General features: G+C 30.4%; 5 protein-coding genes and 1 long non-coding RNA gene across 14 annotated transcripts in view; 3 read left to right on the top strand and 3 right to left on the bottom strand.

The window, feature by feature from the left end:
• The first annotated feature begins 17733 nt into the window (after window positions 1–17733).
• LOC107959289 (uncharacterized) lies at window positions 17734–18714 on the top strand. The gene has a single exon (XM_016895306.2). The coding sequence runs from the start codon at window positions 17870–17872 to the stop codon at window positions 18506–18508; it is 639 nt and encodes a 212-aa protein (XP_016750795.2). The 5' UTR covers window positions 17734–17869; the 3' UTR covers window positions 18509–18714.
• Window positions 18715–23480: 4766 nt separating this feature from the next.
• On the top strand, window positions 23481–26925 carry LOC107906715 (protein LATERAL ROOT PRIMORDIUM 1). The gene is made up of 2 exons (XM_016833799.2): window positions 23481–25952; window positions 26070–26925. Exons 1-2 carry the CDS (start codon window positions 25247–25249, stop codon window positions 26381–26383), a joined length of 1020 nt encoding a protein of 339 aa, XP_016689288.1. The 5' UTR covers window positions 23481–25246; the 3' UTR covers window positions 26384–26925.
• A 6152-nt stretch (window positions 26926–33077) lies between these two features.
• On the top strand, window positions 33078–35232 carry LOC107906710 (uncharacterized). The gene is made up of 2 exons (XM_016833792.2): window positions 33078–33351; window positions 33618–35232. Exon 2 carries the CDS (start codon window positions 33653–33655, stop codon window positions 34934–34936), a length of 1284 nt encoding a protein of 427 aa, XP_016689281.1. The 5' UTR covers window positions 33078–33351; window positions 33618–33652; the 3' UTR covers window positions 34937–35232.
• Window positions 35233–43026: 7794 nt separating this feature from the next.
• Window positions 43027–43908, bottom strand: LOC107960849 (AT-hook motif nuclear-localized protein 17). The gene has a single exon (XM_016897113.2). It carries the CDS (start codon window positions 43906–43908, stop codon window positions 43027–43029), a length of 882 nt encoding a protein of 293 aa, XP_016752602.2.
• Window positions 43909–49413: 5505 nt separating this feature from the next.
• On the bottom strand, window positions 49414–50393 carry LOC107906709 (uncharacterized). Of its 2 annotated transcripts, none has more exons than XR_001686749.2 (3): window positions 50204–50393; window positions 50051–50108; window positions 49414–49894 (listed from the first exon to the last, which is right to left on the bottom strand). It is a non-coding gene; the product is annotated as an uncharacterized lncRNA (long non-coding RNA). The 2 variants fall into 2 exon arrangements; XR_001686748.2 differs by having other exon boundaries at window positions 50066–50108; window positions 50204–50382.
• Window positions 50394–56402: 6009 nt separating this feature from the next.
• Window positions 56403–58193, bottom strand: part of LOC107906708 (protein SMG7) — a 6787-nt gene continuing 4996 nt past the window's right edge. For 2 of the 8 annotated variants that reach the window (XM_016833787.2, XM_016833788.2), the window contains 3 exons: window positions 57774–58193; window positions 57524–57682; window positions 56717–57350 (listed from right to left, as the gene is read on the bottom strand). The exon at window positions 57774–58193 is cut by the window's right edge and continues 1526 nt beyond it. In XM_016833787.2, coding sequence (XP_016689276.1) covers window positions 57796–58193 — 398 coding nt within the window. In that variant the 3' untranslated portion in view covers window positions 56717–57350; window positions 57524–57682; window positions 57774–57795. Of the gene's footprint in view, window positions 56675–56716; window positions 57351–57523; window positions 57683–57773 lie in introns of those variants that run through there. The other 6 variants (XM_041093337.1, XM_041093338.1, XM_041093336.1 and 3 more) reach the window with 6 other exon arrangements.

Genomic DNA, 58193 nt, shown 5'->3' with positions numbered 1-58193 from the left:
TAGTATATACTCAAAATTTGAGGGGTTAAAATGTAAATATGAAAAAATTGAAGGATAAATAGTGTAAATATTTTATGGGTGGAATAATTTAGAACCTAAGGAAAATGGATGAATTAGGACCAAATTGAATAGATGAAGAATTATGAGGGATCAAATTGTAATTTTACCAAATTAAGTGATGACTCAAGGATGAAATTTTAGAGAATCTAAAGGGCAAAATGGTCAATTAGAAGAGAGATAAATCAAGAAAATAATGATGATGTTGGAGATATTTTAGATTAAATAAATAAATATTAGTTTATTATATTTTGATTTGATTTTTTTTCTTAATGATATTTTATTATTTTATTTAGTGTATATATATATGTTGAAAGAAAGATGGAAGCCATCATCCCACCATTTTTCCATGGATCAACGTGAGAAGAAGAGAGAAAGAAAGAAAGTTTTGTTTTTTTTACAATTTGGTCCTCACACAAAAAAATCACTATTTTCACTTAGAATTCAAAGAAATTTCCATACCCACCAAGAGAGAAATTTGATAAGGAGATTATGGGGAGCTAGAATATCAAGTTAGATTCAAGAAATAGAGGCTGAAGGAGAGAGAAAATCAAGTTAAAAATTGAAATCAATAGAGCAATGTAAGAACATCAAGATTTCAATATATTTTTTAGTTTGATATTATTGAAAAAGTATGAAATTGATGTTAATGTAGGGTTTTATTATATAATGTTCTACGTTCTTGATATGTTAATGAAGAAAAATAAGAGAAAGTGATGGGAAATGCTATAGAGAAATGAAATAAGGGTGTTATAAATTTAGTAATCAACATTTTGCACTAAAACAGTTTTGGACAAAAACAGTAGGTTAACTTTGAAAAATTACCACAAATCATGGAAATTTAATTAGAGGATGAAAAGAATATGAAATTAAAGCTTACTGAGTCTAGTTTCTCATAGAAGAAACAGTGTAATCAATGAAATTTTAAATTATGAGATATAATAAATTTTGTGAGACAAGATCAGAATGAATTTGGGTTCCCCTGTTCTAACTTTGGAAAATCATGAAAAATTGTAAAAAATTTATTATGAGTTATAATTTATATGATTAGAATCCTTAATAAGTCTATTTTAAAAAGGAACAAACGATAATATCATCCGAATCCTGTACAAGGAGATAATTAATTTTTTGTGAAGAAGGGTCAAAACTGTCAGACAGCAGAACAGGGTGACTTTAAAGAATAAACTGTACTTATTGGCTAAACCAAAAATTCGGAAAATTTTATGGTAAGAATATATGTGAGTCTAGTTTCATCAAAAAATGTACAGATCTCAATTCGGAGTTCTGTAGCTTAAGATATAATTAATTTAGTGACTATAACTCAAGTGAACAGCTTGTTATGAGTAAACAAGTAAATAGTGGTAATATATATATCAAGGATGTGGAATGGTGTAACACCCCTAACCCGTATCTATCGCCAGAATAGGATTATAGAGCATTACCAGAGTTTACTAATTAATTTTCAGACTTTTCTTTTCATTAAGCATTCATATTTATAACCAATCAAAATCAAAACATTATTGAGCTAATGTTAACCAATTTCACTTGTACATGCCATTATAACCAGAATCAAATCATCCAAAATTATCGATAGAACCAATGGATAATGTGATATATCTCCAACAAGCTTCCAACTCAATTGAGCTTCCGATAATCATTTCAATACATCAAATAATTATACATATTACCAATAATAATTAAATTCCAATAATAAAACACACACATATATGTAATATTCATTACCAAATAGCATTCACTTCAATTAAAATTATACAAAATATAATTTATACGAACTTAGCAGGCTAAATTGCAGAAATACCAAAATTCAGGGACATTTTGGAAAATTTCTATTTTTCTCAAATTTCCACCCAATCTTGATCTAAATTAATATTTCATTCAATTTACTAATTTAAATAATAAAACAACTTATTTCATGCAATTTGGTCACTTTTTGACATTTTTAAAAATTTACCTTTAAAGTTTTACTTTTATTCAATTTAGTCCCTAAGCCTAAAACGTTCAAATTATCCATGCTAGCTGAATATTCATATATATATATATATATATACTCTCCTCCTACTCCTCTCCATTCCACATCCTTAATTTATATAATATGCTTATAAGTAACATTATCTATGATTTTACTATTTACTTCTAATTTTTTCAAAACCTTCCATTTGAGTCATAGCCACTAAATTATTTTTATCTTGAGCTACACAACTCCCAATTAGGATCCTATAATTTTCCCTGAAACTAGGCTCACATATATTCTTACCATAAAATTTTCAGAATTTTTGGTTTAGCCAATAAGTACAGTTTTGTAACAACCTGGTTTTGACCCTAATCGAAATAGTGGTTTTGGGACCATAAATCCGAGTCTTAAAAATATTTTAATATTATTTTCTATAATTTTTATGTGTGAATTTACTTGTGTGAAAATTTCATGATTTAATTTCGTCGTTTGAGTGTCCGATTAAAAAAAGGATTAAATCGCGTAAAATAAAAATTTTGTGGTCATTTTTAAAAGGGCTGAATAGTGGATGTTCTTTTAATATGGAGGTCTTATGTGGCAATTAATTCATTTAAGTGCTAGTGGACGGCATTAAGTGATAGCATATAGTTTTTATATTATTAATATTAATTATAAAGGTTATAATTATGTATATTATATTATTATGTTATAATAAAAATATTATAAGCCATCATCATTTTATTTTATTTCTTCTTCATCTTTATGACCGAAACTAAACAAAAGAAAAAGAAAGAAGAACCTAGCTACATTCGGCCATTTTAAATTTTAATTAAGGTTAGTTCTTTGTTCGGTTTTTGATAATTTTTACATTTTTGATATCGTTGTTTTGTGTTCTTCAAAACCCATGCTTAAATTTTGTGAATTGATGATGATTTTGAAATGTGCCATTGATGGATGTTTGAGTTTTATGATGTTAGTTGATGAAATATGAAATATATGTGTTAGATTAACATGTTTTGTCTTGGGATTTTTGATGAATTTGAGTATTTAGGGCTAAATTGTGAAAATAAATTTTTGAGGGACTAAAATACGAAATAAATGAAATGCATGGACTTGTATGAGTATAATGAAGTTTCGACCTAACCATAGTATAGTCAAAATTTGAATGTTTTGTGTTTCGTGTAATTCGGACTAAATTGTGAAAAATGTAAAATGTTTGGGGTAAATTTGTAATTTTCCATTTATGTTTTTTTGGATTAAATTGGAGTTAATAATATTTAAACTAGCTCATTTTGAATATGTTTAGATCAAGAACCAAAGAAATCGGAGCTAGATCGGGGAAAAACCAAAATCGTCGACTAATTATCCAATTTCAATTTTTCACTGTCCGAGGTAAGTCTGTTAGCAAAAATTCATGTTATCAAATCAATATATATAAGTATATTTATTTTATAATTAATGAGTTATAATTACAAGTATAAAATTTATGTTAGTTGATGTGTGAATTTCATACATATACATGTGATGTTCGAATAGGTATGTATATAAAAGTATAAATTTTTGGATTCAATTAAAAGTTCAAATGTTATGGTTGTGTTTATATAATGTGCGAATATATATATGTGTGTAATATATATATGTGGATCGAACAAGCTTGTATATACATGTATGATACCTTATATGGATTTGGGAATGAAATTATGGATGTATATATATTAGATTCGAATATGTATGAGTATACAAATATAAATTCATGCTTTGATTATGAGTACGTAATTATATATGTATATAATAGACTCAAAAATATATATATAAATGTATTCGGTTGAATCATTGAATTTTCAAGTTTGGAATTGGTGAATTGAATCAGGTTATAAACCTAGCAGGCTAAGTGCCGGTGATCTGAATCAGGCTATAAGCCTAGCAGGCTAAGTGCCGGTGATATGAATCAGGTTATAAACCTAGCAGGCTAAGTGCCGGTGATCTGAATCAGGCTATAAGCCTAGCAGGCTAAGTGCCGGTGATCCTAATATGATGAATTAAGTGATTCTAAGCATTTGGTATAAATATAGATATGATTTTATATGGAATGGATGAATGTATGAACATTGTTTCAAGATGTTGATGAGTATAAAATTGTTCGAATCTTTGTGATTAGTGAGTATGTATATATATATCTCGGATGTCATGAAAATTGTTGGATATTTATGTGTGCATATGTAGGCATTCGGCATAGGTGGATATATATTTGTATGCATTCGGCATAGGTAGATATAAGTGTATATATGTATGCATTCGGCATAGGTGGGTATAAGTGAATATGTGCATTCGGCCTTTATAGTTTATAAGTATAAAAATTATGCTTTTGGTATATGTAATTGAACAATTATATATAAATGGATCCGATGAAGTACGAACAACAAGTACTCTAGAAATCTGTATATGCAGATAATGATTATGTTAGTAATTTGATTTTATGCATATAATGTATATACCTTTGTCCGTTTATGTATATTAGTTAAATATACATTCTTTTAGATTTAAACGAAATGACTTAATATAGAAATGTTTGGTTAGTAATTATATTTGATATTTGTGATTTCGATAATTTTACTTAAATAATTATGTGATTCTTTTATATGTATTTTTAGATACGCTATAGACTTACTAAGCTATAAAAGCTTACTTTGGTTATCTTTGTCTATCTATTCTTATAGATTTTGGAGACGCGTTACGAGCTCGGGGATCATCAGCATAATCTATCACACTATCGACCGTCTTTGGTATTTTATATATTCTGAACTCGAACCTATGGCATGTATAGTCTAGTTAATATGTTTAAATTTTTGGGATATGTGAATATGAGCCATGCGAAAATGGCTTATCTCTTTTCGTTTTGAATTTGGTATTAACGAATATGTTTTAATGGTCTATTTCCTATGCTTAAATTCGGTTTAGTTAAAAATGGCTTGATCATTATGTTTAAACTTAGTTTTATATATTCTAGGTTGAATGTTCAATGTGATTGATTTAAATGATTCGACCATGGTATAAGTCTATTTGTATAAATGATAATTAGTATGATTGATAACTTGATTATATTTCTTGATTGGTTACATCATGAATAAATTATGAATTAGTTTGTATTAGTAAGTTTTTATTAAACAATTCGGCTAAAGAGCATGAAAGAACATAATGTATATTTGATCATGATCTAACCTTAATTTGAAGTGGTGTTTATGCTGTAAATTGGTTAAGGGATGAGTTTCGGTTGTGCTATGATATTGAATTGACGGATATGTATGTTTTGTATTAAGAATTGGTGTGGAAAAAAAATGGTTGTGTTTGTTCGGTAATGCCTCGTAACCCTAATACGACGATGTATATGGGTTAGGGGTGTTACAAGTTTATTCTTTAAAGTCACCTCTGTTCTGCTGTCTGACAGTTCCGACCCTTCTTCACTAAAACTTAATTATCTCCTTGTACAGAATTAGGATGATATCCTTGTTTCTTTCTATTGAAAATAGACTCTTTAATGATATTAAACATATAAATAATAACCCATAATTATTTTTATACAATTTTTTTATGATTTTCCAAAGTCAGGGGAACCCAAAATCATTCCGACCTTGTCCCACAAAATCTATTATATCTCATGATTTACAATTCCATTACTTACACCGTTTCTTCTACGAGAAACTAGACTCAGTAAGATTTAATTCCATGTTTTTTTCATCCTCTAAGTTCATTTCCACAATTTATGGTGATTTTTCAAATTTAACCTACTGCTGCTGTCCAAAACTGTTTTAGTGCAAAATGTTACTTACTAAGTTTATAACTTCCTTATTCCCTTTCTCTATAATATTTTCCATCACTTTCACTTATTTCTCTTCACTAATATATCAAGAACATAAGAATTTATATAAGAAAACTCTACTATAACATCTTTTCCATGCTATTTCAATAATATCAAACTTAAAAATATATTGAAATCTCAATGTTCTTACCTTGTCCTATTGATTTCAACCTTTAACTTGATTTTTCTCTCTCCTCCAGCTTCAATTTCTTGAATCCAACTTGATATTCTAGCTCCCCATAGTCTCCTTGTTATCTTTCTCTCTTGATGGCTATGGAAATTCTTTTGATTTCTAATTGAAAATGGTGAATTTTTTTGGTGGAAGGACCAAATTGTAAAGAAAGCAAAACTTTCTTTCTTCTCTTCTCTTCTAACGTGAATTGCATGGAAAAGATGGTGGGTTGGTTCCTTTTCATCTTTCTTTCCACTTATATATACTAAATAATAAAATAATAAAATAATAAAATATCATTTAAAATTAAAATTAAAATATTAATAAACTAATATTTATTTAATTAATCTAAAATATCTCCAACATCATCATTATCTTCTAGATTTCTCTCTCTTCTAAATGACCATTTTGCCCTTATGATCTTTTAAAATTCCATCCTTGAGTCATTACCTAATTTGGTAAAATTACGATTTAGTCCATCATAATTCTTCACCTATTCATTTGGTCCTAATTCATCAATTTTCCTTAGTTTATAGATTATTCCAACCTTAAAATATTTGCACTATTGGTCCTTCAACTTTTTTTATTTATACATTAACCCTCAAATTTTGAGTATTTACCCTTGGGTAACAAAATTTTTCTCACTTTTGCAATTTAATCCTTTATTGAATTAATATGTCATAATTTACTTCTTAATGTAGACATAACTCAAAATTACCCCTTTTATCAATTTATTTCCTTATTTTACTATATCAGGAGTATTATCTTACTTTCTTACAAATGGAGTGGAGGAGGAGGAAAAATAATATATGTGAATATTCAGCTAATATGAGTTTGTTTTAAAATAGCTAATTTACATGTTTTAGGTTCAGGGACTAAATTGAATAAAAGTAAAATTTTAAGGGTAATTTTGTAAAAATGTCAAAAATGACCAAATTGCATGAAATGAATTGTTTTATCATTTAAATTAATAAATTGAATGAAATATTAATTTAGATCAAGATTTGGGTAGAAATTCGAGAAAAATGGAAAATTACCAAAATGTCCCTGAATTTTGATATTTCTGTAATTTAGCCCGATAAGTTCGTGTAATTTGAATTATATTCTTAGATGTTTGAAATGTATGTTATTGATGAAACATTGATATATTTGATAAAAAGAAAAAAAATCCCGGTGAATGGAAGGAAAATTCGATGGATCTCTGAAAAGGAATTAACGGTAAAAAAGATCTAGCCCAGACGGGTGATCCTATCCTGATATAGCCCTCCCAAAAAATAAGTGTGAAAAATATCTAGCTCGGACGGGTGATCTTGATATAGCCCTCCCGAAGAATATGTGGAAAATGGATTTAGCCCAGACTGGTAATCCGAATTAGGGTTTGAATTTAGCCTGGACTGGTAATTCAGATCCAAGCTCATTAGAGTAATTGTCGTTGCAGGGGATTTAGCCTGGACTGGTAATCCCGACAATACTCTATGACTTTATATTACAGGGGATTTAGCCTGAGCTGGTAATCCCGCTGTAAGAAATGAGGTTCGCGGGAGTGTGCTCTCTTGTAGGGGATTTAGCCTAGACTAGTAATCCTGCTATAATAAATGAGGTTCGCAGGAGTGTGCTCTCTGAATTGAAAAATGTGCGCACATGAATATGAATTGATGGACCCGAATTTGTACACTAAAGTGTACTCTTGAAAATCCATCGAAATTCCGAGAAATTCAATGGGATAAAAATAGAAAATGATAAGTACATAAAATCATGAAATTAAACTTGAAATACATAGAAATGATAATTATTTGATATACTAAAATATGACATGGAAAATACATTGAACTTATAAAAAAATTATGAACTGCTACTGGAATAAATATACATTGAACTTATAAAAAAAATTATGTTACATGAAAGATTGTCATAATGAATTGAATAATTTATATTTAAGAAGAAATAACAAGAAAATGATATGTATCATGACATGTAACTATGAGACTATCTTTGATACGTTGATACAAGGAAAGTTATGTGTATTAAGACGAGAAAATAAGTTTGTCAATATTAAAGTACGCTAACCAATGTTGTTGCTTGAAGTTTAGGCAAGTGCCAAATTACTGTTGAATGGTAATATGTTTAATTATAAGGTGCATTGGAATGGTAAGTGCTTAGATGAAAATATAATTGAGCTTATGAAAGAGTAGAAAGGTTTCAGTTATGAAATTTCTTATGAAAAGATTTGTTATGTGATACGCCCGTATGAACCCTGTACCTAATTCGGAAATAAAAAAATTTAAAAGCTATATATATATTTAGGATTCTGCGAAAAATTTCTTATGATTTCGATTTAATCCCAGTAGGTTCCTAATAAATGTTTTGGGCTTCGAGAGCCCAATAGAGGGACGTTATGATTGTTTTCAGAATATGAATAATAAATTATTCAGAATTATTGAAAATGTTCAGTAAACTCCGGTAATACCTCGTGCTCTATTCCGACAACGGATACGACAACGGATACGGGTAGGGGGTGTTACATAAAACATATTAATCCAAAACATATCTTTCATAATCTATCATCTAACATCACAAAGCTCATAAATTCAACAATGGTTTAACTCAAAATATTCATTACAATCAAAAATTAAAGCATGGGCTAACTAGTATTCGAAGCAACGATCTAAAAAACGTAAAAATTATAAAAAACCGAGCTAGTTACATACCTTAATCAACTTAGCTATTGCCGAATGTGGCTTTCTTTTTCTTTTCTTTAGCTAGTTTTGGCTATCCCAAATATGAACATGCATGTATTTTATGTTTAATGTTTTATTATATTATCATAATTAATATCATTACTAAATTAACCTTTTTATATTCATTTAAAATCCACTAACCATTGGTTTTTATGTCCATCCATTATTTCAATGGTATAATATCAACATAAATACCTCCCACTAAAATAACAAATAAATTTAGCATTTTAACAATTAGTTAGTAACTTTTACTTTTTACGCGATTAAGTCATTTCATTAAATCAGACACTCAAACGATAAAAATTAAATCACGAAAATTTCACAGATATCAATTCACACAATATAAACAAATATAATAATATTTAATATCTTTTTCTGACTTAGATTTGTGGTTCTGAAACCACTGTTCCGATTAAGGTTGAAACCGGACTGTTACAAAGTTAGTCCAATAATTTCCATGTATCAATAATATATATCATGATTGATGAGCTCATCAATACCATGATTTCCATTCCCTTGTTATTTTTCCATATTTATCCCGTTGAATTTCTCGAAATTTCGATGGATTTTCAGAGGTACATTTTAGTATATAAATCCGGGTCCGTCAATTCATATTCATGTGCGCACGTTTCCATTTCAAAGAGCACACTCCCGCGAACCTCATCCTTATAGCGGGATTACCAGTCCAGGCTAAATTTCCTATAATATAAACTCATAAAGTATTGTCGGGATTACCAGTCTAGGCTAAATCCCCTGCAATGGCAATTACTCTAATGAGATTGGATCTGAATTACCAGTCCAGGCTAAATTCAGACCATAATTCGGATTACCCGTCCGGGCCAAATCCAATTTACACATATTCTTCGGGAGGGCTATATCAAGATAGGATCACCCGTCCGGGTTAGATCCTTTTTACCGTCAATTCCTTTTTAAAGATCCATCGAATTTTCCTTTCATTCAACCGAGATTTCTTCCCCTTTTTATCAAATATATCAATGTTTCATAAATTTTCATATAATGAACATTTAAATCATATTCACATCAATAACATACATTTCAAGCATTTAAGAATATAATTCAGGTTACACGAACTTACCTCGATACTTGTTCGTATACAAAAATCTACTAATCCCGAACTTTTTCTTTTCTTCAATCTAGCTTCACATTTTAATTTTATAGATTTAAATAATTATAATCAATAATTTAATACATTTCATGTTCATATATAACATTCTCTATAATTCCATTATTATTTATAGTTCATTCAGAGCTGTCTGCTTAAGTCAAAGTCACTAAATTATTTATATATTGAATTACGGAACTCCAAATTAAGATCTGGTTGATTTTTCCGAAACTAGACTCACATATCTTCTTACCATAAAATTTTCAGAACTTATGCTTTAGCCAATAAGTACATTTAATTCTTTAAAGTCATCCATGTTCTGCTGTCTGACATTTTCGACCCTTCTTTACTAAAAATTTATTTTCTCCTAGTACGGGATTTGGATGATGTTCCCATTTGTTTCTCTTGAAAATAGACTCATTAAGAATTTTAAACATATAAATTTAAGCCCCTAATTATTTTTTCTAATTTTTTGATGATTTTCCAAATTCAAAACAGGGGAACCCGAATTCATTCTGACCTTATCTCACAAAATTTATTATATCTCATGATTTACAATTCCATTGATTACAAATTTTCTTCCATAAGAAACTAGACTCAATAATATTTAATTCTATATTTTTTTCATCCTCTAATTTGATTTCCACAATTTATGGTGATTTTTCAAAGTTAGCCTACTGCTGCTATCCAAAACTGTTTTAGTGCAATATGTTGATTACCATTTTTCCCCTAAGCTTTCAATAAATGATAATTTCGTCCCTGCTAAATTAACCTCTCAATTAACACTTTATTCTATCACTTTAAACTACTTTATAACCTTTGGAAAACAGAATTTTAGCACTAGACTTTATTCTATTGAAATTACCTAATAAAATCATCTTATTGTAACACCTATAACCTCTAATCGTCGCCGAAATCGGGTTACAAGGCATTACCAGATATCTCGGACAATATACAGTAATTCTTAAATAAATAACAAACATATATAATCATAAATTCATATAAATTCTTACTAATTGACTTCATTCGTTTTTTTTATTTTTTTAGAAAAATTTGAACATAACCCCTTTATAACAATTGAACCTTCCCTGCAAATATCAAATCGCAACCAATGCATTATATATTCAAATATATCAAAATACCATTTATCAAAGTGCACCCAAAATGAACATAACACATAATGTTTCCATTCTAAACTAAACATTTCCAACTCAAGTCACATCACATAGCTTGATCAAACCCCAAAATTCATACCAAAAATTAACTATACATGCCATATTTACATTATTTACATAAGGTCCAAAAGTACCGAAAATCATTTGGATAGTGTGATAGCAAATCTCCAACCTAGTACAAAATCGAGCTAGCTTCCGAAGTCTATAGAACATAAGAAAATAAATGAAGTAAGCATTAAACTTAGTAAACCGTATAATATAGAATTAAACTTACCAATTTAACATTTAAGCATTTAAAACAATTAAAATCAACTCATTTGTCCACAAAGTCTATTCACATCACCATCCACGAGTTAGTAATATAGCTAAATATATCATGTCGTCCCTATAATTCATATATTCATAAAACAAATAATTCATGTAAATCATATAGCATTTATATCCATTCCATCCTATTCGTGTAACCTGTAATTCATCAGTAATAACAAAAATTTTTTCGTATCAATAGTAACTTATACATATCAATGGTAATTCATCCAAATAATTATATAACTTATTCATATGATCAGTAACAGTAATTATGCCCGTTGAACCTATTAGAACATCGAGGGAGACACGGGTGATACACTATAAGTGTATTTATTAGAAATTCGTCAATTCATTGTCATTTTCGCTCTTTCAAGCCATGATCGGTAAGCTCATTCCGAGCTGATAAACGGTAAGCTCTATCGAGCTGAAACGGTAAGCTCCGTAGAGCTGAAACGCTAAGCTCATACAAGCTGTGGTGAGTCCGCAACAAATGCAGGAGCTCGACCAAACGGTAATCCTAGTGACAAGTCACTCGTATCCGACGATTTTCTAAAGTTCAAACGGGCTCGATATTATCCAATTTCATTAATTAAGCAATGAAAAATCAATAGCTCAATTTCTCAATTCATATGTGTATATATATATTTAATATAATTAAATACATGCATTTAAATACTCAAAATTTCATATTCAATGCCTATTATTATACCAAATCTATATAACGTATATAGCATTTGTAACATTTCATTTGCATTCATGTAAACAGTAATATAATAGTATATCGGTAATTTAAAATTTAAGTGGATCATTCATTCAACTTACATACATTCATTTTTGGACAATTACAAATATTTAATAATTCAATTCTAGCTACACGAACTTACCTCGTATTTGCTCGAATACTTTCGTCTACCCGTCTAACTTTTGTTTTCCAAGTTCCGGTATTTGTTTATCTTGATCTATACAAATTCAAATTTAACTCATTTATTCACCAAATCAATCAATCCAATCCATATAAATATATTTTGGCATTTTTACAAAATAGCCATCATTTTTTCACATTTTGACATTTTAGTTCCTAATTCACAAATACACAAAATATACGAAATTTCTTTATACGTATTCTTAGCCGAATACTATATATCTTCTAATCAGCCCATATTTTCATTTATTTCACATTTCTAAAATAATATTTCTATTTTTTAATTAAATCCCTAATGCTCATTTTTGTCAAAATTTACTTTATAAAACTTGTATATATTTCAATACCCATCAATAATCTAGCATAATACTTCAAAATATACTAGTATTCAACAATGGCACATTTCAAAATCATCAAAATTTTTAGAAATTGAGGTATGGGCTAGCTAGAATACAAAACAACGATCTCAAAAACGTAAAAATTATTAAAAACGGAATAAAAATCATTCCCTAATTGAGAATCTAAGCTTGGCCGAATGTAAAAGCCATGAATTTGGCTTTCTAAACTTCAAAATCGTGCAGAAAAAAAAAAGGCTGCCACTTTCTGTTTTGTTTTTACTTTAATTCAATATTAATAACCATTTTGCCAAATTAACCTTAATGAAATAAAAGCATAATTCACATATTTTAAGGTCATTTATGACCAGCACCACTATCATTGGTCCAATAACATAATAAGGACCTCTCATTCAACTTATCAGCAAATAAATACTCTTAACTTATAGCATGCTACTTTTATATTTTATGCGATTAAGTCCTTTTTATCAAATTAAGTATTTAAACGGTAAAATTTCTTAATGAAATTTTTATACTATAATTCCATCGTGTTGTAAAACTTATTAAAATAATATAATAAATATTTTTACTTGGTTAAGTGGTCTCGAAACCACTGTTCCGATCAGACTCGAAAATGGGCTGTTAGACTTATAAACAAATTAAAGCTTCAATTTCATGCTATTTCATCATGAACTTACAACACTCAACCATAGTGACTTTCAATTTCATCCATGAAATCAAAAACTAATTAATTTAGTAATAGGACCTAGTTGTAAAAGTCTTAAAAACACAAAAAATTACAATAAAAAGGCAATGATTAACTCACGTAGTGCAAAAATTATGAAATACCAACTTGAATAAACCCTTAGGACGTTTTTGGCTGATGATAATGAAGAAAATATGAAGAGCATTCTAGATATTCTAGTTTGGTCCCATTTTTATTTTAGTAAATTTGGTTATTTTCCCATTTTGCCCTTATTTCACCAATTCTCCTTATTTTTCTCAGCTTATGCCGCCCAAAATATCTCCTTCTGGGCTTATTTGCAATTTATGTCCCTTCTCATTTAACAATTGAGCTATTTAATTCCTCTAGTAACTTTTACACACTTTTCAATTTAGTCTTTTTCACTTAATTAACTACCCAAACGTAAAAATTTTCCAACGAAATTTTACTACTATATTACTAACACTTCATAAATATTTATAAAAATATTTTCAACTCAGTTTTACGAGATCGAGGTCTTAATACCTTGTTTTTACCCAATTTTCTTCAAAAATTTCTTTCTTTTTTTTTAAACTAACCACTAAATTGAAAATTTTTTGCTATCGATATTTTCATACGATTTTCCTATCATATCAATATTCATGCAAAAAATATTAAAATAAATTTCTCTTTAAATTGGATTTGTGGTTACGAAATCACTGTTCCGATAACCCTGAATTTAGACCATTACAAGTAAATCACAAACACAATCTAACAAAGTTAAACTCTGAGTGACAGAATCGACCCCCTAAAATAAATTTTTTTCATTTAGGTATCTTTATAATTTATAAAATTTTAAAATTGTACTAATAAAAATTACGTTTTGGTCTCAAAAATGATAAATTTTTAATTTTGATCTTTTAAAAATGATAAAAATATAAGTTATCAAAATAGTAAAGTTTTACTATAGTAAAAAAATATATATATATTTTAAGTCTAACCCTCTTAAAAGAATTTCTCGCTTTCCCTACACCCAAATTGTTTTGATTTTATAACTTGTTATTGTATCTTGGATCATGATAAATATTTATCATATTCTTATATTTGTTTTGATTTTATACAATTACCTTTTGCTATATAAATATTTATCATATTCTTATATTTGTTTTCTAATTTGTGTGTGAAACACTTGTAATAATTTTACCATCTAAGATATATAATTATATTACCGTGATAGTTTTATTTTAATATTTTTGGTTTAAATTTGATAAAAAAGTCATTGTGATAATTTAATTGGAATATGGATTATATGTTTTAAATATCAATGTAATTTCAATACAAAGTATATTACATCAAACATATTTACCTTCCAATTATCATCTTTAAGGAATTAGAGTTAATAATCAAAACACTCGAAACACATTAAATATGAATAAAATTAATCCAGTTTTTAGTTCTCATATTAAAATCTAAATTTTTTTAGTTCAAGTTAGTTAATGAACTTGACAGTTATTTTCACATTGGAATATGAGTCAGGTAATTATTCTCACGTTGGGGTCTAAACAAGTACTAAGCTGAAAAATTTTCAAGCATTAATGTGGAAACAATTACTAAACTTAAGGATTAACTTGAAAAAAAAAGTTCAAGCAATGATTACCAAATTTAAAAACTAACTTAGACCTAAGAAAAAGAACAATTTCTAAGGTTAAACCTCAAATAATACATTAACCCATGTAAGTATATTGTTGTGTATCTAAGACAATCACTTCACTCGTGATTAAAAAAAAAAAAAACAAACAAACAAACTAATGCCACTTGTGCAATGGACTGTAGCTAGTGTTTCTCCCTCCAACTCTCCTCTTCCATTTTTTCCTTCTCTCTATGTTTCCTCAAAATGTAAGTGCCAGGGTTTTGGAGTGGCCGTCATAGAGTTTTGGGTAGGCTTAATTGGTCGAATTGTCATATTCCCCCTCATGAACCCACTCCCCTCTATCTTGGGCACTTGCTCTAATGCTTATTGCAAGTGTTGGTAGCCTTTGTGGCCTATGTTGACCCGCATCATGAATCTAAATCCACTTGTTAAATTACAAATTTAAGATATAAAATTTTATATAGTTAAGATTAAAAAAATGTAGTTCAAATATTTAAATAATTAATTGAGTTAAAGAATTTTTTAAAGTCTTATCATTATAAATAAAGTAAACTCATAAGTACAATGTACTATAATGGAAAATTAAATTAGTACAAGCAATAGAAATAAAATCAAAATAAAATTTGAAAATAAGTTATTTTAATCTTACTAACACAGCCAAAGAAGATATGGATGTGATTATGTGTTGGGTTTTAAATCGTTTTTATTTATTTATTTATTTTAAAGTTATTATACAACATAAGATAAAACTTAATTAATATACCCATACTAAAATGGGCAATCATAATATTAGGTAGATTATTATTTTATGGAACGTGACTTTCGTTTGTAGAGAAATAAATAAAATATTTTTAAAGGTTGTTTTAAAATATTTTCGTTTACATTGAGTGGGATTATTTAAATAGAGTCGAGAAAATAATATTTTATTAACTTATTGAGATTATATTAATCCAACAAATATTTCATCGATTGAAGCTGTATTTTGCAACATACGTAATCATGCCATAAAAAAGTTTCATTATCTCATATAATTACATTATTAAACTAACCATTTGTTGACCAAAACATCTATAAAAAGATCTGATCACTTTATAATATATGGTTAGAAATGGTCCAGAAAAGAAAAAAGAGTACAGTAAAAGTGAAAGATTGATGGAGAGGCAGCCACGCCTTTGGTTTCAGATATTCAACCGTCGGTATTTAGGTAGGTTTGATTGCTGGGACAAGACAAAGTATCTTTTTATCATTCCACGACGCTGCTGCTGCTTATTTATTTCTTTGCTTGACTCTAAGCATTATTATGATACTTATTCCACCTCTTTTTTCTTGGCATATTTGCATTGCATTTATATGAAATAGATTATAGCATGTTATCCAATTTTATGGTTATTAGAAAATAAGTAAAATGTTTTCTGAAAACGAAAAAAAAGAAAGTAATATTTAATTAGAAAATCGATTATTCAAATTGAAAATTAGATAAAGTTTTTTTTTTCTTTAAAATAGTGTTTAGTATATTGATAATTTTTTTTTAATTTTCATAAATAAAGTTGAAAAATCATCGTGTGTCATTTTTTATATATTTATTTTTAAAAAATTAGTATCCCGATGTTATTTGCAACGTTTAAAGGTTAAGAAGAAAGAATTTTTTATTATGGAAATACCTTATTAAAATAAGGATTTTATAATGTGTAAGTAAAAGGAAATAATTCATTTGGACATGTCAAGAAATGATCATGTTATTGGTTGCCCCAATTCAAGGCAAACCCTTAACATTGTTATGATTGTTTATTAAAATTGACTTCTAACGAACGTAAAGTATCAAAATTGATTAAAATTGGAAAATAGAGTCGGTAGTGGGCCATATTCAACCTTCAAACACATAACCACGTCTTAATTTATTGTGGAAACCATAATTACATTAACGTCACAACAAACCACAATTAACTTAATTGTTAATTATTTTATGAATTATAAAAGTAATAATTATTAATATTGTTGGTGAAAACTTGGAGTATTTAATTTAAAATTTATTCTGCATAATTAGGGATTTAATTTAGCATATTAAATTTTAATTATTAATTTGTTTATGTTATACGTTAATTATTTTTACTTGATAATAATTACTCGTTTGTAGTTGATATTATATTTGAAATTCAAAGATTATTGCGATGTCTTTTAATATAAATATGATTGCAATGTTAAAAGCGGGTTTTTGTGTTTTTGTGCTCTTTTTGCAGGACGAGGGTTTTTGTGTTAAAAACGTGATTTCCTTTTGGCGTTAAAAGCATGATTTGACCACCAAAATAGAACATCAGGAAAATGATGTTTTTACGAACATTTTTGTTATTCCCAATTTTGTACAATGTTAAATACATATTTATTTTTAATGTCGAACCAAAAATGCTATGTTTGATATATATATATATGTATTTTTGGTTTTCGCTTTCGTTTTAGAAGGTGTTTATAAAATTCAAATCTGCATTATTTGTAAATATATATATAAAATTATCTAAATTTCATTGAACATAATGCTAGACATGGCATTAAAAAAAGGTTAAATGTTTTAAAGAGACAGAAATACCCCCACACGATGTAGAGAGGTGAAAAGAGAAGGGTTTAGTCAAAAGCCGGCATTGTTGACCGCCAACTAATCCCTCCCCATCAAACACTGCGACAGAACAAAAATGGACTTTCTCCAAGTCAATTCTTCACCCTTCTTTTCTGACATATACTACGAAACCCTTCTTCTTGTTTGCTCTCTTGTTAGTATATATACACGCACCAATCCTTAACCTTCTCTCTCTGTCTCTATTTCTTTCATCGTTTTCTCCCACATTACCTCATCTATATATATTAATGGGCAATTCAGTAGCTCCATGTTTCCAGCCAAATCAAAGCTCGAGGTCTTCTTCTTCTTCTTCAGTGAAGCTCATCTTCTGGGAAGGAAATACAAGAACCCTAACCGGAAAACACATCGCCGGCGAGGTCATGTTTGAGTTCCCGGACATGATGGTTTGCCATGCAGACTCCATCTTTATCGGTCACCCCATCCCAGCTCTATCCATGGACGATCGTCTCATGCCTGGCCAAACTTACTTTGTTCTCCCTCTCGATCGCTTTGCATGCAAAGTGTTGTCAGCTTCATCTCTTGCAGCTTTGAACTCTAAGTCCAGCCCTAAACCTACTCCCATCAACTTCGGTGCTTGCCCTTTCGAGCACGTTAAAGGCGCCAACGGTAGGGTTTTGATCAAGGTAGTGCCTGAGTTTATAACAAGCTTGATTGTTAAAAGCAAGGAAGAAGATAGTGAAATTGGGAGCAGTGGGAATAGTTTCCTCTGCAGCACACCGGAGCTGAAGAAGCATTATCAGAATTTGGTGGGGTCTAAACAACAAGATTGGTCGCCTAAACTGGAGACAATTTCAGAGTATAAGATCAGGTTTTCACCGTGCAGGTTCATAGGGTTGGAATGGAAACAAAGGGAGAATCAATTCTGATTTAATTATACTTCCTAATTTCCATTAAAGGTAGAAGGCCATAATATATATATACGGACTATTCTTCTTTTTGATTTAATAGTTCCAATTTTGTTGGATGATTTTGTGCCCTTTTTAACTGTAAGATACAGGAAATTTTATATTAGAGATATATAGTTCTTAATCTAATATACTTGTAAATTATTCCATTAAATTCTTGAATTTCCCATCAATGTTTTTGTCGATTTACTTGTCACTAACAACAATCGGTGGAATTTGAGTGAAAATCACGGGGATTAACCATGCATGTAGCAGGAGCCAGGTGGTGGTTGCATATATTTGCTGCTGCAATTTTAAGGGGGCTAGCTTTTTGTTAGGAAGCTTTGCATATTGTGCCTCATTCATAACATAACTCTAAGGAAAAGCTAATTAAATCAAACGTATGAACGATGATTGCGCAAAATTAAGAAAATGGAAAACTAATTCTGCCTGTAAAATTAAGAAAGAGGATTGCATGCCCTAAATGTTTTATGTTAGAAGATGAAATTAAATGCTAAATTCTTAGCACATTTTGAGTGTTTGAAGAAACCGACTGTACACCTCTGGTCCCTAGTTGTTGACAATTACAAAAAATTAAGAAGCGAATTAGAGGGGAAGAAAAAAAGATAAATATCACATAAAGAGGCTAATTGCGACACATTCTTGTGTCTGTGAAAATTACATACTTATTAAAAGAAATATATACTATGTATGAAACATGTACATAAGTTTTTATATACACGCCACTGTTTTTTTAGCTCACATTAAAATATAAGTTTTTATATGAAATATATATTTAATAATTTTTTTTTACTTAATGGTTTGAGCTTTAGCTTAATAATTGGTCTCGTTGTCATTGCAATAACCAAAAAAATATATAAAATTTGATATATTTAAACACATATTATCCCATTTTTTAAAGAATTTGTAGGAAGAATGAATAGTAATAGGATTTGTATAAAAAATTAAACAACATAAATACTGAATTTATAAATAAATTTGATTGTATGTGCACGTTTTTGCAGTTTTTACTCATCAATATCTGTAACTTAGACTTATTCAAAGTTGATATATCTATTTGATTTGATGCATTTATTATGTACAAATCAAGTTTTAATCTAGGTTTTATATTGTTGGTTAAGTTGAAAGTTTTGAATCTTTTTAACTATTTAAGTTTGGGTGTTACCATGCATAATCTTGATATGCAAGTGTTGAATCTCATTGTATGGATTTAACTACTTGTAAATTTAATCTATTTATAATAATAATGTAAATAATTTATATTAGTATCATTTTAAAATATATAGATTCTTGACACCAATAAAACATTAATTTTTAAAGGCACTCATTTAAATTTATTTAAATTACTTCAAAATAATTAAAATTTTGGGAAAAGTGAAAATATGTTGAAATTATATGAAAAAAGAAAACATAAGCAAAAATGAAATTTGAAAATGTTGAAATCAATAATTAAAAATTAAAAATATGACTAAAAATAGTAAAAATTTAAAATCTAATATAAAATAAATTTAATTCTATTATATTAATACCTAAAAAGTATATATCTTAAGATTTAAACAAATTTTATAAATATTGAACAGACATAATTTTAAAATCGAATTATGATTTAACTCAATTCATAAAAAAAAGTCTTATAATGTTGTTAAAATAAAAGTCCATTATAACTCGTACAAGTCATTTGATGGTACTTAGGTTTTAAAAAATAAATTACACTACTAGTCACTAAATTATGGGTAAGTTTTTGTTTTGATCACTTAATTAAAAAATATTACGATTTGGTTACTAAATTATTCAAAATATATTATTTAAGTCACTGAAATGTTAAAGTCGATGTTATACGACTTTCTCTATTCACATTGTTTGCATCAAATCGAAAACTCTCTTTCCTCTTCTCTTCTACAGTTTAGCTTGTTTTTTATGAAATAGCTTTGAACGTCACAAAATTAGAAACTAAAATTCAAACAATTTTTTTTCTCTAATCTCCAATATTGATATGAATTTAAGACATGCTCTTCTACTCATTGATAAGTACTATTCTACCGTACTGATCATTAAATTATCACTTAAGAGTTTGCTAGCAGAACTTAATTTTTTTTAAAAACTTAATGATTTAAACAGAAACTATCAAATAAATTAGTGACTTAAATAAAAAATTTTAAATAATTTAAAGATAAAACAAAAATTTATCCTAATGATGTAATTTAGAAAAAAGAAAAATGAAATTATAAGGCAAACCGACATAGAAAGTCGGAACATTAAATACGTGGTAGCAGAAATGGAAAGCTGTTGTTGAAACTTTCCTTGGGCGTCAAATTGTGACGGCCAACGCTATTTGAGGGAAAACAAAATAATCATAAAAGGCAGGCATTCTGGCATCGTCTGTACGTCTCCCGCAACAACAACTCCTACTTGAAAAGTAATCACACTCTTAAATACAAAGTGCCGAGTGTTGACGAACCTTTAAAATTTATATCGGCCTCACCTTAGACAGCATTCATTATGGCGCTTCCTTTGCCATGACTTCGCCCATTCCAATTTCCAAAGCATGGCCTAAGCCCAACCTAGCACATCGTAGTGGGTCCTTCCAAATACCCTTTTTGCTAGCCCGCCACGTTATTACCGTGGAGGAAGAGATTAGCTGTTTCATAATTTACCTTAAGGTGAGAAAACCAACTCTGTGACTTCTCTTCCATTTCATAATTTACCTTCGTTGGTTTAGCATATACAGCTTTGGAACACTTCTTACTTAGGTTCTTCAATTTTAAACTTTATTTTAATTTTAACATTGCTTGGTAGTTTGAAGATTTTTATTTTATTTTATTTAGCCATTACTTTTAATATTTTTGAATTTAGTTTGCTTCTTATACGGTTCTTTTAATTATTAAAGCCTTTGTATGTATATGGTGAATATTCAATTTGATTAATTTATCAAAAGTAAAATTATTGTACAATTAAATTAATCTATATTAAAAGAGACATGTAAATAGACCCAACTTAATATATATATAAGATAAATTGAATATTCACCATATACATACAAGGCTTTAAAATTTAAAAGAACCATATAAGATGCAAACTGATTTCAAATATATTAAAAGCAATGACTAAATAAAAAAAAATGTTTAAACTAAAAATTATTGTTAGAATTAAAGTAAAATTTAAAACTGCAGGACCTAAATAAGAAATATCTGAAAACTCTATATGCTGAACTCACCTACATGAATTAGTTTGTAGTAGATCTGTCCATGGGTCGGGTCAACCCGTCTGAAAATTGAGAGGGTTTGGATAAAAATATATGTCTGAAAAATAGACTTGGGCAAAAAAATAAGGTCCATCTAGAAAATGGGCTAGACCTCGGGTAAGGCCTTTTTTGTCTTGCCCGGCTCAAATATGAAAAAAAATGCTTTTCCTACTGTTTTCTTTTTTTGCTATTTTCTTGGTATTTTTTCACTATTATGTTGTTATTATTTTATTATTAATTTTGTTATTATTTTAGAGGTATTTACTTGTTTAATTACACTTATCTTAATATTATTTAAGTATACATATATATTTATTTTCAATTTGTTGAGAAATTTTTATTAATATTTTTAGTATTTTTGATGTATTATATATGATTTTTAAAAATTACATAATAAATTATATAAAAAAATAATACAAGCAAATTATGTCAAGCTTGAGTTTTAACATTTTTATCTGAACTGAGATTGAACAAAATCTTAAACTAATTTTTTGAGTCGGGCCTAATATTTAATTTGGACCTGATCGGCAGTGCGCCACTCCTTACTGCACACCAACAATTATTATTTATTTTATTATTTTAATAATGTTTAGTTTTTATTTTGGGTTGTGCCGGGATTAGCGGCACCCTTTTTTACTGTAACAAATAAATTTTTTTATTTAATTTAAAACTGATATTATTTTCGAAACTACTTTTTAATATTTTTTGGATAAATTTCCCCTTAAATATTTATAATTTGGTAGTATAAATTAATTATAAATTATGAAAAAAAAAGTAAAGAGAGAAAGTAAGAAGGAAAGGCTCGAGGAGAGAAGATGCAGAGAAACAAATCAAATAATAATCGTTTTATTTGAATTAAAAAATGAAAACAAGTAATGATAGAGAAGCAAAACTAGACTTAGGGAGGTAGCGTGTTCCGCTGTTTCATTGTCTGTCTCATCCATTTCAAATTTCAACTTCACAAATACGATGTTAAATAAAAACTTTCACCTGTATTTTTATTATATTTTATGATAAAAAGATATTTAATAAATTTATTTATTAAAAATAAATAAAGTTTTGGTTTGAATCTCATAAATATATATTTTTAGATTTTATATATATAAAAAATAGAATCATTATAGTATATTTTTTACTTTATAAAATAACTGAACATTTGATATTTTAATAATTGAATCGGGATTCAATTGATGAGTCACATTAACAATCAATGAATCATTTAACATATAGTATGAATTAATTATAGGTATATGAGTTTGATATTTTTTTGTTAATGTGTTAGTTATGTTATTTTTGGTCCAATATTAGATATTTATATTTGTTGAAAATTATACATTTTGGTATGTAAAAAGTAAAAAGATTAACATTTAAATATTTAATTCAAAATTTATGATGAGCTTGGTAAAAGTTAATTATTAGTAATTATAAATTTTCATCAAACTACCATTTTCCTATAAAATGTAGAAAAAGAAAAGAAAGAAAGATTGAGGTCTTCCTTTTATGTATAGTTATATAGATGAGTGGATTCTTTCTGCATATATAATTTCAGCTTGACCATTTGATTCTTCTTAGTCGTACAAATTATGACAGACATAGTTTAACGGTGATTAACGTAAATCAAATTATAAATAATATAAATATAATAATTATTTATAGGAAAACAAATTGAGATAAAAAAAGAGTTTAATTTCTTAATTTCAAAACTGTGATTTATCTTTACAAATTGATTTAATAGCATGTTAACTATTAAGGCATGGGAACATTCCTTTTAATAGGAGAGGAATCAAAATGTAGTTTTAGAGACGGTATAAGTCGTGTAGTAAACTTCAAATTTTAATTTTTTTTACTTTATAGGAATATTAAGCTTGCAAGTTAATGTTCTACTTTGTGGTGTAGTGTATAGATGCATGAACTCGAATAATTAGGACGTGCTAATAGTAAAAGTTGAAAAGAGAAAGCGGTGGACGTGGAATATTGTAGTAATATGTGGGGACATGCTCTAAATGTAATTATTATTTATTAGTTCATGCATTGATTCGATGGAAAATTAAACAATCTTATGTAAACAGTGATAAAAAAATTCAATAATATTGTTTTTAATTATTTGAAGAGTTAAACGAGCTCATATGGCCATGGTTCGAAACTGGGCACAAGACCCTGCTCCAGAGGATTCTTCATGAATTTTGTTTAACTAATATATCACCATACAAATGGGATATCTTAGACTTAGTTTCAACCATTGTTGATGTGCAGAACTGAATCAAAGCTAAATTCAAATGTAGTGGTTGAAATTAATCGCATGGATGGAATTGAATATGTTAGAGTTGATAATGATTTTTTTAATAATGTGTTTTCAAAGTTGTTATTTCACCCGTTGATATATTTATGGTTGTATTTGAATTATATAGTAAATATTTATTATTTTTTCTAAGAAAATATTTATGTTATATTTTAAGAGTAGGTTAAAAGAAGTGATGAGGGATACAAGTAGAGGGAGGAGAGAAGAAAAGTGTTGATAGCGTGTTGGCTATTCCTTGCTTACTTTCTCTCATCTTTCGTTGTTGATGTGTGATATTATTGGAGAGAGAAAAAGGAAGCCGTCCTTAGCCAATCTCTAGGGAGGGGTAAAGTAAAGGACACCATAGACACTAGTAATTCAGAGAGGGTAGGTGTGCACTTGCACTACAAACATCCCTGTGTAGAAACAAATAAAGGGTACTTGCACTACAAACATCCCTGTGTAGAAACAAATAAAGGGTCGTTATTCATTGGCTTAGCACTCTGCCCTGCTTTAACCAGAACCAAACTATCTCATCTCAGACCTTCTTCCCATATAAAACCCAATGTGACAGTAGCTAACACAAGACGAGAACACTCGTTTTCTCAGCCGGCACCAAATTTCCAGAACAAGGTAATGAAGAAACTAGTGTTTATGAGTTTGAAAACCACTCACCCACCTACCAACCAACCAACAAAACCCGACCCCTTTTTCTCTCTATCTCTCTCTCTCTCTCTTTTTTTTTTGTTTTTTTCTTCTGCTACAATTTCAGAGATTTTGACCCCACCCTTCTCATTTAACCCCCACATACATACATCTTCTTAGATTTCTCCTTTCCTTCTTTTTTTTTCCCTAATATAAAAAAAGATTCATTTTTCTATATGTTTAATGTGTGTAAAGACTGAGTTTTTAGCAATCAAAGGAGACATCTTTATACATATATAATTTTGTTATTATCATTGTCATTGTGGCTACCACAACAAGGCAACAGCCATCAGACGCTGGAGCCACTGCTGATTGGGCAACATCGTCGTCCAAAACTATCTTAGCTGCCCCCGATAACCTTTCCCTTGGCTTCAAAGCTAACGCTGCCGCCTTGGCTGCTGTTGCTCCCTCTGGATCCACCAACGCCCAATGGCAACCCTCTTCTCGTCCACTCAACTACGGCTTTCCACCTGATATGGGGATGGTTGGTCTCCGAGATTTCGTCCTTGTTACTCCTGCGTCATTTAACCATCACCATCGCCACCATCATACTCAAGATTCCATCATGGCAAACGATCAGATCAACGGTCCGAATGATCCCACGGCACTTGGTGTTGGTGTTATCCCACTTCTTACAGCAGCTCCATGTTTAGCTCCACATCACGCGGAGGACACTGATTTGTTGAATAACAATGATCGCAGCAAATTCACCGGGATGCGGTTATGGCAGAACCCAAATTCTTCTCATTATCTTATAAAATCGTCTTCAAACCCTAATAACCATAATTCCTCTTCCATGAATTTGATACAAAGCAGCGGTGGTATCGGTGGGACGGGGAGCGGGAGTGGTGGTTCGGGTTTAAGCTCAGGGGCCACGTGTCAAGACTGTGGGAACCAAGCTAAGAAAGATTGTAGCTATAAGAGATGTAGAACATGTTGTAAAAGTCGAAGTTTTGATTGCCCTACTCACGTGAAGAGCACGTGGGTGCCAGCTGCTAGAAGGAGAGATCGTCAGCTCATGACGGTTGGAGCTACTGCTGCTGGTGCTGGTTTGTCAGGCTCGACTGCAGGGCCTAAGAAGCCAAGACTTAGAACATCACAGACTACAACCGCTTCTCATACATCGACTTCCAACGCTACAACTCCTCCTAGAAGCTTGGACACTTGCTCAAGTCCCCAAAGTTTGTATTTGTTCCTCTTTCGGTGCTTACCCTTTTTTTTTTGCTGTGTTTTTTTCTAGATATTTGGAGGGTGGAATTTGGGTAGGGTTTTCTTTACGCTGAACTTTGTGTATGCAGATGCGGAGTTTAAAGAGCCACTGCCGGCGCAAGTTCGTGCAACGGCGGTATTTAAGTGTGTAAGAGTGACGGCAATCGAGGAGGGGGAGGATGAGTTTGCATATGAAGCAGTTGTTAAGATTGGTGGACATGTGTTCAAAGGGTTGCTCTATGATCAAGGAGTTGATGGGTTTCCTAATATATCCCAACTGCATTTAAGTGGGAGAAATGGGGAGTCATCCTCATCTCCCGTTCTCGATCCTTCTCAAGTTTATGAAGCGACCACTGGAGGCGGCTTGCTTCGTGGTTCGAATTATGGTAGTACAAGGAACTGATATCATCTTTCAGGGTTAAAAATAGGCTCGGGGGGATCCAGTATAGTGAAATTCGGTTTTTTTGCTGCCTAATAAGTCTTCATAGGGTTTTGGTAAATTCTTCTTTTGTAGACTTTTACCCATATTAACATATAAAATTTTCCTTTTTCTTTTGATTGCAACTGTTTTTTGTCATTTGGATTTTTTCATGTTTTTCCGTGTCTGTTCGCCTTTGAAGTTGCTGAAAGAGGGTGATGATCATCATTTGTCAGCGAGCGTACATTTCCCTACACTATCCAGATATGTTTTGTACTGATTTATAAATCATATCCTGCACTAGCAGTGAGGACAATATTTGTTCCTTGAAAACTTTGCTTTCTTAAAGTAGGTGCTTTTATTTCCTTCCCTTACTCCGTTGTTCATTTGAGTTGTGCAAAGGAGAAAATCTACAGTGTAAGTGCTTTTCGCCATCTAACGACAATGACATTGTGTTATGAACCTTTTATGTGTATGAGCACACTGTTTAGCTCGTGCAAGGCTTGAGTGACAAATATCTTATGTGACATTGCTCCAAAAAAATCATTTATTTGTCTGTTTCCCTTCTCACACACACACTCTCTTGTATCATTCTTACTATAGGATTCATTATGAGATCTAACCTGATATTACAGTAGCAGGAGATATTGATGCACCGTATGGTTGATTAATCAAGTGAAATTGCCAATTATATATTTGTTTGCATTTGTTGTGAATTAGCAGTGTGCAATGTATTGAATATTATATTCTATTGTATGTGGGTTTTATATGAGTCACTTGTGAGGACAATGGATGTCGGAGATGTTTGCTTTATTCCCTAAGTTGGGAATATTTGTAACTGATCTTTCTGGTGTATAAATATTGACTGATGTAGATCAAAATAAGATTTAAAATTGCTTTTTGCAATGCTTTCGGCTCAATGGCATGTTATATCTGCAAATATAATAATAGGTGGATTGGATTGCATTATTTTTCTTTTTATGTTAATGCTACTAAACTAAAATGTCACTTGCAGCATCTATGAGCTAGTCTCTTTGTTGTTCAAACATTTCATACCTTTATAACACACTAATCTAAACTGCTTTCGGCTCATTTATTTTGTTTTTTTGCTTCTTTTTGAAAACGTGGGGCATATAACTGTATATATATATATATATTATTACCATGTCTGGAATTCACATATCACACATGTTTGGTCCTTGTTACTTTGTCTGTACATAATGACTCTCTAGCCGATTTATCCAGGGCGTGAAAAATTTTGCAAGTTGGATGATTTATTGATTGGTTTTGCACACTATTTATGTACATGTTTCTTCAACTAGATATCCGCCTAGGTATTATATACAATGGATTTACTCCCGCTTCCATCTTTTAAAGTTAATTTCATGACTTCCCCACTGTGATAGAGATTAGAATCAAGCTCATCAGCTTGTTTATATGGTTAAAAGTCATAATACTCGGACTTAGGTATGAGTGCTGGATATAAGTTTATGTCTAACATAAATATATTCAGATTTTTTTATATTTAAGAGATCTTTGAAGGGTTATGTTTTGAAACGCTGGTATTAGAAAAAAGAATAAAAAAGTCCGGAGCAATATTGATATAGGAAGTGTACCCTTGTTTTAACTATTTCCGTCGTGTTCTCTATTGCCGATGAAGCATTTTGTACGCATTAGCCATTTACATTCCTCTCACATTTTATGCATTTGTGCAAAATCTTTTGGCATTCATGCTACTGCACCTAGTAAATAATTAAAATTGGGTATGAGAAGGATTTTCATTTTATCTTCCTCAAGGTTTATATGATTTTTGTTAATTCATCTTTAATCTCATTACTATAAAAAGAAAATGGCTTAAGAGGCTTAAGCTAAAGCTTTTACTTGTTACTTAAACACGGTTTATCATTTATATATTCATCATCATTTGGAGTTTTCCACCTCCGGTAACATCAGTAAAAGCTTTGGGAGGGTTTCATCTTCCTTTTTACACCTTTGAATGCATGAAACCGAAGCATATGGCATATGAGAATGTATATCCTTGTATCATTGACATTATTATGATTGGGTGGAATTAATTCATCTTGAGATTTTGTGTAATCTAAATGAATCGTGCATGAACAAAACAGCAAACAACACCATGATTCTGGGATTATCTGCTTTTTCAAAGGTTTGGTGATTTTGAAATTTAATCGTTTGGTTATTTCACAAGCAAACAGTCTTTATTGTCCACTCATTATAATAAAGGTTATAATTGTCGGAATCTGCCTTTTTTTTTTTTTGAGAATAAATATATGGTACTAATCAACATGTGCTCTGCAATGGCATTGAATCTCCCATGTCTCTAGTTGCATTGCATCTTAATAGTGGCATTTATGCTAACAGCTTCTCTGATAGCCAAAATTTCAGCCAAATTTGGATCCACCAAACCAATGTGCTTCGAAAAGAACAACAGATTAAATTTTTAGTTCCTAATTCATGTACAAAACATATTTAACATGTGTGATAAACTACTTGTTACTGATTTGGGTCATTTCCAAAAAGTACATATTAAATTACTGTTTGATAAGTTGATGCAGCTTATTCTTTCATGGAGGCCGAGAACTGAAGTGGAATGGTGAATAATTTGCAGCCGTATTTGATTTCAAGCATGGTTGAGTGCAGTTTATATTTGGTTAAAATCATGTGGATGTTTAGCCAGGACCTAAGAACATGCCGATGCATAATTGCATGTGGATTACCCCCATAATGAATAGGATTAAGGAAATAATTATTTTCTATGGCAATTGCATGGAATAGCTTGTCTTTGAAGATAATTATATGAAATGGAGGGTGCCTACGCTTGCAATTTAAACAATGAGTTCAAAGTTTAATTAATAAAACCCTTGCTAATTGATTCATTACATTCCATGCCAATGTATTAGTGTTTGAAAGAGATAGAGACAGTTGCCACAAACAGATGTGAACTTCATTTATGCAATTTAGGATTGGGATGGAAATTAGTGGGCAAGGCCTTCTGATGTAACCTACCAAACAAACGAATGTGCCCTAAATTTTCCCAAAATGAGAATCTATACAAATTTGATGTGGTTGTGGTTGTGGTTGTAGGGTTGGATTTTTTTCTTGGCCGAACCAGAATGCAACCTATCAACTTCCTTCTTTCTATCTCTTTCTGACTCGTATGCAGTCAACTATGTTAAAATTTCTGTATAACATAAATACAGGAAATAACTTGACCCTAACCCATACCCCTCCCAACTAGCACAAATATGTTTGCAGCAGCAGCAGCAGTAGCAGTTTCTTTAGGGGATTTTGTAGGCATTTTTCAGGTATACTTGGTGTGAGACATGTATATGCCAACTTTTCATCACACTTGCACTACCAACATTAAATTAATTCTTAGAAAATTCATCATCAACTCACTTATTTGCCATTTAAGCAAAGGGTAATCTTTAATTTGTCTGCTTTCCTTTGGGTATCCCAAATTTTCTTAGAAGAAATAACTCTCATGACTTTGTTCATAAATAATAACTCAACCTTGTGTACGTTAAAAGCCCAATTAGAAGAAATAGGTGGATCTGTTTGAAAGCCCGTACTCTGTAATAAAAGTGCGGCAGCAATGAGAAACTTAAGAGAAGCAGTAGAGCTGACCAAAGAATGGGTAATTGGTTTGTTTCTCTCTTCACCTTTTTTCAAAAAAATAATTGAAGGAACCAAGCATAAGTGAGGAATTTTCCCATTCGCTAGTCCACCATCCATTTAGTAGATTTCATTCTGGAGTTGTTGAATTTAACGAGTAATAAACGTGAAAATGAAACAAAAATAAATTATTCTTCATGTTGCCGGAATTATGTCTCTCTCTCTCTCTTTAAATATTTGGAGCTTCCCATTCTTAAATATTTGGGCTAAAACAAATAAATTCGTTGTTGCTGCCTTTTTTCTCTTCCATTTCAATCATGGATTTATCTTATTTTTCAACATTTTGGCATGGCACTATGGAGACATTTCTTCTTTTAATGTCTTCCCAAATATCATTGATGAAAACATCCTTCAACCAGTCAAATATTTAACATTCTTTTGTTATATATTATGAAATCACCTTTTTTTTATATTGAAAATTATATATTTAAGTCAATGATTTTTTATTTTTTTAATGTTTGAATTTATTTTGATTAAATAAATTTCCAATATTTAATTTTTATATGTATTTAATAATCATAATCATTTTTTTATTTAATTCAAATTTTTAAAAAATATTTAATAAAATAAATAGGTAACTTGGCAAACAGAAAGAAAATTGTAAAATTTAAATTTAAAGAGTTGATAAGAACCATAAAAAATAACAATTTTCTTTTTATAGGTGTGCTCAGTAGAAAATATAAAAAATAAAGAGAAAACATTATTCTCTTTTGTTGTTCCAATATGAAACGATTTGTTTTTATGTGTTACGATGATGAATGATTATCTTTTCTATTTTCTTTCCTTCTACTTTTCTTTCTTACCAATCAATTTTTTTTCCTTCATTTTTCCATTTTCTCCTTCTATCTTTCCACTTTTCTACTTAACCGAACACATTATTAGGCTTTACTTAGTAAAGTGGAAAAAAATTGAAATGATGGAAAATATAATTTTTCTTTCCATAGGTGTATTTGGTAGGAAATATGAAAATTTAAAATTAAAAAACAATTTTCTTTTTATCTCTTGTTTAATAGAGTTGAAGAATGAGATGAAAGAAAATGAAACTTTCAAAAAATGCATACTTTTGAACTAATGTACATCTCTTTTACATAGAATGACAAAGCTCGAACTGCCCGATAGATTCTGAATCGATCCACTTTAAATAGAATAGATTTAAAAAAAAAAGGGGGATGTGAAGCAGGGTAGAGTTGAATTTTTTTTTTTACATAATGGGTATGGAGCAGTTATGGTAATCGCTTGCTCCACCTCATCGTGCTTCACTATATAAAATTACAATTTTATCTTTGTATATATGTAACTATTAAAAGAGTAGGAATGTAATAGTATATTACAGAAAAAAAAATCTATATATTTTATATTTAAATATTGTTTTAAAAAATATGTTTAAATATTTACTTAATTTTGAAAATATTAAAGATACGTAGCAAAAATTAAATCAAAGTGAAGTAGAGTGGGACGAGGATTGATGCATTCAACATTCTTAAAGGAGGTGGTAGTGAATTTTAAAATTATACATCTATAATGGAGTAGGAGTGGTGGAGTAGAGTATGTCAAGCATGGAGTGATGGCGAATTTAACAACATCCACTTCTAACCCGCTCCATTGCCATCCCTACTTTCAGATTTTCTCTCATGTTATTATTATAATTTTGAAGGATTGATTTTTATGCAATAAGATGAAAAATTGTGGGGTGTTTTGTTTTTTTTCTCCCACTTATCTTCCCTACCAATCACATTCAATATTTATTTTATTTCCACTTTTTACTCCATTCTATCATTCCACTTTTTCACTCGGACCAAGTATACTTTAGGCTAGGCTGAGCCCCAAAAATAGAAAATTGGCTTGACCTAAAGTGTTTAGACTGTTTATGAAATACTGGTTTAAAAATCACGATCACTTGAAACTGAACAAAATTCTATTTTTTATTTAATATACAATGATTTTTAATTATTTATTATATAAAAAATATTTCATATTTAAAAAATTGGAATTGATTTATGAAAAAATTTAAATTTTCAAATAATATTGAAAAGCCATGAAATAAAATTCATTTTCTTAAAATAAGTCTAAAAAATCAAAACAAAAAATTAATATGGAAACACAAAAAATCAAACCAAATCGAACTGAATTATGATTGTCGGTTTAAAAAATCCAAAAATCTCGATCGAACTAAACAAATATCACCCCTACCCTTTATTGTTCGGTAGAGTGGAAAGAAAATTAAAAATATGGAAAATTGAAGGGGTGCAAAAATAGAAATATAGAAAATGAGAGGAAAGAAAATGAAACTTTTAAAAAATTTGTATAATTTTGAATTATATATCATCCTCTCTCATTTTCTCTCTTCTTATCATTTTAATTTGAAAAGATTAATTTTTATGGATTATAATGGAAAGTGATCATATCTTTTCTTTCTTTCTCTCTCGTTTCATCGATCTACTTTTTCACTTTACGAAACGCACTCTTTAAATTGAAAATATCAACTTGTTTTTATTTTTTAAAAATATATTCTTTACTTTTATTAAACATTTGAAATAATCAAATTATAATATTTATTTTTTATTTAAAATTAATATTAATAAGATTAAAATTATGAATTAAGTAATAAAAAATAAAATGTATTATAATCAAACAATATAATTATAGTTGATATTTAATTTTTATTACGAAAATTTAAATGAAAAAAATTGAAAAACCTAAAAAAGAAAACTTTAATTTAATTTTAACCTAGAGGAAAAGGGAATAGAGTGGGATATGTTAAAGCAAATAGCGAAGAGGAAGGGGGTGAAGTGGGACCTCCATTTTCCAAAGTGGAGCAAATTTAGTCATAGGAAGTGGAAGCTGTATTGTCAAGCAAAGCAATCCTTCTCCCAAAATCACTATCATCCACCCACCCCCATAAAAAAGGGCATTTAATTATTCTTTTATTTTGATTGGAATTGATTTTAAAAAGAAACTTTTATTCCTTAATTACTATACTGTAGAAGCGTATGCATGAAAAAAACAAGCATAAGTAACATCATCGTCTTCATCAACAGCGATTTTTGATTTTCTCATCTTCCCTGTTGATTTCCACCTACTACCATATCCACCCTACTCAATCTCTTCTCCTCACTGCTTTTCTCTCTCACCTTTTCTCCTATCCTATGCTTCTCCTGGAATTCATGTCTTCTTTTGCTAAAATTCCTCACCAACCATTCACCCTAACATGATATACAACCACAAACTGTAGCTTCCAATGCCCTGCTCTTAATCAGGTTCATCTCTCAAGTTCTTTTTTTTTTCTTTTCATTTTCATCTCTGAATTTTCTTTCTGCTCTCCAGGCTTTTTTTTTCCCTTCAATCATGCATTGTTTGTTCTTCTAAACCTTCTAAAGAATATTTCAAGTTCAAAGGGAAGATATAGTTTAGATTGTATTAAGTTTTCATCTAATGCATCGTTTTTGACCCTTTTTTTTTCTCTGCATCAACCTCTGTTTTGGTTCTGTGGTTTCTTAATTGCCGGATCTTTGTTGGCAATCAGATTGAAATTGTAAAGAGCAAATCCTATTTCGAGTCATGGATTCTTTCAGAACATCATCTGGTTTCCGTTTTAACCCGAATTCGAATACCATAGATGATGCAGACCGAGATTCCGAGTTCTCGGGCATTCTTGAGATCTATGTTCACCATGCTAGGAATATTCATAACATATGTATCTATGACAACCAAGATGTTTATGCCAAGTTCTCGCTCACCTATAACCCTGATGATACCCACTCTACTAGAATCATCAATGGAGGTGGAAAGAATCCTGAATTCAACGAGAACTTGATGATGAAAGTCACTCAGATAGATGCTGTCCTCAAATGTGAGATTTGGATGCTTAGTAGGGCCAGAAACTACATGGAAGACCAGCTTTTGGGCTTTGCTTTGGTTCCAATTTCACAAGTTATTGGCAAAGGAAAAATCACTCAAGATTATAGCCTCTCTTCCACTGATCTTTTCCATTCTCCTGCCGGAACTGTCAAATTGAGTGTATCTTTGAACACTTCAATGGCTCTCAATCCTCAGACCAGTCCCTTCCCTGAAACCACAAAAACCAATTCTTCGATATCAGCAGAAGTGGTATTGCTTGACCGGAAAATCTCCGAATCCCAAGTTATTCTAGACCCTGTTGAGTATTCCAGGATAGAATTTCCTGATATCAATGTTGTTAGGGAGAATCAACAAATGGTTTCGGAGTACTTCGACGGTTTGAATCCGAGGCCAGGAATTGCTTCCTTCCTTCAACTGGGTGCCTCTCATCAGCATCTTCAAGATTACGAAATGACAGCAAACTCATCAGAAGAAACCCATGGAGGATCCGTTTCTCCCAATGGGAGCCTTCAGAATTCTGGGTTTTTGAGTTCTACAACTACAAGCCTAAGCGATGATCGCAACTCGGCTGACTCTACCGAGAAGAAGAGTCGTGTGGGTGGGGAGCCATCGAATACATCGGTGACCACCGAGACTAATCCAAGCCAAGGCGGTTGTCCTGATACCCCAACTTCAAAGAAAGGCAGCGAAGCTCGAGAGGAGAAAGAGTTGAAATATTCGAGCAAACAAGTGTTTTCAGCTCCATTGGGGAACATGAATTTGGAGGCAGAACAGTCGGCAATGCAACAACAAATAGTAGACATGTACATGAGGAGCATGCAACAGTTTACAGAGTCATTGGCTAAGATGAAACTCCCAATGGATCTTGACAAACCCGAACATGAAGATCGTGGTGATCTGATTCAAAACAATAGCAAGAAAATAGAACACGAGAAAAAAAAGGATGGGTCCAGGGTTTTTTATGGTAGCCGGGCTTTCTTTTGAAGTTTGTGGTGAAGCAGGGTATGGCTGCAAATGTTATCAGAAATTGAGGAGAGCTGACAAGTAGTGCTTTTGACATTGATTTTACTACTCTTTTGTCTTAACAACAACAGCTTTCGCCTTGTTTTCTCTGCAATTCAGTTGTTAAAATCCTTTATATTGACTTAAATGTTGAGATTGTAATTTATAATTTGTAACATCCCCATCTTAATAACTCATCCGTTTCTCAGCCGGTTATCCTTGTGTTTTCAATTTGGAGAGAGACAAAATGAAATGAACTTTATGGATTTCGAGCTTCATCTCCAATCATTCGGACGAAAATTTTCCAGATATTGTAGAATTAACACGAAAACACAAATCGAATATTTTTATAAAACAAAAAAAACAAAGGGGTCACAATCCTCTCCAACATTCGCTTTTTGCAGTAGTAAATTATGTCCAAAATGTAAATAAAATAATGATAGAAGCAAGCAATCTCGTCTGCAGAAGGTGATGATTTTGTTTTGCTTTTATTCGGTAGAAACAATGATTACATTTGATTTTAGTGGCATTTTATTTTATTCCTTTTGGGTTAGGATAAAATCGAAGTGGTGAGGAGCACCGACATTCCCAAAATAACAAACTAAGGACTTCCAATTCTGTGAATTTTCTGAATAACTTATTATTGTTGTTGGGTGGGAAGAATGCTCTAAGGCATGACTACTCAATTTATTTAAATTAAACCCATTTTACTATTCCTCTTCTCTTGTCTCCATCCATATAAAATTCTTTTGTCTTTTATTTTATTTTCGGGGAAAAACTAAGATGAGAGGACAACTCTATTGTGGGTTTTTCCAATAGACCAATAAAATCAATAAAAGTGAAATGATTTATGCATGCAAATAAAATATCTTGATATTTGTGAAAAATGTTCCCCCAAGTCATGATCAAAATGTTGAAAATTGCAGTCCAAAAATATAGTTGTTGAACCCCACTAAAATCCTTCTGCTGCACTGGAATTCAGCCGGTGTTTCAACTCTCACTGATGCAACCATCTTTGAATATATAAAATTCTTCATAAATAGATTCCATGATTTTGATCTAATTGAATAAGTAAAAATTAATGTTCTAATACATATTTTGTTTTAACTTTAGCACATTTAATATCTAAGGATCATACCCCGCTTCCTAGAGATTTCACTTTGTTTTATTTCTTTCTTTAAAGAAATTGGAATCCAAGGCAGCAGTTGAAAACATCAAGTGTTTATTGCCAATGATGTTTTAACACTTCATTCTCTGTTTACTTTTAAATTGATGATGTTAATTGAGGTGATGGGAAATTGGTTCATACATACCAACTACGGTGGGCTTACAATTTTGTTGCCAGTTTATTGGCTGGCACCGTAAGCTTCCTTCTGTTGGCTGTTTTTTGACACACCCATTTATTCTGCCTACCTAACTTCATCTTCAATCTTCAACCATCATGCTTTTCCCTTTTACTATTTTTTCACTACTCAGATGTATATATTTTTAAATAACCAGATTTGAAATTTAAACATTTATGTTTATAATGAAAAAGGAAAACAAAAGAAAACCTTGGACAAGTGTTGGGAAGGCATTGCAAGTAGTATAGATTTGTCATTATTATGGAATAGCATTTAATACATTGCCAGTACATAAGTCTCACATATTATCAATAACTAATAACATGACATTTTATTATTAAATTAAACAAAATATATGAAATACCTAAAAATAAATACTAATAATTTTTTTAAATATAATTTGTAACTATTATAAATAAATATTAATAAGTTCTAGTTGGATTTTGAATTTAAAATTTTAGCATTTATTTATAATAATTTATTATTTAAATATGTTCGAATAAAATTATCACAATTTATTTATAACTCTTCCAATATATATTAATTGATTTAAATTTATGCACCAACATCCTATCAAATATTCTTCCTGTTGTTATTATTATTTTTGAAAGTATTAGTATAAGTTTTATTAGTATCGTTACCATTATTATATAAAAGAAAGGTTTTGGACCTTCATTGACTTGTGGTCACTCATGGTTTTTTTTTATTTTTACATATTAGTAAAAAATGGTAAAATTTTAGTTTTAATCTATCTATTATATCTAAAATTAATATTTTTATAATATTATTAGTTAGTCTAAATAGTTAGTATCGTTAAATTTTCGATTAAAAAATCGCTATGAGCCATAAAGACTGTCATGTGGTTTTACATTTCTTTTAGGTTTGCATTGTTTTTTTCTTCTTGACATTATAAGATAATAGTTAAATCCCAATTTTGGGCCTTAGACTATACTGAAACTTGAGTTTAATTTTTAACATAACTTGGTCTCTCTACTTTTATGATGTCATTAGTCTAAGAGCTATCAGAATGCTGACATCAAAATTTCTTAAGCAACTATTTCAATAGAATTTTTTTAATCACCACGAGTTCAATTTGGTGTTTTTAAGAAAAAAAATTATTAATCAATATTTTTAATGTCATTTTTATTGTTACATTACCAAGTGGTTATTATTATTATTATTCTAAATTTTCTCACTAAATAATTGAATGGTGATAACAACTGAATTTAAATTTTTAAATCTGAAAAATAGAAAGATTAAATTCTTAAAAATAAAAATATGAGAAATAAATTCCAAAGGTTCAAAATATATATAATTAGTAATTAGAACTTATTTTAAGCTTCAAATTTTTATTATATAATTTAACACAAACAAACCTTGGCCAAAATCTATGGTTGTTATTATTGTTAGGTAGATTGAAGGGTGAGGGTTTGAAGGTCGGACTTAAATGCTAATTTTGAATAATAACTTATGGATGGTATTAAGCTTTTACTAATAAATAAAAAATAGAATTATGTTTGAATGGGCCCTGTCCCCTGTCCATTTTGTAAAATCACAGCTAGGTCCAACCTTTCTTCAAATCTAAAGCTCAAAGATGCTACTGGGTTTAATATTCCAGGCTAAAGCCCAGGTTTTTTTCAGTGACAACTGTAGTTAATCTCAAAATAAAATTTATCACAAAGCTAATATTATAATTAAATTAAAAATTCCCCATGTACTAAAAAGTAAATAAAAGACTACTTTTTTTTTTAAATTAACCTTACTGCCAATGAGGCGTTATTAATAGTAAGGTGAGTGTCTGAAATTTTATGATAGCAGATTCCAATATCATTTTATATGTATAAAATATATGTTAATTTTCAATTTATATTTATTTTTGATAATTTAATGTTGGTAACTATTATTCAGAATGGTCTAGCAACAAATAATAACTACAGTGAAGTTAAACTCATTTAAGACTGGTACTCTAAGAATTGGGAATTAAAGTTTCGACAGATATTGTGAGAGAGTAATAGGGTGATAGATTGTCTCGCAAAAGAAGCCAAAGGCAAAGTGGAGCAGTTGATTGTTCATGAGGAACCACCGACGGGTTTGAGGAGTTTATTAAACAACGATAACCATCGCGCTTCATATCCTATGTTTGAGGGTGTGTAGTTCTGATGTAATCCTACCTTAATGCTTTTCCTTTTTCATAAAAAATATATAATTTTATTTTAATTTATGTCAACATTGTATAAAATTATTTTGGTATAAGTTTGGTAATCAATTTGATTGTCCTTTATAATTGTAATTATAACTATGTGTATAATTTGGAAAAAAGCACGCACTTATACTAATTGAAATATATATTATATTTAACAATATGATTATTTTAACATAATATAATCTATAATTTATTTTAATAATAAATAAAACATTATTATTTTTAATTAAAAACTATGGAATAAAAAGATTCATAGTAAAAATATATAACTTCATTCATTTAATAAATAAACATTGACAATTAATTATTTCCTAAAAGTTTCCAAATTTGAGAATTAAAGTATCCACTGACTATAAAATGTTGTATTAGTATGAATAAAGATCAAAACCTGAATATAATTACGAGGCGTAACTTGTTAGTTGTTCCGTCGAAGCAACCAAATACGCAAAGCTTTTGACTATTCAGTAACATTTGGGATTCTTCTTTATAGGCCCCTACCCTAGCTGCCACTTCCTCCGAAGCTAGATCCTAATCTAGCATTAGCTTTTGGAATAGCTATTTACTTTTCACGCTTTTTCTGATCTTCAACTCATTATTTCTTTCTTCTGTACGGTAAGGTAAAACGTATCCCACAAAACAAATATCCACCCACAGCAGTTCTCTGCTTGACATAAGCTCACTCAACGGGTTTTTTTACAAAAATATTATAAAAAAATAAAAATTTACTAAAATATTACAACTTTTTTTTTATTTACCAAAATATTACAACTTTTTTTTATTTACCAAAAAAATGTGTAATTGCCTTCTAAACCCTCCTTATTTATTATTTTATTTTTATTCCCCTTCAACTCGTTTTTTTATTTAATAACTCTATTTTAATTTAATAAACTATTAAGTAATACTTAATTAAAATAGTTGTAAAAGTTGTAATATTTTGGTATTACTTAAATTAAATTAAAATAGAGTTATTAAATAAAAAATTAAGTTGAAGGAGAATAAAAAGAAAATAATAAATAAGGAGGGCTTAGAAGGCAATTAGCCACATTTCAATTTTAGTGCGCAAGCAGTAGCAATTCACTTTCAAAATTCAAAATGATAAATTTGCATGTCAGGTCCTTGAAACTGTAGATGGTCACTTAATTAGAATTCTCTCATTTAATAACTCTATTTTAATTTAAAAAAATTAAGTATTACTTAATAGTTTATTAAATTAAAATAGAGTTATTAAATGAGAATAGTTTATTAAATTAAAATAGAGTTATTAAATAAAAAAATGAGTTGAAGGGGAATAAAAAAAATAATAAATAAGGAGGATTTAGCAAACAATTACACATTTTTTTTCCTTTGGCACCATGGTGCCACCAATTTATTTGGCACCTTTGGTGCCGCTAATTTAATTGGGTAGTGTCAGATTTTTTTTTGTTTTTTGGTTTTTTTTATATATTTTAATAAATAAAAAAAGTTGTAATATTTTGATAAATTTTTATTTTTTTATAATATTTTTGTAAAAAACTCCTCACTCAACCCATCAACATATAGATTATATATATTATTATTATTCCAGTTCCCAATGAAAGAGTTATGAATTTCTAACACTGCATGCATGCTCCCCTTTCACATTGGCAAACTAGTTAAGCTCGCTAGCCTTTAACATACCTTTGGAATTTAATGCCACTCGGGACTCTCTAGTCTCTACCTACCTACCTGCAGGGCTTCTCATATTTATTGTCCAACAAAGTCTTTTAGAGTGACCAATGGGAAGCCTAAGTTCCATGTTACCCACATATTCAACTACTTCTACCTTTTGAAGCACCAAGTATGAGCATTGAGCAACACCCACTCCTTTCTCTGTTTTACTTTTCCCTCAAAACCAAAAATAACCAAAGTCAAAGCAGCTTTTACTTTTTACTGTTAGATTAGATTGGTCGTGACAATGACACGTTGGGATAAAACCCAACATTGTTTCTGACCTCGCGTGCCTCTTCTTCCTCAACTCTCTACTTACTGCAGTGACGTCCATCACGCTATTTTACCCAATTGACCCAAAAATATTAATATTTATAAAAATAACCTAATTCAAAAACATTCACCAAAATAACTTAAAATGAACAGTAAAATTGAGTTATGAAAAATAGATGGTCGGCATCACTTTTTTTTCTATTAAAAAAATAATTTTTGAGGTGCTGACACATTGATGACTGGCACCTTTTATCTGATTAAAAAATATTTTTTAGGCAGTGGTGCCCGCCAACAAAGGGCCAAAATCACCCAACAAAAAAATTAGAAATATTGCAACATAAACCCTCCTTATTTTCCCATCTTTTTTATTTTCCAAGTTTAATTACATATTTATATTTAAAAAAATATTGAACTACTTAACATATTTTTTAATTATTATTGCCGCACTCACATTATTATTAAATTTAAAAATTAATTTAAAATATATTGAACTACATATTAAAAATTATTATTGAATTTTCATGATTTTAAATTAATTTTTTAATTTTAAAAATAATGTGAGTGATGCAATAATAATTAAAAAATATGATAAGTAATTCAATATTGTTTTAAAATATAAAATATGTAATTAAACTTGAAAAATAAAAAAAAGATGGAAAACAAGAAGGGGTTATATTGCAATATTGTTGGGTGATTTTCGCCCTTTGTTGGCCGACATCACTTCCCCTCCCAAAAAATATCTTTTTAATCAAATAAAGGGGTGCCGACCATTAGTGTGCCAACACCCCCAAATTTTTTTTTAAAAAAAAATATATGGTCCTAACCATTTGATGTCCAAAACCCCCAAAAATTATTTTTTTAATAAAAAAGTGGTGCCAACCATCTATTTTTTATAACCTAATTTTACTGTATCTTTCAAGTCATTTTAGTATATGTTTTTGAACAACGTATTTTTATAAATATTAATTTTTGTTGGGTGAAATGGGTAAAATAGCCTGTCCATCACCTTAAACAGGACCCTCTCCCATCCCAAGGACCCACTCCCATCCCATCCCATTCCACACTCCTGCTATTTTCACCCCCTCTTATTCTCATTATTTTCACGAGGCACATAAAGTTACCCCCCCCACACTCTCTCCCTCATTTGATATTGACTGAATTTTGTTTTCTTCTTCTCTTGTGATTGAAAATGAAAGATTATCTTCATCCAGTTCCATGCCCATCATTGACAGCGGGGGACTAGGGGACAAGTATCATGCACTATTTGTATACAAGCAACAGCTAAAAGCCAAGCAAAACCCTTGCGCAGTTTCTTACACTAACTTAGAATTTCACTCATGTATAAACACTACATATTCATATGTATGATCATAAATCTAATTATGTATATAGCTATATATAATATATGAATCAATATTTTACCATCTTACACAGTATTACTCGATATCTTTACCATATACTATTAATACATTTGGATGCATATTGCTTTGCATTGCATAATAGTATAATAAAAGAAGATACCTAAATTCTGTACGCTATTAGCATATAAGATGAAAACCCAACAACACAGAACTTAAAAAATTAAATATATATTATTTATTTGATTTATTGATAGTGCATAGATAATTAATAATAAATTATTAATTCATAATTTAAATATATGTGCCATATCCTTTATTCAGTTTACATTGGATCTATATGTACTTGTGATTAATCGTAACATTATTAAGCACGGAATTGAGGGACAGGGAGGTTGACAATAAAAAAAGAACAAAACTTAAGACAACTCATACAGTATTTGGTCTAAGAGTTAAGCAAAATTAAAACAAATATGATATAAAGCACAAAAGCACCTTGATCAATGCCTGTATGAGGGGACAAGAAATAAAAGACAGAGCTCAGTAACGAGTTGAAAGTTACCCAGAAACTGGTTAAAAAAAAAAGTTACCCAGAAACAGTATAGAAGAGTCAAGTTGCTCAAGTACACTGTATGAAGCCTGTGTATGTCACTCTGGCTTATTCTCTGAGGCCTTCTTTCTTGAGATGTCAAAAGAAATTGGTCCTTCCCCAGGGAAAGAGGTTGGGCTTAGAGACCCTAGCTTTCAACCCTTAACAAGTGACATTTCAGTTGTTCTGTAGCAACACTAAACTATGGGAACTACTACCCCGAAAGACACGTCGCACGTCATACTTGTCTTCTTTTTTTAATTATTTATTTACGACATGTGAAAAGTAGATAGCCTTTTCCTGGTGAATTATGATCCCTAAATACAAATTTCAAAACTGTAGACAGTGATAGAAGGAATGCATGTTCCAAAAAGATCAAGATAAGAGAACGGTGGTAGTGATTTTTTATGGTTTAACAATTAACAAGCATGAAGGTAATTATATTATAAAGTGCATATATATAAAACTAGTTATCATTCAAATTATATCAAGGAAAGATAAATGAATACAAGCTCAAAACCCCCCAAAATAGTTCTCATACTGAGCTTGAAATGATATTAAAACTAAAATCTATCTGACTAATGTATATATGTCGAGAATATCACAAGTCCTTCATTTACTCAAAAGGGACGTGAGGGTGGACCCCAAGGCATAACATCGGGGGAGATCTGGCAATTGAGTGGAGTGGGACATGGTGCACTGTAAACAGCCGTGGACATACCAGTTGAAGAGCATGACTCGGTTGCACCAGAAGCTCCACCACCAACGTTACCGTGAATACAATGCTTGGTTTCCTGATGAGTATCTTCATTATCACCTTTACAAGGCAGCCTATGAAACGCAGGGTTTACAAAAGTAGCAGCCACCGCAATCACCTGCGTTGCTGCTATTACTTTCCCTCCTATCATCCCTCCAAAAACTTGCCCTTGTGCACCTGCAAGAGTTATACCAAAAGAGCAAGACAGATTGGGAGACAAGGAACTAGGCGAGGGTGAGCTTGATGGCTGAGAAGATTGTGACGTTTCAGTAGAAGAAGATATGGTAGTAGATGCAATGTATGAGCCAGACAAAGAGAGCAACCCGAAGGGTCCATGAAGAGAGAGAGCAGGCGCTTGAGAAACAGGATGGCGGAGCGTGAAGTTTGATACAGAGCCAGTAACATTGATAATACAAATACCAACATGGTTAGAACGGGCAAAGGTGATAATAGCATCAATAATATCAGAACCAGCGGAGATGTCAAGAATGACAGGCTTCATAGCAGAGCCAGTGTCTCTGGTTAAAACAATGGGGGGTTTAGGCTTGTTTTTGGATCCAGGAGGCCTACCTCTAGGCTTCCTCTGGTGATGGTGATGATCAAGGGTGACAATCATGTTGGTAGGAGTTTTGGACTTGGAAGAAAATGCAGGAGAAGTTGGGACACTCCTAGGGCTGTGCTCCGATGAGTCATCGTCGGAGACGTGCGCTTGAGAAAGTGAGATAGCTCCGCTACAATCCGCCATTGTGCGCAGAGCCGAGGGACTAAAAAGCGAGAAAAGGTCATAAAAAGAAGAAGCAATTTACGCTTTTTTAGGGTTTTTATAGGCATCGTTTATATTAAGTACAATAAGTGGGACCTCCCGTTAAAATTTTGGTAGGGTCCTATCCAATGATGGGTTACGAGTAAGTTTAAAGGGTTTTTTTCTTCCCATCAAGTTTTGGGCTAATCCATATCAATTATTTTTTTCAAGATATCCATTAGGGTGCGTTTGGTTCGTTGTATTAGATTAGAGGTATATTAGATTAGAGGTGTAATAGCAAATCAACTGTTTGGTTGAATGTAATGGAATAGAGGCGTAATAGTAATCTTGTGTTTGGTTGAATAAAATAGAGGTGTAATAGCATAGTGGAAAAAACTAAAATGACTAGAATACCCTTAGCATAAATTTGATTTGGTAAATAATTATTGTTATTGTTATTTAAATTTTAATAAGATTATTATTATCAATAATAAATATTTTAATCATATTTAAACATAATTATTATTAAATATATTTTAATTAAAATATATAATTTAATAAAATTCTTAATAATTACCAGAAATTTGTTTTGGTAAATTATTATTGTTATTGTTATTTAAATTTTAATAAGATTATTAATATCAATAATAAATAATTTAATCATATTTAAACATAATTATTATTAAATGTATTATAATTAAAATATATAATTTAAAAAAATTCTTAATAATTAATATTCTTATATGAATTTACTCAAATCATAATATATGATATTGTAAATATAAATTAACATAATTATTATTAAATATATTATAATTAAAATATATAATTTAATAAAATTCTTAATAATTAATATTCTTATATTAATTTACTCAAATCATAATATATGATACTATAAATGAAAATTTGAAATAATTAATATTAAATATATTTTAATTAAAATATATGATTTAATAAAATTTAAAATAATTATAACTAATAAATTATATTTTATGAATTTGTATAATTTAAAATAATAATTATTACATATAATTTAATAATTAATATTAAATTTCATAAAATTCTTGATAATAAATTTTCTTATATGAATTTATACAAATTAAAATAATTAATATTAAATATAATTTAATAGTGATATATAATTTCATAAAATTGTTAATAATAAAATGTTCTTATATGAATTTACTAAAATCAATATATAACTTAAGAATTATATTCTGCATAAACATAATTAACTTATATTAAGAAAAGGTTAGATGAAAATGAAATTGTACATCATAATCCATATGTTATATAGTTTTACAACATCAAAAAGTTTGAACATTGATATTTAATGGTGAGAAAGAAATCTTCTGACCCATTCCAATCGGGCAATAGAAGGTAAACTAAAGAAAACAATCATTTGAGTTGGATGATCGGGAATTTTACTCAAAGCATCATACCGCTGATCGTCGGTTAAACCTTCAATTGACCATAAGGCTGAATATAAATTTGAAGCTTTCTCTTCCATCTTTTGATGTTCTTCTGACTTATGCTGACTACCACCTCGGAGGCAATACTCCTACTGGTTTGATCGCCAACGGCCTGGATTTTTTCCCCCAACAAAGTGACAGCCTCATCAAATGAAGAATACACATTATCACGAGCATCAGATTTCTTCTTTCTCTTGTTTGAAGATGAGGAACCCCCTTGGTCTCTATCTCCTCGCGGATCTGTACCAGAAACATCCATGTCGTTTAAAGAGACGTCAGCTTCGCAGTCATAGAATGTGTTTCTCTCTTCATTCATATTTGTAGTACGTTCATCCTCAGCATGTATTTCTTCAAGAACATCATCAGCTGTTTGAGCGTCTTTCCCAGTCGCCCGATCTCTTGCGTATATGGCAGTAAGCTGATTGTAGTAAGGGAAAGAACGATGTCTGAACTGATAGGCTTCTTTGTGACTCTAAAAAAAATGAGGAAATCATATTAGTTATAAGTTTTGTAAAAAAACAAACAAATACTTGAAATACATTTTACCTTTAGATAGGATTCCTAAACTGCATCTTCAGCAACAACGAGCTGCCTATGCTCGTCCCAACCAAAACCGCTGTTGTTTTGGCCATTAAGCATGTCGTAGACGACTGACCATTCCCTTTTTAGGCACCTAATCCGAGATTCAATATTTGGCTTCGCCTTCAACATTGCTCTTGGTAAAGCCTTTTCTAGCATTTTTTCTAGCTCGTTCAAATAACTGGCCTTGAACCCGGTATCAGCATTAAATGTTCCTACATTGTGCAAATCCACCATGTAAGAAACCAAGGCTGCATCTTCTTCTGGATTCCATTTTCTTTTGCTTCCTCGAGAAGCTTGAGAAGAAGCATGTGATTGTGGAACACCTGACATAATTATCTTAAGAAAAAAAAACAAATTAACATTATTTACTATTTTTAATATCATGAATCAAAAGGTGAACAGTTTATAATATTATATCGTTAGTTCAATATCATGAATCAAAAGCTCAATACTAAATTTAATGAAATAACACATGCTAAATGAAAAGATAATTAAATTATAATTCAACAAAGTTTAGTACAATACAGAATTTTAATCAAACACCACCAAAGTTTCATAAACTAGATACATAAAATAACATCAACAAATCAATTCAAACTCAATTTGTCCCTAAACCTAACTAATTTCTAGATGCTTGCCATTCATGGAACATTTGGTTGGCTAGTTCCATCCTCCAAGTAGCCCAAGCATCCGATGGATGAATATTTGTGATATTCGGTTCATCGTCATCCACCACATTAGTAGGTAATCCTTCTCCCACATCCGCTTCAATAGGATCAATACTCATATGGGTTCGAATAAAATTATGGAGCAAACAACATGCAATAATAATTCTATTGTGCATCCTTACAGGATAGAATGATGGACTCCTAAGTATTCCCCATCTAACTTTTAATAAACCAATGCATCTTTCAATAACATTACGTGCTGAGGCATGTTTCATATTAAAAAACTCTTGCGGAGAACTTGGCTGATAACCCTGACGCCACTCGTTCAAATGATATCGTTGTCCTCGAAAAGGTGCAAGAAATCCCTCACAATTTATGTAGCCAGCATCAACTAGATAATAACAACCTAAAAAATAAATTTTTTTTAAAATGATTAATTCAGCACAAAAAAATTTGATCTTAATGAATAATTCAAAGTCCTCTAACTATCTACTTTACCATGAGGAACTTTTAGTCCATGTGTCCTACTAATGGCATCTCGAAGAACACGTCCATCAACAACCGAACCTTCCCAACCAGGAAGAACGTAAACAAATTGCATATCAGGTGTACAAACACCTAGCATATTTGTTGCTATGTCACCTTTTCGCGTTCGATATCTAGGTTTATCAACTATTGGAACCCTAATCTTGATGTGGGTTCCATCAAGAGCACCTAAGCAATTCTATATCAGATGATATAAAACCTTGAGTTAGAATACTAATTTAAATCTAAATCAACTAAATGTTGTACAAACTATATATAAAACTCAGTTCAATACCTTAAACCATTTCCACCTTGTGTCAGAAGAATCAGCTGTAATTGGCTCCGCCTTTTTAAATAACACATCTTGTAAGCGTATGACAGCATTTAAAACACTATGAAATGCTCTGCTAATAGTTTCCCCAGACCTTCTAAAGTGATGCTTGATAACTCGATTTTTCAGGTGATGGGAGATGATATGTAAAAACATTGTCACTTGCTCATCAACAAGCATGTTTCTGGACGACTTCAATCCCCCTAACGATTCTAACATCTCACATAGTTTAAAAAAGGCAATTCTATTCATCCTAACCTGTTCAATACATGTCTCGTCACTAGCATATACAAGCCTTTTCACATAATCCCGTTTTGTATAAAAATCTAAGGTGTAGGACCTAATCATTGGTCTATAAGTATGTAGGCTAAGGTTGGCACCCATTCTAAATAAGAACCAAATCGCAATTCTACAGATTTCCAACCATATTGTCAATGCAGCACCAATTCTTTTACGCCTCACACTTTGTGCAATTAAAGGCAGACGAGCCATTACTGCAACATATTAAAATTAGAACTCAGTATCAATCCCCTGAAGTTGCAATTACACATTATCAATATATTTATAAATTATTAAATTTTTCGTCTTCGTAATTAAAATTTGTAGGTATATGTATAATTGAACTAAAATTAATTGTTGGTATTTGTTAGATTATAACTAAACTCATTATGATTTAATAAATTATAAAGCATGTTCTAATTTGTAGCTTTTGCTTTTGGGTTCAAAAATAATTTTCACAAATAATTCTGATTTAGAAAGTTGTTTGTTTGGTATTACATACGGCTCTAACACTTTTGAGAAGCCATTTATGAAGTAATACTATACTAGGCTTAATAATTATTAATCAAATTTTTTACCAAATTTATTACTAATCATTAAATTTAAGGTAAATTGCACCTAAAGGTAATAAAATTGTTAATATATTTAGCTAATGTGTGTCAACATTTCTAAAAACTTAAAAAGAGAAACTATAAAAATAGACCTTCAAATTAGTTAACTAACTATTAAATCAACATTATAAATGTTTATTTAAAATTTAATTTTTAGACTTTAGAGAAACAAATTATTAAAATAAATCTCGTATAAGATAACCTGTTCAATTAATAAAATAGATAATTCATTCAATTTTTGTTGAGATATTGTTAATCTTCAGTAAGATTTTATCAATTTTAATTTTGAGAACATTTTCTCCGTTGCTATAATAAAAACATGAGTAATTAACATTATACGCATTTGAAAAGGAACGAACTCTTTATGAATAATTATGTCAATTGAGTGTCATTTTATAATGTGATAATTTATTTGAAAATAATATTATAATCAATTCGAATTAAATAAGAAATTTGAATATTATTGTACATCATAAAAATTTGCGTTAGCATTTTAATCGGTTGATGTACCGAATTATATTTTAATTAAAATATGAAGATTTAATCTTAAATTTGGACATTATATAAGAATCGAAATTGGAACTTGATTGATTGTTTGAGTCTTTAATAATTAATTCAATAATTAAAAATAGAGAGCTTATTATATAAAAAAGCCTTGTAAATTAATTCAATAATTATTTGACTCTTTAATAATAACAACATAATTAACCCTATAAAATAATATCAAAACTTGCAAAACTGCAATTAATAATGGCCAAAACAAGCAGGAACCAGAACCTATAAAATAATATCAAAATCGGGCAACAATTTCCCCTTTCATCTTCTACTCACTAACAACAAAAACAATTTCTGAATTGCAAAAACAACACTAACAACATTTTACAGAAGGTAAACTCCTTCAAACAACAGCAGAGTATCACAAATCTGTCTGAATTTAAATGGCAATTCACAAGTCTGGATCAGTCATTAAGCTTATTAACTTTGATTGCAACCAAAATGAACCTAATGGTTCTGTACTACTACCTATGAAATAATAAACATAGCTTAAACAACTTCAATTAACATACTTGCATGCCTTAAAAGTCTTTGGATTACAAAACAAAGGAAAAGAGACAACAATCTTCCATGTATCAGATGTAAGATACAACCCTAAACCCAACACCATTCCACCTAAGCTAAGCAAACTGGAACAAAATCTAGCCAACAAAGCAAAGCATTACTAACAACAAAATATAAACAAACCAAACAGACAAAGACGCAACAACAACTAAAATTACGCAAAATCTCCATTGTTTGGAATTTGAGCAGATTAAGTATGCCAAACAACAACTAAACAATCATAAAGCTCATTAGCATGCCAATGAACAAAAACAACAGATCGAAAGCAGTTAAGTAGGAATAGCAAGGGAGAGCAGATTCGTCCCCTCAAGTTTCTCTTCACAAATCGCAGAGGAGTTTTACTTGGGGAGGAAAACTAACCTGTAACCAGGGAAATCGGGGAAGAGATCGATGAACAACAACCTGTAATGAGAAAGGGAAATCAATTAACTCCCACAAATAATGCAATACAGGCAAGAATCGAAACAAATAATGCAATACAGGCAAGAACCGAAACAAACTATTTAGCCCTAAAATTATGTCTTCCAATCGAACATGCAAAACAATCTTTGGAAAAACCTCTGGAAATCTAACCGGGTGAATGCAAAATCGGCCAAGATTGTGATGAAGAAGGTGTCTGAAATATGAAAAGGGAAATCGATTTGGGTTAGTGAACAGTTAAAATAAAACAGCAAATCGATGACGGACTGAGTGGAAGGGAAAAGAACTTACCTTTGCAAGAAGGCGTCGGAGAATCTGAGGACTGAGTGGAAGGGAAATCGATGAAGAAGGCTAAGGACGAGGGCAAAAAACGAAAAAGCAGAGAAGGGAAAAACACGGATTAGGGAATCGGGGATGAGGGAGCATAATAGTTATTACGCGCAATAAGTGCATAGGGGGTATTGGATTACACGCGGATTTGGATTACAGCCAACCAAACGGTGTAATAGCAGTGGGCCCGCTGCATAGGGGGAATACGCATGCATTCCCCCCAACCAAACGCATTCTTAGAGTGAGTTAGATAATTAATTAATTTTTTACGTTAAAAACGTAAATTTAGTCACGAGTTTTAAAATTACTCTATACTCAAGATAAAAATTGAATTTTTAACCATTAATTAAAGTAAAAAAAAATTATCATCAGCAACTACAATTATCTTTTTTGTTTTATTAAATTTGTTTAGATAAATTAAAAATCTTATGCATATTTATGATTTTGAAATTTATGTTTTTTTTTTTTTACCTTTCAAATATATAATCACGTGTAAATTTAAAGAGTTTATATATAAAATATGCATTTCATGTAAAATCGAAATATAAAAATTTGAATTCTTATAGGGCAAATAAGAATCCAACATAGGTTTGGGCTCATCCTGAAGTAAGCCTAAAAAATCATGGGCTTATGACGGGTTTATCTCCCGGAGATTTTCCTTCTTTCTTTATTTATTTATTTATTTATTGTTTAAAACATTCTTACTCTCCATTAACCATACTTGTAATTTACCAATGAAAGATAAACATAAAGGAAATGAGCAAACAACCGAGCAATTTGCACAACCTATCACGTACCCACTCTACCTTCTATTTCAAGCCATCCCAGCATGGTTCAAAGTAGTATTCATTAATGGATTTTTTTTGGTTATATAATAGTAACATATATTTTCTTTATCACAATGATACGAGCTTTTGTTTTGGATTTAGTAAAATTAAAAGAAAATTTTCTAATTGTTAATAATTCATTAATTAATCACTGAGATTGCGTGGTATAATGTTTGGTATGACAAAAAGTGATCAATTTCTTAGGAATTTAATAAGTTGGAAAATGATTCTAACATTTGGGAGTTACGTTCCGTGAACATGATAATGTGATTCCCATAATAATAATAAAATAAAAAATTACTTTTCTATATAGGTTGGAACAATAAAAATATTAAGACAAAACCTCATGTGATAGTCTGATGGCCAAGTTGTTTACCGTCTTAGGTGTGGTCTGGTTTCGAGTCACGTTAGTCGCGTTTGTTGTTCGGGGTTTACCTTATTATTGTAATTCATCAAAAAAAAAAGAGACAAAATTAACCATATTTTATACTGGTTTAGGAAATTAATCTATTAATAAACACCAAAAAAAAAGGCTATTGTCTCATTCCTTCTATTTGATTTTTTCTATTACTTCAACGGATTCTTCGCATGTAATTTTTTTCTCTAATTTTATTTTTATATGCATATTTAATCATTTATATGGTATATCGTTTACATATTATCTTTATTTTCTATTGTTTTTCTCTCTTTTCTTTTCGATGTATTAATTGAAAGTCAATTTTATTATAGTTTTTATGAATATTTATGACCAAAAGGGAAAAAAAATTAAGATTAAGTTTAGCTCACTTATTTAATCATAACCTTTTTGCATGATTGAACTTTAAATTATTTATAATTTTGTTTAGAGTAATACCTAAAATCATTTTTTTTTTACATTCCTATGGGATAGTCTTTAGCTAAAATAAAACATGATTTGAAATATTTAGCTTATATATGCATTATTATATTTAAAAATATATGTGCAAGACAAATTTGAAACAAATTTACTTTCAATTAAAATTTATTATTAAATATTTAACCCAAATATTTGTTAAGAATAAATTTTATTATAAAAATTAAAATCTTTAATATTATCTTTCATTTAATAAGGATAAATTCTTAAATTATGGTTACAGTTTTAGGAAAGTACTTAGTGAACCAAACGTTATAATGTAATTGTCCTGAGATTTTAATCAATATCTTTTGATGTATACCAAACGTTATAAAATAACGTTCCTGATAATTATATTCTCAACAATCAAGTTCCATTGGAATCTTAACATAAGAAAACACCAAATACTACTTAAGAATAAATACCAATTTATGATTTATTAATTGAGTAGTGGAGTTGTAGAAATGTCGAACATCACATTTTTTATTTTGATAGTAAATGCACTTGACGAGGAATAACAAAAAGGAGGTTTTTCCTTTAATTAATTCCTACCTTTAAATAACTACTTGACATAATATAAGTGTAAATTTCAAGTTGTTATTTATTATTGTAGGTTATTAATTGAGTAATTGAATTGTTAAAATGTTAAAATTTTATTTTGATAGTAAATGCACTTGACGAAAAATATCAAAAAAGAAGTTTATATTGATTTAACTTGTATAATTAAGTTTATGATATTTAAATTGACATATAATCTTAGATTTAAGTCATTCTTTCTCTTGTCACTTAAGAAAATATATATATATATATTTATCATTGGAGGAGGAGAATCTGGTTGTTTGCGATTGAACTTAAACTCTAGTACTTATAATAAAATGTTCTTGTCGAGATCACTAATTAAAATTAATTAAAATACTCTGAAGATATTCTCTAATATGCTAACTCCACTATCTTTTAATTATAAAGTGTGTGATTAGGGTCGTTATTATAACTTAATGGTTAATAGTATATAAAAAAAAAACTAGATAAAAATGAACCCAAAAATAGATAAAATTATAAAAACTAAAAGGAGATATTCATGTATTCAATGCATTGTCTTAATTAAAGTGATCCGATTATTTTTTCTTAAATGCAGCTCAAATTTTAAAAAATAAAATCATTTACTCTTGGCATGAAATAGAAAAACCTACAATATGCGCAAAAATAGAAGAAAAAAGATCCTATTGAGAAAGAGGCAGAGAAGTATTGCAGATTCAAGAAGCTAAATAAGCAACACCTGGCACAACGTACATCAAACGTCAAGCTTTTTCAGCTTACCAACACAAATTATACAGATGAAAGGAGAAGAAAAAAAGAAGACTAGGATAAGCCTTCAACACTGCTACAAAGAAAAGAAGTAGTAATTAATAAGAAGTAGGGGTTTCATTTCAAGAAGGTTTGGTGGTTGTAGAAGGGTTGTTTTGAGGAGACTGCAGGGAATGGTCTCCGGAAGAGTAATGTTGAAGAATGGTTGTGGATGGATTTGAAGAGGTGTCAGTGGATGTAGCTTTAGAGCCGTAGGGAGTGGCAGTGGCAATTGGTTGGACGGAGGAGTGGGTGGATTTGGGTGGCTGCTTGTCTCCTTCCCATGTTAGACTTAGGTCCGGTGGGAGCACTCGAGAGGCTTGGCGTCTGTGCCGAGACATTGCTCTTTCTGTTTTTGCGTCTGTGCGTTGTGCAGCTGTTTGGTGAGCAGTATATATAATAGGACTATAGGAGTTGGTGGTGTAAGTTTGCTGAGCATTAAGTATTTACTCAAAACAATTAAAGATATTTGCTATTGAAACTATGGATACTAAATCTAATATTTAAAAATATTATTATAAGTTAAAGTGTGTTTGAGTTTAGTATATTTATTGGAGTTATTTAAATGGATTTTAAAATAAATATGGTATAAATGGAAGGATTGAGTAAAGTTGTAATTTTAGAGTGACGTGTGAGGGGAAAGATATTTGGGAGGTTAGTGGGTGGTGGAGCTTGAATCATTGATTGCCTGCTCAATCCACGACAACCCTCCCTACATTTCACAAATTTGATTGAAATGTCTCCATCCATCTCCTACCAATAATTCCTGCCACAACAATTCCTTTTTATCCTTAATTATTTTATTTATTATTTTGGTATTTTTACGCACACAAAAAAGAGAGAGAAAATGTTCAACTCTTTTAACTTTTGGTCCATTGATCATAATTGTGGGGTACGTGGCAATTAAAGATTTTTTAAGAAAATAGATTTACAGAATTACATGTAAATGGCATTAGGTCTTAGTTGGAGTAGTCGGTATTCTAGTCCAGTATCAAGTAACACTTTATAAAGAGACATGGAAGAAAGGTAGATGCATGCATTTTAACTACTACCGTCAGTACCAATTAGCATGCCTCCCATCCATTTTCTCATTATCGCTAACTTTACGTCTTTAAAATTATTCAAGTGTTATTAGAATCATCTGACTTATAAATTTATAAATTCATTTAATTCAACTCCACCTCCAATCTATCCTTGTAAGTTTTGATGGCAAAGAAGCATAATAATTTCAAATGCCAATGAGTTCTTTGACTTAACCTACGCCAGGAATCCAGGTTTGGGGTTAGCATTAGTAGCCGCGAGATGGTCATGGCATTTGATTTGGTGGAGTCGGGAGGAACATTGAAAAATGTGATGTTGAGTAAGTTGAATTTTGGACAATATATGATGGTCTCATATTGGATTGGAATGCGAAGAGGAAGAAAATTAAATTGAAATGGATTGTGCTTTAGCTATTGGGGTCATTTTGGATACGTCTACTGTAGTTTCATACAGAGATTTAACCCTACGAATCCAAACTTTGTGTAGATGATATTGGCAGGTGGTCATCCAACAAATTCCAAGGGAAGCTAATGTGGTCACGCATGAATTGGATGCTTTGATGAGGAATCTTCTTTACGGTTCTATAGTGTTCTAGGAGACTCTAGATTTATTGGTGGAGAAGTTGCATATAGATGTTCAATATGCGATTTCTAGTGCTACTGTAATTCATTTATCTGTTATCTACCAAAAATAATATTATGTTTGGTTTGATTATTTAGTGTATTAATATAAAGAAAAAATGACTTGTTACCTAAGTATTGTATAAAACTATCATAATATAAATAATAACTGGTAAAAATTTAAACTTAAAAAAGAAAGAGTAATAAAAAATAAGTAAATTTTATTTGGAGAAAGGATATGAATGAATAAAAGTTATCCAAAGGAGAGGGGATGTGAATCAAACAACAAAATGCCTCAATCATAATAAAACAAAAAAGTTGGTTTCCCTTGATTGATAATATGTAACATCAAACATTTATTCGTGGCACCAAATATTTATTGCATGTGATACGGAACCTATCTTTGCTTTAAAAAAAATTAACGATTGAAATTAAATAGAACGCAAGGTGGGGTCAATGCGCATATGCAGGATCACGTGGCAATCTTGTTAGAAATGAGAAACAACCATGTGCAGGCAACTGCCAAACGCCCTCCTTTTTAGTTATGACTTATGAGCCTTGTCTCTTCGGAACAACGTACGACCTCATTTCTTCATTTCAACCATTTTAGTTATTGATATTTACAACACCACATAAATATCTTTATTCTTTTTATCTAAAACAATCCTCAAAATTTATTTAAATAATTTAATATTGTATGAAAAGGTAAATTTGTATTTGGTTTTGAATGGTAGAAGTTGGAATGATAGAAAATAGAGGAATTCCGATTTTATATTTGCTTTGAAGATTAGATTTTTTTTTATATTAGGCGAGTGTTTGAATTGGTGGAGCCAAATGGTTTGATGGCCACGAATTCATGAGTTGAATAGGAGTGCGCATTATTTGATGAATTGATGTGAATATAGTATATATACAGTATGTGGATTGATTATCATCTTATTACTTCTCCAATGTGGATGGAACTCCAAATCTGATTGTCAGATTTGGATTTTCTTTTTCTATTGGAGCTTGAAGATAAATGAATATTTACACATAGTTCTGGACTCTATTTATGGTTTTTTTTTATTTAAACTTGATTTTGTTTATTACTTTAGTTTCATCTCTCTCGATCCTAAAAAGCAAAATTCCTCATCCATATCCTGTCTCTGCTTTATATTTATATTTACAAATTGAAACCATATAAGGTTTTTATAAAAATTATAACGTGGAAAGAAAAATATTTTTGTGAATATTTTGAAGCAACATGAATTTGCCTCAAATCATGCAAGTTTTAATATACTTGAAAGTTTAGTTGAAATAAATCTTTCCCAAATCATTCTTTTTTTGTTTTAAAGAAATGGCTCTGTCCTAGTCCTTGGAGGCTAAGTGGTTTGTATTTGATTTTAAAGGATCAAGATTGGAGAGCTGATATTTCAAAATGAAGAAAAAGAAAATGGTCCTATGAGGAGAGGTATTAATTATGATGTTACGGCACCAAAAGTAAAAGTGACTACATTTACTAATCGTTGGGCTTGCAATGGAATTACGGAAAATTGAACTATACTGTTCAACTAGAGTCATTTCCTGAGAGTACCACTGGCGACTGTAAGGGTTAGGAAAATAAATTCTGATACGAGAACCTTTGTTAGGTTACAAGACTTCATTTATACCAAAATGAAAAACCCTATTGTCATTAAACGGTGACACCACAGACTTGTTGAAGTTGAAAGATGTTTGTACTTTCATGTTCCTGACAATAAACATAGTAGAAAAACATACTTTACGATCCACATTAAATAATTAGTGCAAAATCTATTTATGAGTTTGAAATTGGCAGCAACTCAGTAGTATTACAGTAACCAAACAAGCAGAAACAAAGAAATTATCCAAAGCATTCATTAATTATGTATTTCATAATAGAGGTAGTTTCGACTGAAACCCCAATTTCAACAAACGACACTTCCTGGTCACTAAAATATATAACAAAATGAAGTCTTTATTCAATACTCACCAACATATATGGAGAGATGTTAGAAGTACACATTCCGAGTATTTCCAATCCCTCCCACCGTTCATCCATTGATAAGTTGCTCTTATACCTCTCAACTAGAGTTCTCAAAGCAGTATCTGCGGAGAATTGGGCCACCATATCATTTATATCTTATCATCTGCTGCTTGCAGAATTTTATAAGCAGCAATCTATAGGCAGACATTTGGAAAGCTATATAGCATACTAAACCAAGTTTATTTCACCAAAACTCCTCAAGATAGATAGCCTCAAAAATCAACAGATCAGCTTTATTTAGGCCTTCTATCTCCATCCCAAAGTGACTGGTTTAGGCATTTACTCCCTTACAAATTCTGCATCTCATAAGATTGATTGATTTCCTCAATCTTCCTCTACAAATCTGGCTAAATCTGCAAAACTAACAATACGCCCCACTTTTGTTGAGATAAACTGGAAACTATATATTCATGACAAGAGTGGATGAAATACAGAGTGGCTTCCATTAGCTAGAGTTACTAGGAAATGATCTAAAATAAGATCACCAAGTGCATACAAACAAAATGAAAAAGGAAAATAATAGTGCATACTCACTTGTTTAGCAGCAAGTGCCTGCTGGAAGCCAATGCTTCCCATGCTCCATCAAAAACTCAACACTGACAGTGCCTCAAAGTTGGACTTGAACTTGGCAGGCAAATGGAAGCAATACATTCACAGTAACCATTCTCAAGAACCTTGAGAACAAAAACAAATCTAGATGAACAGGTTGTGAAAAGGACTTTAGAAAGCATTACAATCAAACTACAAAACCAAGAGGTGGAAAATGAGTGAAGTTCCTACTCACCAGCTACACTTGCATATTGATTTCACACAAAATAAGGACCTGTCCAGGCTGATTGTCCTGGATACTGTGCAGGCAGTGAGCTAAACTGCTGGTTCCCATTCACAGGTTGCTGTTGATGCGATTTCTGTTCATGATGATGCTCAAGAGTATTGTAGTCCTGCCAGCCTTTATCCTTCTCCATATGAATCTGCACTGCAGGAGCTTGCTTTCCAGGGAAAGGAAAGCTTACCGTTCCAGTGAAGCCATTGCTTCTGTTATTTACATGTTGGGGATCAGCATGAGATGAATAATAGAGAGAACTCTCACGCATAGAGCCTTCTAATGATGATGCCAACTGATGTCCATCCAACCAACTATAATCATCCATCGGAGGGTTCCTCAATTCTACAGCAGAAACAGATTCATTCAGCGCCTTTAGAG

Source organism: Gossypium hirsutum, chromosome D05 (assembly GCF_007990345.1).
Source record: "Gossypium hirsutum isolate 1008001.06 chromosome D05, Gossypium_hirsutum_v2.1, whole genome shotgun sequence".
NCBI lineage: Eukaryota > Viridiplantae > Streptophyta > Magnoliopsida > Malvales > Malvaceae > Gossypium > Gossypium hirsutum.
Note: the sequence above shows the minus strand (reverse complement) of the source record. Positions and strands in the feature narration are given on the sequence as shown.

Coding starts and splice junctions, on each gene's coding strand:
- LOC107959289 (XM_016895306.2), top strand. CDS start 17,870: ATGGGCAATTCAGTAGCTCCATGTTTCCAGCCAAATCAAAGCTCGAGG.
- LOC107906710 (XM_016833792.2), top strand. CDS start 33,653: ATGGATTCTTTCAGAACATCATCTGGTTTCCGTTTTAACCCGAATTCG.
- LOC107960849 (XM_016897113.2), bottom strand. CDS start 43,908: ATGGCGGATTGTAGCGGAGCTATCTCACTTTCTCAAGCGCACGTCTCC.
- LOC107906715 (XM_016833799.2), top strand. CDS start 25,247: ATGGGGATGGTTGGTCTCCGAGATTTCGTCCTTGTTACTCCTGCGTCA. Junction 25,953..26,069: donor CACTTGCTCAAGTCCCCAAA/GTTTGTATTTGT, acceptor TTGTGTATGCAG/ATGCGGAGTTTAAAGAGCCA.